This window comes from Lethenteron reissneri, chromosome 69 (genome assembly GCF_015708825.2).
Source record: "Lethenteron reissneri isolate LAM-NWPU_2019-01 chromosome 69, ASM1570882v1, whole genome shotgun sequence".
NCBI lineage: Eukaryota > Metazoa > Chordata > Hyperoartia > Petromyzontiformes > Petromyzontidae > Lethenteron > Lethenteron reissneri.
The window spans coordinates 4,418,617-4,483,842 of record NC_083847.1 but is presented as its reverse complement, the minus strand read 5'-3'; the positions used below and the strand labels follow the sequence as shown (position 1 = coordinate 4,483,842).

Below are 65,226 nucleotides of genomic sequence, written 5' to 3'. Positions count from 1 at the left end.
TGTGACTGGTTTGTGTGAGTTTGTTCCTGTTTCTTTGGTAATGACATTGATTTGGGCTATGCAATGTCTATTTGTGATGCAGCATCCTGTCATACTGCGTAATAGTGGTACATCCTTGATCGTTTCAGTCACCATGTATTCATGTCTCTGCAATTAGTGTATTGTAACTCTCATAGGTGTTGAGTCTCGTGTTAAATCTCTTTATTCCACTCGATAAAGGTTACTGTCACTGCGAATATGGGGGTGATTATGTCGAATGACAATAGCCTATAGCCCTAGTGTCAATGGTGAGGTTATTCGAAGGTGGTTTAATTGCGGGAGGATACCACCGAAGGCCTAGGTGTAAAATACACCGCCCATCACTGATAGTAGTAATATAGTAGTGTATATATAGTAGTGTGTATACAATGTATATTTACACTCGAATAGGCGAACCCCAACTTACACGAATTTGCGCCGGGGTTACACGGAACCTAACCCCCAACGCGTACTCTGAGACCTGACTGTCCATGGCATTCCTCCACCGCCATCTGCTGGTCACCACGTGCATAGCCATGACATTCGTAACGACCAGTTTCGTTGTTCGTTTAACACAGAGGTGGGGAACATTTGTTCTGCCAAGGGCCATTTGGATATTTATTATATCATTCGCGGGACATACAAAATTATATATTTGGTCAAACAATTCATTAACTCGCCCCTAATGTGATGGGCTGGAACTGCTTCTCTTTGGCGAGGCGTGTGATGTTAGCTGGTATTGATGATGTTGCTACTCGCAACTGCTTTTCCAGGTTTGCTCCTGGATTTGTTGAATTTCGAGTCCCGCCTGCGGTTGCCTTGGCAGGGCCACATCAAATGATTACGCGGGCCTCATATAAGGCCCGCGGGCCGGACGTTCCCCACCCCTGGTTTAACACGTAGTAGTAGTCGTATTAGGAGGACTTTTTACGATCAATATCATCCATAATATGTTTTTGAGTTTGATCGCGTAAACGTAAATGTGTCACTCTTTGGTTCTTTCAGTAAAGTCACGTAGAAAATAAAATCAGATAATAGAATACGACGTTTCGGTCGCAACACAAGCAACCAACATCAGGTAAGAATGAATGATAAACACAGACACGGGAACATTATAGGCAGACACACATGCATAGAGAGACACACACAAATACACACAGAGCGAGACACACACCTTAGTGTGTCTTTGTGTGTGTCTTTTTGTATGCGTGTCTGCCTATGCTGTTCCCGTGTCTGTGTTTTATCATTCATTCTTACCTAATGATGGTTGCTTGTGTTTCAAACGAAACGTCGTATTCTATTATCTGATTTTATTTTCTACGTGACTTTACCGAAAGAACCAAAGAGTGACGCATTTACAGTCACGAAAGCTTCGAATCTAGTTTGTAAATGTGTCGTGAAACTCGCCACCATCCGACATTGCAAATTCGTAAGGGTTTGTGCCCCGTAAACAAAACGTGGCCAATTCGTTACAAGTACAGCACACCGGTGTGTTGGGAGAGTAAATCCACAGCGTTGACAATTCGAGCGCGACGAACTGGTAACTTAATTGGCGACGTTTTGTTTACGCGACAAATCCCTCGCTTATTGGCCGTAACTGGGTGGTGGTTGCGGCGGCGGGTTTAACGACGCACATTTATACAGGTAGGAACAACGTTCCACACTGCTTCCCACCAGGGATTATTTGTCTGTCTGACTGTATGTCGTGCATAAACAAATATATAATATAAACAGCTCTTTGATTGGTGGAGACCTACTGCCGGGTACGGAGAGGGGAGGGGCCTAAGGAAGGGCGGAGTCAGGAGAGGGGCCTGAGGGGGAGGGAGGGGGGGTCAGGGAAGGGGCCTAAGGATATGGGGGGGGGGGGGGGTCAGGGGAGGGGCCTAAGGGGGGAGGGGCCTAAGGGAGGGGGGGTAAGGGGAGGTGCCTAAGCAAGGAGGAGGGGCCGATAGTTAAGGGGGCTGGCTACCTGGCTGGCTGCCTGGGTACCTCAAGTCACGTGATCTTGTATACAGGTAGGAACAACAGGTTCCACACTGCCCACCAGGGATTATTTGTATGTCTGTCGTGCACGAATGCGCTGTCCAACCAAGTTCCTACCTGCCCACTCCGAAGGAACGTGTTATCTACGCGATCGAACCCAAGAAAAGAACCTCTGGATAACAATGGTCGTGAAAGCCTCCTACTGCTGCTACGTGTTTAAACCGCTTTCCAAAAAAAACCCGCTTTGGTTTGTGTGAGATACGACAAGATCTGACGCATTCCCGGTGGTATTTTATTTAAAAGGCGTTTGACAACGTTAACATTTGCCGGACGAACTCAAATGTCAAAAGCGACCACGATTGTAACTCTTCGTACATAAAACGTCAGTCGCGTTATTCTCATTTGAACAGCGTAAAACGTTATTTCCGGTCACCGCACCGCACGCTTTCAGATGCGCTTCTGAGGCCATCTGGAACTCTCTTCTGATAATTAGGAAACCACTGGAAGTGTGCACTTTTATATCGTCATCTAAGTTGAAAGCGAATTTCTCCACAATTGCTTTTGTGTTTAGTTCGTTGTCCTTCCCCCGCCACCTCCGATTCGCGTGATTGACTGCGTTCGGTACGAAAGAAGCTCAACATACACACATAAACCATCACGTGAACTTTGGTCATTCTCGCAGCGGCATTTGGCTGGCCATCAAACAAAAACGGTCACCACACCGTGCGGCTCTTTCAGATGCGCTTCGGCGGCCGTCTGGAACGCTCTTCCGTCCGATAATTAGGAAGCCATTGGAGCTGTGCACTTTTAAATAATCTAGACCGAAACAGTCATTTCTTTAAAACTGTTGTCCTTCCACGCACCACCTCCAATTAGCGTGGTTTGCTACGTGCGGTGCAAAAGAAGTTCAACATACATCAGCATACAGAGACCACGGTTTAAGAGAAGCCCGTGACAGTGAAGGGATGCCGGGACGGAATTCCGCAAGACGGATAAAGAGGAGGGCCTAATAAGGTTAAAACCCTCTTATTATATGTTGGTACTGGCAAAGGAGGTCTGATGATGTAGATGCTCAACCCGAGCCCTCATTACTTTGATAGTGAAGCATCGTCTTTGAGCTGTACGCCTTTTGACGTCCTCTGGTCGAGCACCAATTGGGTCGAGGGTCAAAAGAAAGCCGTCCCTTGGTGTGGACCAATCAGTTTCAAGGACAATGCATATATTATCAGAGTGGTTTTTTTGCATTTTGACTGCAAGTATTGTGGTTAATGCAGACGTGAATCTTCGTTAAAAGGTTTCAGTTTTGTTGCCAGAAAAAAATGGTAAAAACCCTCTTATTATATTTTGGTACTGGCAAAGGAGGTCTAATGAAGGAGGGCATGGCTCAAGGTAAGAAGCCGGGAGAGAGGAGGAGTGGGAGAAGGAATGACGGGGCCAAGATGTCAGGGATGGTGATGATGATGAGAGGGTGATGATGATGATGCTGATGAGGATGAGAGGGAAGGGAGTACAGAGAAAGAAGGGGGCGAACAGAAGCGAGCTGCACAGAGGAGGAGCAAAGTCTGTTTTCAGAGTGGGCGGGGAGAGGGGAGGGACTCAGCGTGGGAGTGGCCACACAAAGGTCACGTGGCTTACTGGAGGCTTGAGCTGATTTATAGAAAGAGAGAGAGGTAGATATCTCTAGGTTTAGAGATATTTAGAGGGGTTTAGAGATATGGGCTGCTAGATATAGAGCAAACATCACCGATCGTTTTTGGTACTCAGCTGCAAATCGTGGATGGGGGTGGGGGGGGGAGGATCCCCTCTGACCAACAGGCCCCAAACACGACCACCGGCGTCGTTTCACGAGGCCCAACGTCACACATGAGGTCTCCGAAATCGATACTATACTACTGTGCGATACTACTTTTGTTTTATTTTACCAAGTGTAATAAAGCTCGTTGAGACGACTTCTGGAATCCGTCTTTTATTCGACTTATGTTGCAGTTACTTCACGCTGCTGATAGGCAGCGTGAAAGGGACAGATAGACCGAGAGAGACGCACCGCCACGTGGCAACTCGGAGCCCCGCTCCCGCGTGGCCCCCTTCTTCCGTTCGTTCCCGTTCTGACCCCGTGTCGTTCGTCTCTACCCCTATTTGAATACCCGGGTCACGTGGTACGTTTCTGCCAATCCTCGTTATCCTGCATCGAATTTTCCAGACTCCCTCGTCAGCTGCCGGGACTACGCCCCTGACTCATTTCCCCATTGGCTAAGGCCAAAGCCAGTAGAACCAATCCTTATAGCTGTCACCTTTCCATCATGTCAGGGCCATGCCCCCAGGCTTCCCCGCATTGGCTGTAAACCAGGACTGGCAGAGCCAATCACCATGACGAGTTGTGATACGTCAGTGAGCCGGATATGGCCTCATATTACACAAGTAAGGCCCCCACTGAGCTATTTAGCTTTTTTCAGAAGCGAGGTCAATGGCTGGAGAGGCACTGGCTCGTGTCAGAGCCAGATTCACACACTGAGGGGGGCGTGGCCTCACGGAGGGGGGCGTGGTCTCCCTGAAGGGGGCGTGGCCTCATTGAGGGGGGCGTGTTAGACACGTCCCCCTCAGTGAGGCAGATGTGATAGCTGCCTCCCCTGGTGCTTTTCATTGCAGTTTCATGACGAGACCAGCGAGCCTAAATCTCTTTATACACATACGTGAAATAAGTTACCTGGAGTATGGAAGGCGAGGACATGAAAGGAAGGGGTCTACAAACATTACATTGGTGATATGCTGAGATAGTAACAGGCACGCGCTTATTGCCCGCGCTCCATCCAGCTACTGAGGCGTTGCGCAATCACGGAGGAGGCTGAGCTCGTCGCTGCCTCACCTCTCGTCTCTTCCTGTATTTGCAGCAGAGCTCCGCAAATTTGGCGATTTCGACTATAAAAATTATCGGAATCGTACAGAAATGACATTTATAACACAGATCAGTAGAAAAATGTGAATATTTATGTTATTTGATTATTCTTTTTTTACTTTTCGTAACAGCTATTTTCATTGGAGTATGATAGGTGAGGATGTGCCTCCCCTGCCTCCCCTGACCACACGCCCCTGATCTATACACTACACTACTATACACTACACTGTACACTACACTATACACTGCTATACACTACACTACGTTATACACTACACTTTTGGCTGGCCATCGAACAAAGACGCACGGCGCTTTCAGATGCCGCTTATGTGGCCGTCTGGAACGCTCTTCCTTCCGATATTAGGAAGCAAGTGGGAGCTACGCCACTTTTAAATCATCATCATCATCTAGATTGACAAAGTCATCATTTAGAACTGTTTGTTGTCCTTACCACCGCACCTCCGTTAAGCACGGTTGGCTACGTACGGTGCGAAAGACGTTCAACATACGTACAAATACATACACATGGGTGCGCCACGGTGGCTAGAAGACGTTGACCACACTCACTCCTCGGTGATAACGTGGTGATTGAAGTGCGACTTTACGTGAAACGACTTGAAGCGAAACCAGGTTCCAGGGAGAGCACAGTCGGTTATTTACGGTGCGCGAAATAAGTTGTACGTACCATACCACACCATACCACAGCACATATGTACGTACGATACCAAACCACCGCACGTACGTCCCATACCATGCCACTGCACTATGTACATAGCCTACCACACCATACCACCGCACGTACATCCCATACCATACCACCGCGCGACTAAAAGTACGTCAACCGTGGACACACCTCTGCGCACACAGCAGCGACAAACGCAACGCTAAGAACAACACCGCCCCCGTTCAATTTCCCTTGCGGGAACTGCCCTCAGTTCAAAGCCACGTCCACCTTGCCGCTGGACGCGGCAAAGTAGCGGCACGCGACCCTCTTGCTGAAGTGCCGCCGCAGCTCCTTGTCCCGCAGGCCGTAGACAAGCGGCGCCACGAACCTCGAGCCGAAGAAGATGACCAGGTAGGCGCTGAGCCTGAGGACGGCGATGACGCGCACGTCGGATGTCACGAGGGTGAAGAGCATGAGCAGCAGGGTGTTGGAGAGCGCGCACAGGTAGAGGAAGAGCTGCACCGCGTGCAGCACCACCGTGTTCGTGGCGCGACGCGCGTTCGACGCGGAGGTCGGAGGCGGTCGCCGCCGCCCTCCTCGCCGCCGCCACGATCCGGACGTAGGCGAACGTCTGCGTGAGGGCGCACGCCGTGAAGAAGACGGCGTTGGGCAGCTCGCGGAGGGCGACGAGCGCGTCGGAGTTCGGCATCGCGGCGTCGATGACGTACGTCGAGCACGCCGACGTGACGTTGAGGGGCGGCTCGACTGCGCTGCCACCGGCGACGCCCGCCAGCACGACGATGCCGCGTGCCACCTGGCACACGGAGGCGAGCGCCCAGATGGCGGCGAGCGACATGGCGGGTGGCGCGGCGGTTGAACCACGTGGCGTGGTGCAGCGGGTGGCACACGGCGACGTAGCGCTCGAAGGACATGAGGGTGACGCAGAGGACGCCGCAGTGGTTGAGCGTGCCGCTCACGACGACGTAGGTGTAGCAGGCGGCGAGGCTGTACCGGTGACGCTGCCAGATGAGCGTCGTGATGATGACGGACGAGGCGAGGAAGCACGTGTCACACGTGAGCAGGTTGGAGAAGAGGACGTAGCGGGAGTTCTCGCGGAGGCTCGCCTCGCCGAAGATGATGACGTTGATGCAGACGAAAAAGGCGATCGACGGCGCCATCATGACGATGTTGATGCTTTGGATGATGGAGAAGTAGAGGATGTAGTCGATGGCCGGCAGCGGCGGCGCGGACGGATTGACGCTGAAAAGGGCCGGCTGGCTGGAGTTCGTTCCGTTGTAGGTTCGCGCCATTTTTTTTTGTGTGTTTGGGGTGGTTTTCGGATGATGGCGGTGGAGCGGTCGGGAGGGATCTGACACTTTAATGCGGACGGCTGACTGCGAGAGCGGCTGTCGGAACAGCGGTCACAGATGCTGAGTAGCTCGTGTTCGGATCTGCCGCCTCCGGGTTGAACCGCGGTTCTCAGTCGCCGATCGCTGCAACAAAAACACAAAGTTCCCTCCCCCCGTGTTAGCCTGAACAGACTTTGCAGGGCAGGTGCCTGTTAGCAAGTAGCACCACCTGTGGCACACGAGGGAGGTCGGCTGCCGGCACCAAGCAATATTTACACGCCGCACCAGGTTCGCATTCTGAGGCTGAGTTGACCTAGGGGTCGTACATGAATGACGTGACGCGATTTTGGACGATTTTTGGACCCCCCCCCCCCCCCCTTCGTCACACTGCATCACATGCGTCACAAAAAGTCAGACCCCCCCTCAAATATGACGTCACGAAGCTCAAAAAATAAAACATGCTTCAAATCGCTTTAAACTCTTGTCATTGTAGTGCGTATTTAATGTGGCGCTGCACTCTGATGTTGTAGGAAAAAACATTTATTAAAAAGTCTATTTAATTAAGTAGAACGTGTCGTCTATATTTATTTAAAGTTGCGCATTTTTACGTGACGTCACATTTCTCAACCCCCCCCCCCCCCCCATCGTCACACATTGTCACAAATGCCTGACCCCCTCCCCCCCCTAGGTGCGTGACGTCATTTATGGACGGCCCTCTAGGGGATGCCCAGCACCGGTTTCAGATAATGATCGTCACCGGTGTTGGCCATGAACGGGAATCGAACTCAGGTCACGTGGTTCGTAGCACAGCGCATTAACAGCAGGTGTCAGGGTCGGGATCGAAGCTACGACCTCCTGTATACCTGGCGACGTAGTTAACATTTCGCCACCGCGGCGCCATTTATATATTTCTGAGACCCGTTCGTAAGTAGTTTTTTTCCGTATCTCGGGACTGTGGTTTGTCAAACTCAAACGAGAAAAAGAACATGAACATTTCCATGTAATACCGTGATAAATATTGCATAGTAATTAAAACGTAAAATGAAGGAACATGAACGGAAGAAAATCCGTTTTATTTTCACTTACCTTGAGTCCTGACGTTGGCTCGCTCTTCTGGGGGGGGGGGGGTGTTGTAGCGTCACGTGGGACACTGGGACTCATTACGTACTCGCCGAGGATCGCTCTACCAAACAAAATAGTCCCCCTTGGTTCGGTTCGTAAGTTACGAGCGAACGTCCATCAGTCGGACCGTTTGAAAATAACAACGTATGCTCGTTCGTTCGTAAGTGCGGACTTTCGCAAGTTGCACGTTCGTATGTCGGAGAAGCTTGCCGAGTGGAAGTACAAAGGCCCAAAGAACATTTACAAACAACATCCGTTTCAGAAATGAAACGGATGAATAAAGATTCACAATTCGTTTTGAGTGGTGTATAAGCGTGTTTTTTTACGATAGTCCTCCACCACTCGACGCAGAAAAACTGAATCAATACGTCACGTGGGTAAATATGCCAAATTATTTGGGTTTTTCGGGTTAACCGCAAGAGGAGGATGAGGAATGTTGAAGAGGAAACAACACGTTTTTCTTTTACAATATTTTACAAACAGAATCAGAATATGTATTTATAGTGAGGCAATCCGACGCGCGATAACGCTCTTTTTCACAGATGTCCTGTGTCAACTCCTTCCGGAAGATGTTCGTAACATCGTTAGAATACGCGCAGTAAATATATTCCGCGAACGAGCGTACGTATTGATTCAATTCCGTAACAAGCATTCAGGAGTATTCCAGCCTTCTTCCTCACTTCAGATTTGCGCATCACCACAACTTTATTGCAGTGGTATTTCCCCTTTAGATTAAAGGTTACTTGGTGATGTCGTCCTAGGAAACGACGTATCGTTGGAGATTGAATCTCCACATTGAAACTCAGCTCTCGTTAACACCTGATAATGATGATGATAATGCTGGATGTAATCTCGAGCGAAACGTCGGACAAAATTGTCAAACAATTGTGCTCGCTTTTCAATATTCCCAGGTGGCTGGAAAAGGACAACAACATTCCGGTTTGCTGGGAGTGTAGTGAGATGAGAGGTAGGGGAGTGCGTGGAGGGGAGTGGAGTGAGATGAGAGGTAGAAGAGTGCGTGGAGGGGAGTGGAGTGAGATGAGAGGTAGGAGAGTGCGTGGAGGGGAGTAGAGTGAGATGAGAGGGGAGAGGTAGGGGAGTGCGTGGAGGGGAGTGGAGTGAGATGAGAGGTAGGAGAGTGCGTGGAGGGGAGTGGAGTGAGATGAGAGGCAGGAGAGTGCGTGGAGGGGAGTGGAGTGAGATGATAGGTAGGAGAGTGCGTGGAGGGGAGTGGAGTGAGATGAGAGGTAGGGGAGTACGTGGAGGGGAGTGAGATGAGAGGTAGGAGAGTGTGGGGAGGGGAGTAGAGTGAGGTGAGAGGTAGGGGAGTGCGTGGAGGGGAGTGGAGTGAGATGAGCGGTAGGAGAGTGCGTGGAGGCGAGTAGAGTGAGATGAGAGGTAGGAGAGTGCGTGGAGGGGAGTAGAGTGAGATGAGCGATAGGAGAGTGCGTGGAGGGGAGTGGAGTGAGATGAGCGGTAGGAGAGTGCGTGGAAGGGAGTGGAGTGAGATGAGAGGTAGGGGAGTGTGTGGAGGAGAGTAGAGTGAGATGGGCGGTAGGAGAGTGCATGGAGGGGGTGGAGTGAGATGAGAGGTAGGGGAGTGCGTGGAGGGGAGAAGAGTGAGATGAGAGGCAGGAAAGTGCGTGAAGGGGAGTAGAGTGAGATGAGAGGTAGGAGAGTGCGTGGAGGGAAGTAGAGTGAGATGAGAGGGGAGAGGTAGGAGAGTGCGTGGAGGGGAGTAGAGTGAGATGAGAGCGGAGAGGTAGGAGAGTGCGTGGAGGGGAGTAGAGTGAGATGAGAAAGAAGAGGCAGGAGAGTGTGTGGAGGGGAGTAGAGTGAGATGAGAGGGGAGAGGTAGGAGAGTGCGTGGAGTGGAGTAGCTTGAGATGAGATGTAGGAGAGTACGTGGAGGGGAGTAGAGTGAGATGAGAGATAGGGGAGTGCGTGGAGGGGAGTGGAGTGAAATGAGAGGCAGGAGAATGCGTGAAGGGGAGTAGAATGAGATGAGAGGGGAGAGGTAGGAGAATGCGTGGAGGCGAGTAGAGTGAGATGAGAGGGGAGAGGTAGGAAAGTGCGTGGAGGGGAGTAGAGTGAGATGAGAGGTAGGAGAGTGCATGGAAGGGAGTGGAGTGAGATGAGAGGTAGGAGAGTGTGTGGAGGTGAATAGAGTGAGATGAAAGGTAGGGGAGTGCGTGGAGGGGAGTAGAGTGAGATGAGAGGGGAGAAGCAGGAGAGTGTGTGGAGGGGAGTGGAGTGAGATGAGAGGGGAGAGGTAGGAGAGAGCGTGGAGAGGAGTGGAGTGAGATGAGAGGGAGAGGTAGGAAAGTGCGTGGAGGGGAGTAGAGTGAGATGAGAGGTAGGAAAGTGTGTGGAGGGGAGTGGAGTGAGATGAGAAGTAGGGGAGTACGTGGAGGGGAGTGGAGTGAGATGAGAAGTAGGGGAGTACGTGGAGGGGAGTGGAGTGAGATGAGAGGGGAGAGGTAGGGGAGTGCGTGGAGGGGAGTAGAGTGAGATGAGCGGTAGGAGAGTGTGTGGAGGGGAGTGGAGTGAGATGGGAGGGGGGAGGTAGGAGAGTGCGTGGAGGGGAATGGAGTGAGATGAGAGGCAGGAGAGTGCGTGGAGGTGAGTAGAGTGAGATGAGAGGCAGGAGAGTGCGTGGAGGGGAGTGGAGTGAGATGAGAGGTAGAAGAGTGCGTGGAGGGGAGTAGAGTAAGATGAGAGGCAGGATAATGTGTGGAGGGGAGTGAGATGAGAGGCAGGAGAGTGCGTGGAGGGGAGTAGAGTGAGATGAGCGGGGAGAGGCAGGAGAGTGCGTGGAGGGGAGTGGAGTGAGATGAGAGGTAGGGGAGTGCGTGGAAGGGAGTAGAGTGAGATGAGAGGGGAGAAGTAGGAGAGTGCGTGGAGGGGAGTGGAGTGAGATGAAAGGGGAGAGGCAGGATAGTGTGTGAAAGGGAGTAGAGTGAGATGAGAAGGGAGAGGCAGGAGAGTACGTGGAGGGGAGTGGAGTGAGATGAGAGGGGAGAGGCAGAATAGTGTGTGGAAGGGAGTAGAGTGAGATGAGAAGGGAGAGGCAGGAGAGTACGTGGAGGGGAGTGGAGTGAGATGAGAGGTCGGGGAGTGCGCGGAGGGGAGTAGAGTGAGATGAGAGGGGAGAAGCAGGAGAGTGCGTGGAGGGGAGTGGAGTGAGATGAGAGGTAGGAGAGTGTGTGGAGGGGAGTGGAGTAAGATGAGAGGTAGGAGAGTGCGTGGAGGGGAGTGGAGTGAGATGAGAGGTAGGAGAGTGCGCGGAGGGGAGTAGAGTGAGATGAGAGGGGAGAAGCAGGAGAGTGCGTGGAGGGGAGTGGAGTGAGATGAGAGGTAGGAGAGTGTGTGGAGGGGAGTGGAGTAAGATGAGAGGGGAGAGGTAGAAGAGTGCGTGGAGGGGAGTGGAGTGAGATGAGAGGTAGGGGAGTGCGTGGAGGGGAGTAGAGTGAGATGGGAGGTGAGAGGTAGAAGAGTGCGTGGAGGGGAGTAGAGTGAGATGAGAGGCAGGAGAGTGCGTGGAGGGGAGTAGAGTGAGATGAGAGGTAGGATAGTGCGTGGAGGGGAGTAGAGTGAGATGAGAGGTAGGGGAGTGCGTGGAGGGGAGTAGAGTGAGATGAGAGGGGAGAGGTAGGAGAGTGCGTGGAAGGGAGTAGAGTGAGATGAGAGGTAGGAGAGTGCGTGGAGGGGAGTGGAGTGAGATGAGAGGGGAGAGGTAGGAGAGTGCGTGGAGGGGAGTGGAGTGAGATGAGGGGTAGGAGAGTGCCTGGAGGGGAGTAGAGTGAGATGAGAGGTAGGAGAGTGCGTGGAGGGGAGTAGAGTGAGATGAGAGGGGAGAAGCAGGAGAGTGTGTGGAGGGGAGTGGAGTAAGATGAGAGGGGAGAGGTATGAAAGTGCGTGGAGGGGAGTGGAGTAAGATGAGAGGTAGGGGAGTGCGTGGAGGGGAGTGGAGTGAGATGAGAGGTAGGAGAGTGCGTGGAGGGGAGTGGAGTGAGATGAGAGGTAGGAGAGTGCGTGGAGGGGAGTAGAGTGAGATGAGAGGGAAGAAGCAGGAAAGTGCGTGGAGGCGAGTAAAGTGAGATGAGAGGGTAGAGGTAGAAGAGTGCGTGGAGGGGAGTGGAGTGAGATGAGAGGTAGGAGAGTGCGTGGAGGGGAGTAGAGTCAGATGAGCGGTAGGAGAGTGCGTGTGGAGGGGATTGGAGTGAGATGAGAGGGGAGAGGTAGGAGAGTGTGTGGAGAGGAATAGAGTGAGATGAGAGGGGAGAGGTAGGAGAGTGCGTAGAGGGGAGTAGAGTGAGATGAGAGGGGAGAGGTAGGAGAGTGCGTAGAGGGGAGTAGAGTGAGATGAGAGGGGAGAGGTAGGAGAGTGTGTGGAGAGGAATAGAGTGAGATGAGAGGGGAGAGGCAGGAAAGTGCGTGGAGGGGAGTAGAGTGAGATGAGAGGGGAGAGGTAGGAGAGTGCGTCGAGTGGAGTAGAGTGAGATGAGATGTAGGAGAGTGCGTGGAGGGGAGTAGAGTGAGATGAGAGGGGACAGGTAGGAGAGTGTGTGGAGGGGAGTAGAGTGAGATGAGAGGTAGGAGAGTGTGTGGAGGGGAGTAGAGTGAGATGAGAGGTAGGAGAGTGCGTGGAGGAGAGTAGAGTAAGATGAGAGGCAGGAGAATGTGTGGAGGGGAGTGAGATGAGAGGTAGGAGAGTGCGTGTAGGGGAGTAGAGTGAGATGAGCGGTAGGGGAGTGCGTGGAGGAGAGTGGAGTGAGATGAGAGGTAGGGGAGTGCGTGGAGGGGAGTAGAGTGAGATGAGAGGTAGGAGAGTGCGTGGAGGGAAGTAGAGTGAGATGAGCGGTAGGGGAGTGCGTGGAGGGGAGTGGAGTTAGATGAGAGGGGAGAGGTAGGAGAGTGTGTGGAGTAGAGTGAGGTGAGAGGTAGAGGAGTGCGTGGAGGGGAGCGGAGTGAGATGAGCGGTAGGGGAGTGCGTGGAGGGGAGTGGAGTTAGATGAGAGGTGAGAGGTAGGAGAGTGTGTGGAGTAGAGTGTGGTGAGAGGTAGGGGAGTGCGTGGAGGGGGTGGAGTGAGATGAGAGGTAGGAGAGTGCGTGGAGGGGAGTTGAGTGAGATGAGAGGTAGGAGAATGCGTGGAGAGGAGTAGAGTGAGATGAGAGGGGAGAGGTAGGAGAGTGCGTAGAGGGGAGTAGAGTGAGATGAGAGGGGAGAGGTAGGAGAGTGCGTGGAGGGGAGTAGAGTGAGATGAGAGGAGAGAGGCAGGAGAGTGTGTGGAGGGGAGTATGAGATGAGAGGGGAGAGGCAGGAGAGTGTGTGGAGAGGAGTAGAGTGAGATGAGAGGGGAGAGGCAGGAGAGTGCGTGGAGGAGAGTATGAGATGAGAGGGGAGAGGCAGGAGAGTGCGTGGAGGGGAGTAGAGTGAGATGAGAGGGGACAGGTAGGAGAGTGTGTGGAGGGGAGTAGAGTGAGATGATAGGCAGGAGAGTGCGTGGAGGGAAGTGGAGTGAGATGAGAGGTAGGAGAGTGCGTGGAGGGGAGTGGAGTGAGATGAGAGGTAGGAGAGTGCGTGGAGGGGAGTAGAGTGAGATGAGAGGCAGGAGAATGTGTGGAGGGGAGTGAGATGAGAGGTAGGAGAGTGCGTGGATGGGAGTAGAGTGAGATGAGAGGCAGGAGAATGTGTGGAGGGGAGTGAGATGAGAGGTAGGAGAGTGCGTGGAGGGGAGTAGAGTGAGATGAGAGGTAGGGGAGTGCGTGGAGGGGAGTAGAGTGAAATGAGAGGGGAGAGGTAGGAAAGCATTCGTTTCACGTCTCCCTGATTCTTTCAGCGAAGCGTTTCACCCATCACATTGCTGCGAATACAATTTGCATTACACACACACACAAATATGTATGCAGGTCTGCCCGAAAGCTAAGACACATAGGGTTCTAATTTTTATTGAAATACATTTTCAAACTGACTGATAACCATGCATGCACGATGCATGCATTCTCTTCTGTCAAACAGATTCAGGATCTTTAATAGATCTATTTTTTTTTATTGCAAGTGTAATCTTTTAACGTTGACTCATTATGTTTAATCGGCTCAATTTTCGTTACATTTTCAAATGTCATCTAAAAATGAGTGTAAGACAAACTTGAGAATTAATAACAGACACAAATACAATATTAACTCGGAGGGCAAACAAAACGGTTATGACGGCAGTGTTTACAATAATTATAATAACTCTGTGTGTATTCTTGGTTCTTTCGGTAAAGTCACGTATAAGGGAAATAATAAAATAACAAAAATATTAAACAATAAAATTCTCACGACGTTTCGACTGCAACACAAGCAACCATCATCAGGATGTGAAAACCACAGCAAGAATTTTTTTCCAAAAAAAGTGGCGTTTGCTTTCTTAACGTTAGCACCACGGACAGCGATGATGATTGCTTGTGTTGCAATCGAAACGTCGTGAGAATTGTATTGCTTTATATTTGTATTATTTTATTATTTCCCTTCTACGTGACTTTACCGAAAGAACCAAGAATATGAATCCCCGCAGTCACGAAAGCTTTAAATCAAAACTCTACGCGTGTCCTTACTTTTGAACCATCCTGTATGTATATATATATAAAACTTAAACTATAATAGTGCAAACGACGCTCCTTACTTCTTCGTATGACACAAGCCAAGGCAGCTCTCGCTGAGCGGCAGATCTCTGGAATATTTTTTTGTACCGAACTTAAAATCCCCGACGTGGCTTCTTTTTAAAGGCGAGCAGGCGTGTTGCCAAATATGGTCCCCCCCCCTGACCCCCCACCACCCCCACCCCCACCCCAACCACCCCCCTCGAAGGCGAGAAGGTGTGAACTCCAAGCCTGGTAACGCCGTGTTGCCAAATATGGTCCCCCCCCCCCGACTCTCTCCACTCGAAGCGTTCCCTATGGAGCGTGGAAGGTGTCACGATGTTTCAACCTTGTTTTTTTATTTTTTTTTATTAAATATGAATATGTATACATTTGTACTGGGTGGCCCAAAAGTGAGGACACATAGGGAAATTCCATCTATTTGTTTTAATCACGTATGGTTATTTAATACTGTATATATAAAACACAGTCACCCCGTGTGTCCTGGCTTTGGGCCACCCTGTGTATGCATGTTTAAATGAAACGGCCCCATTCAATATGTTAAAATAAATATAATAACATGTTGTGTCCGTAGTTTGGGCCACCCTGTATAACAAACACATTCCTGCAGAGGGAGCTGGTAGGAACGTTGGGTTGCTCGGTCAATGGCCTGCAGGGTCAACGGCGGCGTGGTGTATTCCGCAAATATGCCCGACTGTGAGGGCGGGCACAAGCCGGCGTGAGTAGGTGAAACGTTGAGTTTTATAAGGGCACCACGGGGTGACCAGCCCCTCCCCACCCAGCCCCACCCAGCCCCACCCCTCCCACCCAGCCCCACCCTCCCCACCCAGCCCCTCCCTGCACGACGAACGGACGGACACAATAATCCCCTGTGGGCTGGTGTAACCAGGAGGTTCCTACCAGTATAACCCTATGTGACCTGGCTTTTGGGCCACCCTGTATACGTAACTATTTATTAATTCATACCACCAACGCCAATCTTTCTCACGTAGGAAATCATCACCTCCCCGTTCTGCCCATGTCACGCCTTTTGGGGCGACCGCAACGAGTCAGTGATGTACGAAGGGACTAGAACTCTACCACTGTGTGGGAGTTCTAGGGGAAGGCCAACCAATAAAATTGTTTTTAATTGTACCAGCTAAGGCTCCATTGAGCTACTGTGTGGCTCTTTTTGCACGCGTTTATTTAACTCACTCTGTCTGTTGTTGTTGTATCCTCAAATATTCTAACTCAATTTTACCCACTTCCCAATGTGATATCGGCTGCAAACTTGGTATACTTATGTCATACTGATGACAAAAATAAAAATAAATATTTTTCAACAATCTTTTTTTACACGCTTTCTATTAACTCACTCTGTCTGTTGTTGTTGTATCCTCAAATATTCTAACTCAATTTTTACCCACTTCCCAATGTGGTATCGGCTGCAAACTTGGTATACTTATGTCATACTGATGACAATACTATATTCTATCATAAAAAATAAAAATAAATATTTTTCAACAATCTTTTTTTACACGCTTTCTATTAACTCACTCTTTCTGTTGTTGTTGTCGTATCCTCAAGTCTTGTAACTTAAATTTAACCCACTTCCCAATGTGGTATCGACTGCAAAACTTCGTATACGTATGTCTAACTGATGACAATATCATGAAAAAAAGTATAAAACATGCTTCAAATCGCTTTAAACTATTGTCATTGTAGTGCGTATTCAATGTGCCGCTGCACTCTGATGTTGTAGGAGAAAACATTTATTAAAACGTCTATTTAATTAAGTAGAACGTGTTGTCTATGTTTATTTAAAGTTGCGCATTTTGATGTGACGTCACATTTCTCACCCCCCCCCCCCTCGTCACACATCGTCACAAATGTCTGACCCCCCCCCCCCCCTAGGTGCGTGACGTCATTCATCAGGAGGAAAATTGCTGCGGCTGCTGCTCGCTTACTAACAGCCGATTGCCCCAACAATCTTTAACAGTTTCGATTTAAAGCTTTCGTGACTGCAGGGATTCATCTTCTTGGTTCTTTCGGTAAAGTCACGTAGATTGGAAGTAATAAAATAATAAAAATAAAACATAATAACATTTCGATTTAAAGCTTTCGTGACTGCAGGGATTCATCTTCTTGGTTCTTTCGGTAAAGTCACGTAGAAGGGAAATAATAAAATAATATAAAAATATATTTTTAATATTTTATATAAATATATCTTTTTGTTTAATATTTATATTATTTTATTATTTCCATTCTACGTGACTTTACTGAAAGAACCAAGAATATAAAAGTTATTTGTTTAACTTTCCTGTCATTTGCACTCCGAGCGTGCTTGTTGTCGTAGCGTTCTGACCTTGTGCCCCTAATGCACATCCGTGACAAAAAAATAATTGCTTCATAGCTGTTTGGCTACGTACGGTGCTAAATAAGTTCAAAATACTTACATCTTAAATCTTGACTTAAAGCTTTCGTGACTGCAGGAATTAATATTTTTGGGTCTTTCGGTAAAGCCACGTAGATAGGTTCAAAGAAAATAAAAAAAATAACCAAAAAAACGACGTTTCGCAACATAAGCGTTCGTCATCATCCTGAAAACGTCGTAGTTATTTTTCTTATTTCTTTTCACCTATCTACGTGACTTTACCGAAAGACCCAAATAATATCCTTACATCTTGTATAAAATACAAGATTCTGAAGTTACGCGTTACGCGAGCACTCAACAAAAACCGCCGGAATATTCATAGATATATATTTCTAAAAATTATAAAATTACAATAACATCGTAGGCACTCTGGGGAGGGTGGAGGAGGAAAGAGGGCACAAGTCGGACGAAAATAATCTCCACGAACACGAACACGCCATGGGCCCGTTCGTCTCTCCGCAACCCCGACACCAAACACGACGGATGGTATTTTAAGCCGAGCGCATTGGGCACTTGAGGAATTGCTTCGGGAATTCACGGATTCAAATCTTCATTTCCGCAGGGTTATATAAATATATGTGTGTGTATGTATATGGGGGAGTGGTGGGTGTAGCGGTTAGCACTATACGAACCCGACGACCCCGGTTCGATTCCCGCTCACGGCCACAGTGACGATTATCTGAACCGGTTATGGGCCTCCCCTAGGTCGACTCAGCCTCAGAATGAGTACACGGTGCGGTGCCTAGCAAGCATCGCCACCCGCTAGTTTGCCGTTCCGGCTTTCGTAGGTGCTGCTGCTACTAGCGAACAGCACTTGCCCCGACAGTCTGTTAAAGGCTACACGGGGGATCTTTGTCTTGTATATGACAAACATCCCTGGGGCAGGGCAAAGGCCGCTACGAACGCACTGTGATTCCTTTCCTGAATCTCCTTTCCACGGCTATTTATTTTATTAACCTATAAACTATTTCTATTTTACCAGGTAAGGCCCCACTGTGGCACTTTTTCAGAAGTGACCTCGGCTATCACAAATGACAGTAACTCAGCGAAGCGGCTTCATCATCATCATCATCACGTGGACATTTATCGCAGTCACTCTATCGCCCCATCTCCACACAATTCCGAGCTCTCACTCCTCCACCCACAGGTCTCCGAGCTCCACGTGGCCACAACGCTCACCGACGACGCGTCACAGCAACTGCGTCACAATAACTGCCGCGTCGTAATTTATGCCGCGTCATTCAGGGAGCGCTGGGCCAATGGGGGAGGAGGACCGAGGAGAGGCGCATTGCGTTGTAATCAGAGGTCGCAAACGGGTACCCGTACCCGTACCCGGCCGGGTACGGGTACGGGTACCCGTTTGCGACCCTGGTACGACCGGGTACGGGTACGGATAGGCCGTGAGTCACTGGTGAGTAACCGTTTGTCACTCATTTCGGGTAGGGTACGGGTACGGGTAGGGAATGGGTACCCGTACCCGGCCGGGTATGGGTACGGGTACCCATTTGCGACCCTGGTGCGGCCGGGTACGGGTATGGGTAAGGAAACAAAACCCGTTTGCGACCTCTGGTTGTAATGTGAGAATCTTGAAGGCAGTGAATGCTATCTACATCGAAAACTAATTTCTTATAAAATTAAACATTTACTTTACGGAGCATGAACCATCATTGCGCGAACTCCAGCCATCATGCTCGCAGCAGCAGCGGTTTTTGGTTAGCCGTCGAACAAAAGACAACTCCGAAGGGTTTTGCACACACTCTGCCGAGCGTGATCTCAGGAGTTTAGAGGGCGCATCTTGAAACTGAAGACTTTCCTCTGTGTGTGGCAGTCCACGACTGGTGGACACAATTAGTTCCTGAGACCCGTTCGCAAGTTGACCTGTTCATAAATTGCAAAACAGCAATCTACTGAATATTTAAATTCACACACACACGAACACTCACTCCGGGTGTTTGTAAGTGCGGGTGTTCGTAATCCGGCTGTTCGTAAGTTGGATATTCATAAGTGAGTGTGTTCGTAAGTATGGGTGTTCGTAAGTTGGGTGTTTGTAAGTGCGGGTGTTCATAAGTCGGGCGTTCCTAAGTCAAGGATTTCCTGTAGATGTTTTGCCAATATGGACTTGTGGCAACATTTTTGTTTCGCTTGATGCATATAAACCAGAGAAATAAGATAAAACGTCACGGTTATTACAAATAACCAAAAAAAACGTACGGATGTTTTTGTTTTTGCGTGAACGCCATTAAAAAAAAAAACACATAACGTAACATAAATTACGTTCGTAAGCACAGCATCAGTAGTTTTACTTATAGCCCTGCTTACGGGAGAGAGATCTGCCGACTGCCAACTCGATTGCCACTTGCGGCTGTCTCCCTGCGCAAACGTCAACGGCAGCAACGGTTTGGGCACTTCGTGTGGAAACGTCAGGCTTGCAAAGTTGAGGCCTGTTCGAGAGGCTTTGCCGAAGGAAGAAAAAAAATACGACACTTCCCTATGCAGCGTGCACATCTTGCGGTCGAGGGTCACGAAGCCGCTTCACGACTCGGATTAGCCAACGTGCCGATGACGACAGGGCAGGAGAGACCTTCATCCCATCAGTTGCGTTGACAAACAAACAATATTGCCTGTTATCCACCTTAACGCTGCGTGTTTGGGTTTTTTTAACAACGCGAATTGGATACAACGCTGAGAACGCATTTAGGGAACACATCTGCTTTTTAGAACGTGGACACGAATTGGATATAACGCGATCGAACGAACGGAGCTACGTCGCGGCGGTTGTGATACGGCCGCCTCGGTGTAGCAGCGTCGTCGTCTTTCAAGGCATTGGGATACTGCTGGATGCTTCCAGATGCTACGCACGCGCATCGGTCTTTGTTCAGGCCGCGTAAGCATCTCACGCGTTATCGCGGACTGCACTATATTATATATTATTCTATAACGTGCTGTTGTTCAGGAACACAACTACTACTACCGCTTTAAAGGAGAACGGACTGTATGGGTTATGCATTCATATGTGGGATCCATGTTTGCCGGTATCAAGGTGAATAGGCGTTCTCTGATCTAACACTCGCAGTGAGACAAGGCGATTAAAGGAGGATGTATCTCTGGTGTAGACCGATCATGTTCGAGGACAATGCATACATTGATATCAGAGCGTGTTTGCTCGTATGTTTTGCCACAAGCAAGTGTGGGTGAATTCGGACATGGTGACACCTCGCAATAGGTGTGGTGTGGTGTGTTGTCTATTTGGTGTTTTGAATATTTTAACACAACTCCTGTATTTATTGCCAGAAAGGGGTAAAAGCCTATGACTAACATTGCCCATAGACTAACATTGCCCATAGACTAACATTGCCCATAGACTCAACACTACCCATAGACTAACATTGTCCATAGACTAACACTGCCCATAGACTAACACTGCCCATAGACTAACACTGTCCATAGACTAACACTGCCGATAGACTAACACTGTCCATAGACTAACATTACCCATAGACTAACATTGTCCATAGACAAACACTGCCCATAGACTAACACTGCCCATAGACTAACACTGCCCGTAGACTAACACTGCCCGTAGACTAACACTGCCCGTAGACTAACACTGCCCATAGACTAACACTGCCCATAGACTAACAATGCCCATCGACTCAACACTGCCCATCGACTCAACACTGCCCATAGACTAACACTGCCAATAGATTATCATTGCCCATAGACTAACATTGTCCATAGACTCAACACTGCCCATCGACTCAACACTGCCCATAGACTAACATTGCCCATAAACTAACACTGCCCATAGACTAACACTGCCCATAGACTAACATTGCCCATAGAATAACATTGCCCATAGACTAACACTGCCCATAGACTAACACTGCCCATAGACTATCATTGCCCATAGACTAACATTGCCTATAAACAAGCACTGCCCATAGATTAACATTGCCCATAGACTAATATTGCCCATAGACTAACATTGTCCATAGACTAACATTGCCCATAGACTAACATTGCCCATAGACTAACATTGCCCATAGACTAGCATTGCCCATAGACTAACATTGCCGATATCTCTCCCCACGAGACGAAGGGAATGATGGAGATGGAGGCGAATGGGAGCGACAAGATGGCCGGTGAGGTCGATAACAGCCCAGCAAACTGCAAGAAACGGAGCTAGCGGATATCCAGCAACACTGTAGCACACTACCACACTACCTACACCACTACACTACCTACTACACTACACTGCCTACACCACTACACTACACTACCTACTACACTACACTACCTACACCACTACACTACCTACTACACTACACACACCATTACACCACCTACTACACTACACTACCTACACCACTACACTACCCACTACACTACACTATCTACTACACTACACTGCCTACACCACTACACTACACACACCACTACCTACTACACTACACTACCTACACCACTACACTACCTACTACACTACACACACCATTACACCACCTACTACACTACACTACCTACACCACTATACTACCTACTACATATACACTGCCTACACCACTACACTACCTACACCACTACACTACACTGCCTACACCACTACACTACACTACCTACTACACTACACTGCCTACACCACCTACTACACTACACACACCACCACACTACCTACACCACTACACTACACTACCTACTACATTACTCTACCTACTATACTACACTACCTACACCACTACACTACCTACTATACCACACTGCCTAAACCACTACACTACCAACTACACTACACTACCTACACCACTACACTACCTACACCACTACACACACCACCACATTACCTACACCACTACACTGCCTACACCACACTGCCTCCACCACTACACTACCTACACCACTACACTGCCTACACCACTACACTACCTACTACACTACACTGCCTACACCACACTGCCTCCACCACTACACTACCTACTACACTACACTGCCTCCACCGCTACACTACCTACTACACCACTACACTACCTACTACACTACACTGCCTACACCACTACACTACCTATCGTCTTCCGTCTGCGCTTGCATCTCGTCGCTCTCTCATCGATGCTGCATCTTGTCGCTTGCTGGCACGATACGCCGTGAGACAGACACAGAGAGACGTGGGGAGAGACAGAGAGAGGCACAGAGACAGAGAGACATTGGTACAAACACAGACAGAGAGAGACAGACACAGGCAGGAAGATAGACAGAGAGACGTGGGGACAAGACAAACACAGACAGACGAAGACACAGAGACAGATAGAGAGACATTGAGAGACACAGAGACAGAGACACAAACACAGAGACAGAGAGATACATTGAAAGAGACAGAGAGAGACACAGAGACAGAGGAAGACACAAACACAGAGACAGACGGATAGGCAGACAGACAGACAGACAATGAGGGACGCAGATACGAACACAGAGACGTTCATCAGACAGGAGAAAGAAGACGCTCCTCCAAACCCGGGGATGGGTGATGACTGGACGAAGATAAAGCGTGACAGTGCTGATGCTGCTGGTGATGATGGTGGTGGTGATGATGATGATGGTGAGATCACACAAACACACACACCAGGCAGCGACCCAGTTCGTCTATCGACTGTGGCGTCGCTATCATTGGCGAGCATCGAATCGCTTGCCAAAGCGCCAACGCACCCTCTACGCCTGTGTGTGCTGTACGTTTCACAAATATGTATCGCGGATAATCGGTTATCCGGCAACGCGCGGTTATCCGTGGTTATCCGGCAACGCGTGGTTATCGGGCTGATAGTGATAGGCTCTGCCGGCCTCGGCCCGCAGCCAATGGGGAGTCGAGCCAGGGCCGTAGCCCTGGAGCTGGACAGTATCTTCGAGAAAGTTCCAGGGGTGTGGCTGAGGATTGGCTGCGTGGTATCACGTGGGCCAGGGATTATAAGGGGTGGAGTAAGACAGCACGTGGTCAGTGTGCGAAGGAACGAAGGGGGAAGCCACGTGGCTGGTGCCGTGGTCCCGCTCCAGCCACGTGGCGGGCCGCGGCAGTCTCTCTCACGCTGTCAGCCAGCAGCGTGAGGGAGCGGAGAGGGAGGCGAGAGAACCGTGTGTGTGAAAGGGGTGGAAGGCTGTGAACGGGAAAAACGAATAAACAACTCTGAAGTCAAGACGTCGTCTGAACGGCGGCCGATCCGGCAAAAAAACGCTCCAAAAGGCCGTAACCCAGTCCGGCGATCGGCACCGCGTGTAGCGTGACAACTACAACAACGAGAAAGTATCCACGCTTGATTCCAATGTCAAATATATACGCGTCCCTGTCAACCCCTTATCAGTGCCCTGCCTTATTACAGACCAGTTCAGACCTTTTTGGTCACCCCGTGCCCCTTATGAATCTCAACGTTTATCCTACAAAGTCCCATCACAAGGGAGAAAAAATAGACAAAAAAAATTGCCTGTATCGAAACGGCCGTACGGACCTGATAATATCCCTGCACAAGGATACGGGTGGATCGTATGGGTTGACAGGTATACGGTACATTATACACTACATACAACTGCTGCTGCGAGGATGACCAGAGTTCCCGTGATGATAATGGCTTGTGCTCCCTTGAGATCAGCGAGGTCATCGCGGTTCATTTGTGACGAGCCCTTTGCGTGTGTAATGAGCGCGGCCGGATAATGACGCTGCATTTGTTCGGCAACCGGTAGCGCACGCAGCTCTGCGAGCACCGGATGGACACGGTCAGGATCTTGCGGTACCCATGATCAACCTGTTACGTGCACACCTTATTCTCCTGTGCAGCGTCGAGTGGCAATTGCATCCAAAATCGCGTTGTTGTTGTCTTTGACGGTCGGGTCTGTACAGGAGCTGTTGTCAAGCAAGAAGAAGATGGAGGGAGTCTGGACGTCGACGTGGTGAGGATTGTGATTAAAACCGAAGTGGAGGAGGATGGTAAATTCCCCATTAGGCACCACGTCTATGCAGACCTGCCCATAGACTCAACACTGCACCATTGACTCAACACTGCACCATAGACTGGACACTGCACCATAGACTCAACACTGCACCATAGACTGGACACTGCACCATAGACTCAACATTGCACCATAGACTGGACACTGCACCATAGACTCAACATTGCACCATAGACTCAACACTGCACCATAGAATCAACACTGCCCATAGACTCAGCACTGCCCATAGACTCAACACTACCCATAGACTCAACACTGCACCATAGACTGGACACTGCACCATAGACTCAACACTGCACCATAGACTGGACACTGCACCATAGACTCAAAACTGCACCATAGACTGGACACTGCACCATAGACTCAACACTACACCATAGACTGGACACTGCACCATAGACTCAACATTGCACCATAGACTCAACACTGCACCATAGACTCAACACTGCCCATAGACTAACACTGCGCCATAGACTCAACACTGCACCATAGACTCAACACTGCCCATAGACTCAAAACTGCCCATAGACTAGCACTGCGCCATAGACTCAACACTGCACCATAGACTAACACTGCACCATAGACTCAATACTGCACCATAGACTCAACACTGCACCATAGACTCAACACTGCACCATAAACTCAACACTGCACCATAGACTCAGCACTGCACCATAGACTCAACACTGCACCATAAACTCAACACTGCCCATAGACTCAAAACTGCCCATAGACTAGCACTGCGCCATAGACTCAACACTGCACCATAGACTAACACTGCACCATAGACTCAATACTGCACCATAGACTCAACACTGCACCATAGACTCAACACTGCACCATAAACTCAACACTGCACCATAGACTCAACACTGCACCATAAACTCAACACTGCCCATAGACTCAAAACTGCCCATAGACTAGCACTGCGCCATAGACTCAACACTGCACCATAGACTAACACTGCACCATAGACTCAATACTGCACCATAGACTCAACACTGCACCATAGACTCAACACTGCACCATAAACTCAACACTGCACCATAGACTCAGCACTGCACCATAGACTCAACACTACACCATAGACTCAACATTGCACCATAGACTCAATACTGCACCATAGACTCAACACTGCACCATAGACTCAACACTGCACCATAAACTCAACACTGCACCATAGACTAACACTGCCCATAGACTGAACAATAAGGCACGTCCTACTTGATCGTTAAACCTTGTGGCTTGCTCTTTAGCATACCAGTGTGCAGTGCGTTTGTTCTCTTGACAGCTTTAGTCATCCAGCTGTGTCGGGTGGAGGAGGGCATACGACACACACTGGCATTGTAAATCGTAACATTGCTGGCGAGTGTCTACTCGTTAATTTCACCGTGTCTGTATTTTGTTACATTTTCAGCTCCGGATTTAAAGATCGTTAAGGTTGAAGGAGCCAGCGAGAGGCAGCCGGAGGAGACGGTCGATTCCCGTGGGCGTGCGGACGCTCCAGACCAGAACTTCATCGAGGTGGAGTTATCAGAGGGGGACACGGATGAAGGTGAGTCCTCCTTTCTTCAATCCTTTTCCCCATTCCGATGACGTCCGACAAGTTGCAGGATGGTGGGTGGGTGGTGTCTTGTTCGTCACCGAAAGCGCCTCGGCGTTAATTTTATTTAGAGACGTGTCGTAGTCGCGCCGTTGTTTTTATAAAGACGGAGGAATAAGACAATCGCGGTAATTACAAATATAGTCGTAGGCTATACTTCAATCTGTCTTGAAAACTCACCTCTTTAAAATAGCCTTTACCAGTCACCTAGTTCTGGCCGTTTACCCAGCTGGTTCTGAGTGGGTGGGTGAGTGAGTGAGTGGATGGATGAATGAGTGGATGAGTGAGCAGGTGAGCGAACGAATGGGTGGGTGAGTGAATGAAGAGGTGAGTGTGTGAAATGGACATCGCATTAGTTTTACAGTCCAATAGTTTAACTAATCATCCATCGGTTAACTGTACTGACGCCTTTTTCCATCCTTTACAAACGCACTCGCGTACGCAGCGGACGAAGCAAAAGCAGCGGGACTCCCGTGCGAGGAGTGCGGGAAGGGCAGGCGCTACGAAACTAGGACGGACAGAGCCAAACACAGCACGAGCAGCACCAACAACAACAACAACAGCAACGACAACAACAGCAGCAACAGTGAGACCCCATTAGCTTGCGCTCGGTGCGCGAAGGCGCAGCCAGCACGCCGGAAGACCGCGACCGCCGGCAGGAGGCACAGGTGCAAGCGGTGTGGCAGCCGGTTCCCGACGCGCTACGCCCTCAGCAAGCACTCGGTGACGCACACGGGCGAGTGGCCGCACGCCTGCTCTGAGTGCGGCAAGGGCTTCGCGCAGCGCTTGGACCTGGCCAAGCACTCGCTCAAGCACACGGGCGAGAGACCGCACGCCTGCTCCGAGTGCGGCAAGCGCTTCACCCGGCGCGAGTACCTGAGGGACCACCTCGCCTGGCACGCTGGCGACCTGCCGCACGCGTGCGACGGGTGCGGCCGGCGGTTCGCGCGCGCCTCACAGCTGAGCGCCCACGCCGCCTCGGCGGCGCACGCGGGAGAGAAGCCGCACGCCTGTGGCGAGTGCGGCGGGCGGTTCACGCGGCGGGCGCAGCTGAAGCTGCACACGGCCTCGGCGCACGCGGGCGAGAGGCCGCACGCTTGCGACGAGTGCGGGAGGCGGTTCGCGCGTCGCGAGCGCCTTAGGATGCACCGCGCGGCGCACGCGGGAAAGTGGGCGCACGCGTGCGCCGAGTGCGGGAAGGGCTTCGCGCAGCGGTGCCAGCTGAACGCGCACGCCGTGTTGCACACGGGCCGGAAGCCGCACGTGTGCGGGGAGTGTGGAAAGGGGTTCTCGCTGCCCTCGTACCTTAAGAGGCACTCCGTGACGCACTCGGCGGCAAGAGCCTCCAATCGCAGCTTCGTCGCTGTTGCCGCGAGCATCAGTGAATGCGTTCTCTATGTAGTTCCAAACTAAGGGGGGGGGGGGGATGGCGTTTGCATGTACATGTGTGTCTTTGTGTGGAGTGGCACTTTTGAACGAATGAAGAGGGTGTGGGAGCATGGCGGTGAGGTGTGGGAAGCTGTAAGTCCCAGGCTACTTGTGGGCTCGCCTCCCCATCAACAAGAGGCGAGAAATGGTGGTGGTTGCTTATGCCCCAACCGAAGATGAATACCAGTGGAGGGATGCAGACAAGGCCGATGTGTCGGACACATTCTACAACCTCCTGTTCCAGGTGCTAGCTAAAGTGGCCCCTCGGGTTAGAGTGATCAGAAGGCATGGGAAAGATCAACTCAAGAATAATTGTAGGAGGTTGTTAGACTTCTGTGCAATCCATGGGCTTGTAATTACCAACACCCTGTTCCGCCATTAGCACATCCACATAACATCAAGGATTCATGCTGGGTCCAAGCAAGAACATCTCCTGGACTATATAATTATGGACCAGCAGATGCGAGCCCATGTCCTTGACACCAGGACGTACCGTGGAGTTGATCTGCCCACCAACTATCGGCTTTTCATCTGCAAGATGTGCCTGCCATTCCTCCACTCTGGGAGTGGGTGTCCATCTAGGACCCCATTCAAACCCACAGCGGCCTGGTTTCAACCGAGGATAGTTGCTAGCAGAAATTCAAACATCGCTTGCAACTGGGGCTGGCATTGCCCCCCCCCCCATCTCCTTCTGATGCTGAGAGGAAATGGGTGAGGTTCAGGACTGTGGCTCATGTAGCTGCAATAGCTGCATTGGGTATGCAGTCCAGACCTTTTCAGAGACCTTGGCTGAAGGAGGTTTTCCGGCTGGTTGAGAGAAAATGAGAAGCCCACTAAACTAAACACAAAAAGTGGTGCTAAAAAAATGAGATTTCAATTTAATATTGTGTTTTGGTGTATGGTAGTGTATCGTAGTGCAGTGTATAGTATATTTTATATTGTGTATAGTGTAGTGTGTATTGTAGTGCATAGTCTGTATGTTGAACTTGTTTTGCATCATACGTGATAATCAGAGGTGGCGAGAGAACAACAACCCGAAGACAAAAAGCAGCTCTAAAGAAATTAGTTTGAAATCTCGTTCATTTTAAAGTGAATATGTAGCCGGTCCGCTCTGTCTCCTCTCCTCCCGTGGATCGTTACGAACCCCCTCGTTACGATCCACGAGGGGGACAGGTCAACTAAATTGACAACAACAAGAATAAAGTTCTGAGACGATGACGACACTCTCTGCGTTGTTTGTCTGTCCTCCTGGGGAAGTCGAGTGACTCCACAACGGATTGGGCACCGGAAGTTCGTGAAACAAACGGCAACGGCGCTTCGGAAACACGTTCTCTCGTGCGAGGAGCGTCCACGTGACCGCAACGTCACCAGACACAGCCCCTCCCACATCAGCCAGGACGTCACATTTGAATTGTGGGGGGGGGAGGTGCCCTGTACTCTGAATAGTCTACGCACTGATGTGTGTGCCCCATACTCTGAATAGTCTACGCACTGATTGGTATGCCCTATACTCTGAATAGTCTACGCACTGATTGGTATGCCCCGTACTCTGAATAGTCTACGCACTGATTGGTATGCCCCGTACTCTGAATAGTCTACGCACTGATGGGTGTGCCCCGTACTCTGAATAGTCTACGCACTGATGTGTGTGTCCCATAGTCTGAATAGTCTACGCACTGATGGGTGCGTGCCCCGTACTCTGAATAGTCTACGCACTGATTGGTGTGCCCCGTACTCTGAATAGTCTACGCACTGATGTGTGTGTGCCCCGTACTCTGAATAGTCTACGCACTGATGTGTGTGTGCCCTGTACTCTGAATAGTCTACGCACTGATGTGTGTGCCCCGTACTCTGAATAGTCTACGCACTGATGGGTGTGCCCCGTACTCTGAATAGTCTACGCACTGATGGGTGTGTGCCCCGTACTCTGAATAGTCTACGTACTGATGTGTGTGCCCCGTACTCTGAATAGTCTACGCACTGATGGGTGTGCCCCGTACTCTGAATAGTCTACGCACTGATGGATGTGCCCCGTACTCTGAATAGTCTACGCACTGATGGGTGTGCCCCGTACTCTGAATAGTCTACGCACTGATGGGTGTGCCCTGTACTCTGAATAGTCTACGCACTGATGGATGTGTGCCCCGTACTCTGAATAGTCTACGCACTGATGTGTGTGCCCCGTACTCTGAATAGTCTACGCACTAATGGGTGTGCCCCGTACTCTGAATAGTCTACGCACTGATGGCTGTGCCCCGTACTCTGAATAGGCTACGCACTGATGGATGTGTGCCCCGTACTCTGAATAGTCTACGCACTAATCTTGATTTGAAGCTTTCGTGACTGCAGCAATCCATACTTTGGTTCTTTCGGTAAAGTCACGTAGGTAGAAGAAAAAGTTATAAAAGAAAACACGACGTTTCGGTCGCAACACAAGTGTCCAGATGAGGATGCCATCCTGTTGGGCTGCATCTTGTCGCTTGCTGGGAGTTTAATGGGGCGGAGGTCGCCAGAGACTTGAAGAGACAAGAGGGACAGAGACACAGACACGGAGACACACAGAGACAGAGAGACACACACAGAGACACACACAGAGAGACGCAGAGAGAGACACACACAGACACACATACACAGACACAGATACAGAGAGACACACACAGAGATACACACACAGAGACAGAGAGACGCGGTGAGACACACAGAGAGAGACACACAGAGAGACACACAGACACAGAGATACACAGACACACAGAGAGACACAGACACACGGAGACAGAGAGACACACACAGAGACACACACAGAGACAGAGAGACGCGGTGAGACACACAGAGACAGAGAGACACACAGAGAGACACACAGACACAGAGATACACAGACACACAGAGAGAGACACACACACAGAGACACAGAGAGACACACACAGAGAGACGCGGTGAGTGTCCAACTCGCAGAGTCAACTCGAGGTGAGTTTTTCGAACCCGCACTAAGACCAGCGTGGTGAAGTATGGTCAAATACCCCCCCCCCCACTCCCCCAGTGCCTTGCACAGCGTGGTGAAGTATGGTCAAATACCCCCCCCCACTCCCCCAGTGCCTTGCACAGCGTGGTGAAGTATGGTCAAATACCCCCCCCCACTCCCCCAGTGCCTTGCACAGCGTGGTGAAGTATGGTCAAATACCCCCCCCCCATCCCCCAGTGCCTTGCACAGCGTGGTGAAGTATGGTCAAATACCCCCCCACTCCATCCCCCAGTGCCTTGCACAGCGTGGTGAAGTATGGTCAAATACCCCCCCCCCCATCCCCCAGTGCCTTGCACAGCGTGGTGAAGTATGGTCAAATACCCCCCCACTCCATCCCCCAGTGCCTTGCACAGCGTGGAGTTGGAGGCATTCATCCAGCAGTGGATTTGCAAACGGCACCGCTCTGTGTACACGGTCCAGATGTCTCGTGGCCACCAACAACTTAATTCTAGATTTGAAGCTTTCGTGACTGCAAGGATTCATATTCTTAGGTTTTTTCGGTAAAGTCACCATGTAGGTAAAACATCAAAATTAATAAAAACATCAAAATTAATTTTGATGTTTTACCTACGTGACTTTACCGATAAAACCTAAGAATATCAACAAATTAATAAAAACATCAAAATTAATTTTGATGTTTTACCTACGTGACTTTACCGAAAAAACCTAAGAATATCAACAAATTAAATAAAACCCACGACCATTGGTTTACCTCCCACCCCATTTGCGTGTTCATTTCCGTTTTAAATATAAACCTTTGATTTTAAAAACATTACTTTGGGTGGGGTGTTACAAGACATCGGGACCACTTCTGGAGATGTTAACTACCTCGCCTGGTACGCAGGAGGTCGTGGGTTCAGTGGCTAGGAGATGTTAACTACCTCGCCCGGTACGCAGGAGGTCGTGGGTTCAGTGGCTAGGAGATGTTAACTACCTCGCCCGGTACGCAGGAGGTCGTGGGTTCAGTGGCTAGGAGATGTTAACTACCTCGCCTGGTACACAGGAGGTCGTGGGTTCAGTGGCTAGGAGATGTGAACTATAGCAGAGAGTGTGGACTAATCTCCATCTGTTCCATCTCGCTCCCTCCTATAGCAGAGAGTGTGGACTAATCTCTATCTGTTCCATCTCACTCGGTAAAGTCACGTAGGTAAAAAATTAAATTAAAATTAATAAAATAAATAAAAAATAAAATAATAAAGATCACGACGTTTCGGAGGCAACACAAGTCTCCGTCATCAGGTGGGACCGTTACAGCCAGATTTGCTGCATCACTTGATTCACTTGATACAGCAAATCTGGCTGTGACGGTCCCACCTGATGACGGAGACTTGTGTTGCCTCCGAAATGTCTTGATTTATTATTATTTTAATTAATTTTAATTTCATTTTTTACCTACGTCGTGACTTTACCGAATAAACTAAGAGTATGAATCCTTGCAGTCACGAAAGCTTCAAATCTAGAAACTCTGTTAGTGGTGTGGCAGAGACGTGCAAGACTGCCCTGCATGACATCTTCACCGCTAGCTGTGGTGCTTTAGTTTCGTCTCTTTGGCCCCCCCTGCCCCCATCTCTTCCCAGATGGATTCACACGGCCACCCGCCCTTCGTCAAACAAGAAGAAAATCAAAACCCGGGGATGGGTCCAGACATCCCGGCCACACGTGCCCAGGATGTGCACAGTGGTGAGTGAGTGTGGCAACTCCCTCTCCTCCGGTGTTTTTTCAACGTTTTCACTTAATCTTCTTGGTTCTTTCGGTAAAGTGACGTAGAAGGGAAATAATAAAATTATAAAAATAAAACAAAATAAAATAATTCTCACGACGTTTCGGCCACAACGCAAGCAGCCGTCCTCAGGTGGAGAACAGGTCTGTCGAGAAGACAGAGTCTGAATGAATTATTTATTATTTTATTATTATTATTATTTTCCTTCTACGTGACTTTACCGAAAGAACCAAGAAGATGAATCCCTGCAGTCACGAAAGCTTTAAATCGAAGTTTTCACTTAACTTGACTCCTATACTCTTTGGTTCTTTCGGTAAAGTGACGTAGAAGGGAAATAATAAAATAATAAAAATATCAAACAAGCCAAATTAGGTCGTAAAAAAAAATGCAGTGCAATTAATTGTTCGGCAATTGGTAACTGGGCTGAAACAATCGGCTCATTGCATTTGAGGATCCTGGTTTATCTCTGGAGACCGAATCTGACATTGAAAATCCAGGACCTCAGTGGAGTTGGCTCTGTGTGCAGGAGCACACACACACACGGCAGTGCAGCGGTCAGCGCTACGCTGCGCTACGAACCCGGCGACCCGAGTTCGATTCCCGCTCACGGCCACCAACACCACCAGTGACGATTATCTGAACCGGTGCCTGGGCCTCCCCTAGGTCGATTCAGCCTCAAAAATAGTACTTGGTGCGGTGCATAGTAGTGTAGTAAACATCGCCACTGGGGAGACAAAGGCGGCCGGGCGTGGTGCTGGCCACCCACCCCCCTCGTGTGCCGTGCCGGCCTTCATAGCTGCTGCCAACAGCAGCACTTGCCCCTACAGTCTGTTACAGGCTACACGGGGGATCTTTGTCTTTGTGTGTTCATAGGCGCTGCTGTTGCTACTCGCTCACAGCACTTGCCCCTACAGTCTGTTACAGGCTACACGGGGGATCTTTGTCTTTGTGTGCAGACGCAGTCGTGAAGCAAGAAAATGATGACGGGAGTCTGGGCACCGAGACGCTGAGAATTGTGGTGAAAACTGAAATCGAGGATAATGGTAAACCCCTTCACATGGCCAGGTAGTGCCGTAACAAGAATCGAAGAGTCACGTAGAATGGAAATAATAAAATAATAAAAATAAAACATAATAAAATAATTCTCACGACGTTTCGGCCACAACGCAAGCAGCCGTCCTCAGGTGAAGAACAGGTCTGTCGAGAAGACAGAGTCTGAAATGTATTATGTTTTATTTGTATTATTTTATTATTTCCATTCTACGTGACTTTACCGAAAGAACCAAGAAGATGAATCCCTGCTGCAGTCACGAAAGCTTTAAATCGAAAAGAATCGAAGAGCAAGACTTCGAATAATATCAGGAGATGTCTCTATATTATTGGATTCCTCCAGTTCAAACAAATATTATCTGATAATATTGAATGTTTATTAAACGTCTCATCCGTCATGATGATGAGCCCATTTCGGTTGAGCTGCTGTCGTTTGTGATGGCGAGGTGGCCTCTGGAAGAAAGTTACCACATCCTAGATTTGAAGTTTCCGTGACTGCAAGGATACATACCCTTTGGTTCTTTCGGTAAAGTCACGTAGGTGAAAAATAAAAAATAAAAGTAAATTAAATCACGACGTTTCGATTGCAACACAAGCAATCATCATCCGGTGTGACAACCACAGCAATAATTTTTTGTTTGTTACTGAAGTGGGAATTATGCCGGAGTTAGGAAGGCTGTATAAGGCAGAGGGGGGGGGTAGAGGGGGTGGGCAAGTAGGCGGGGCTAGAAGTGAAAGGCTGCGATTCCTAGTGGTGTGGGTGGGGGGAGAGTGGGGGGAGAGTGGGGAGGGAGAGGGGGGGGAGAGTTGGGAGGAAGAGGGGGGGGAGAGTGGGGGGGGAGAGTGGGGGGGGGGGAGAGTGGGGGGGGAGAGTGGGAGGGGGGAGTGGGGGGAGAGTGGGGGGGGGAGAGTGGGAGGAATGGGGAGGGAGAGGGGGGGGAGAGTGGGGGGGGAGAGGTTGGGGGAGAGTGGGGGGGGAGAGGGGGGGGAGAGTGGGGGGGGAGTGGGGGGGGAGAGTGGGGGGGGGGGAGAGTGGGGGGGGAGAGGGTGGGGAGAGTGGGGGGGAGAGGGGGGGAGAGAGGGGGGGGAGAGTGGGGGGGGGAGAGTGGGGGGGGAGAGGGGGGGGGGAGAGGGGGGGGGAGAGGGGGGGGGAGAGTGGGTGGGGGGAGTGGGTGGGGGGAGTGGGTGGGGGAGAGTGGGGGGGGAGAGGGGGGGGGAGAGTGGGGGGGGAGAGTGGGGGGGGAGAGTGGGGGGGGAGAGGGGGGGAGAGTGGGGGGGGGAGAGTGGGGGGGGGGAGAGTGGGGGGGGGGAGAGTGGGGGGGGAGAGGGGGGGAGAGTGGGGGGGGGAGAGTGGGGGGGAGAGTGGGGGGGGGAGAGTTGGGGGGAGAGTGGGGGGGGGAGAGTGGGGGGGGAAAGTGGGGGGGGGAAAGTGGGGGGGGAGAGGGGTGGGGGAGAGTGGGGGGGGAGAGTGGGGGGGGGAGAGTGGGGTGGGGGAGAGTGGGGGGGGAGAGTGGGGGGGGAGAGTGGGAGGGGAGAGTGGGAGGGGAGAGTGGGGGGGGGGAGAGTGGGGGGGGAGTGGGGGGGGAGAGTGGGGGGGGGAGAGTGAGGGGGAGAGTGGGGGGGGAGAGTGGGGGGGGGGGGAGAGTGAGGGGGAGAGTGGGGGGGGGAGAGTGGGGGGGGAGAGTGGGGGGGGAGAGTGGGGGGGGGAGAGTGAGGGGGAGAGTGGGGGGGGGAGAGTGGGGGGGGGAGAGTGGGGGGGGAGAGTGGGGGGGGGGAGAGTGAGGGGGAGAGTGGGGGGGGGAGAGTGGGGGGGGAGAGTGGGGGGGGAGAGTGGGGGGGGGAGAGTGGGGGGGGGAGAGTGGGGGGAGAGTGGGGGGGGAGAGTGGGGGGGGGGGGAGAACAGGGAGTTAGTGAGTGTTGCGTGTACGCTAGGGAATGGGACGAGTGATACTGGTAGGAACCTCCTGGTTACACCAGCCCACAGGGGATTATTGTGTCCGTCCGTCCGTCGTACAGGGAGGGGCTGGGTGGGGAGGGAGGGGCTGGGTGGGGAGGGGAGGGTGGGGAGGGGCTGGGTGGAGAGGGTGGGGAGGGTTTGGGTGAGGAGGGTGGGGAGGGGCTGGATGAGAAGAGTGGGGAGGGTCTGGGTGGGGAGGGTGGGCAGGGTGGGGCTGGGTGGGGAGGGTGGGGAGGGGCTGGGTGGGGGGTGGGGCTGGGTGGGGAGGGGCTGGTCACCCCGTGGTGCCCTTATAAAACTCAACGTTTCACCTACTCACGCCGGCTTGTGCCCGCCCTCACAGTCGGGCATATTTGCGGAATACACCACGCCGCCGTTGACCCTGCAGGCCATTGACTGAGCAACCCAACGTTTCTACCAGCTCCCTCCGCAGGAATGTGTTTTACTTATATTTATTTAAAATTTTTATTAATTTTTCATCTACGTGACTTTACCGAAAGAACCAAATAGTAGAGAGCTACTACGTAGCAGCTCGGTAAAGTCACGTGGTTAGAAATAAAATAAACATTTGTTTTATTTTATTATAAAATAAAAATAAATAAACATTTATTTTATTTTATTTCTAACTACGAAATTCACGTGGTTAGAAATAAAATGAGAGTAAAATAAACATTTGTTTAATTTTATTGTAAAATAAAAATAAACATTTGTTTTATTTTATTTCCAGCTACGAAAGTCACGTGGTTAGAAATAAAATAAAATGAAAGTAAAATAAACATTTGTTTTATTTTATTATAAAATAAAAATAAACATGTATTTTATTTATAAACATTTATTTTATTTCTAACTACGAAAGTCACGTGGTTAGACATAAAATGAAAGTAAAATAAACATTTATTTTATTTTATTATAAAATTAAAATAAACATTTCTTAAATTTTTTCTACCTACGTGACTTTACCGAAAGAACCAAAGAGTATGGATTCCTGCAGTCACGATAGCTTCAAATCAAGATGAAAATAGTTTCGTTTTATTTGTAGATTTTTTTTTAAAGTGATTTTTTACCTTTTCCTATACTTTGCACTCCTATCGTGTGTGTGTCTGGTGTTGTTGTTGTTGTAACATCCTGACTCCATGCCCCTACCGGACATCTGTAAAAAATATAGCTTAATAGCTCATCGGATTCCTCCTCCAGCAGTCCACGTAGAGACTCCTGATTCCGATTCGACGTTCAATATTCAAACCCCCCCGACCGTCTTCGGACCGCTGGCGAATTTCTTCAATTGCAGTCTCGCGGCGCCTGAAGATTGTTAAAGTTGAAGGGACCGCCGGCGAGAGACGGGAGGAGACGGAGGAGGATGATTCCGACGGGCGCCGACCCTCCGTGGATGAGGCGCTCCTCAAGGTGGAGTTGCCAGAGGCGGACGCTTTCGCGCCTCCAGTAAGCGCGTTCGGTGGCGTGCGGCGGCGAAGGAGTTCAGCGCGCAGTGGGGATGGTGAGTTCTCTGTCGAAGGCGTGGGGGGGGAGGGCGGCGGGACTTCCAACGCACGCAGCGGTTCGGCTTTCGCGGCCGACGTTATCCGTAAACAAGTTCACTTATTTTTTTACACGCTTTTTATTTAACTCACTCTGTCTGTTGTCGTTGTCGTCGTTGTTGTATCCTCAAATCTTGTGAATCAAGTTTAACCCACTTCCCAATGTGCTATCGACTGCAAACTTGGTATACTTATACCACCATTGGAACCTCATTTGCCAGTAAAATATATGATAATTGTTTTTTTTTACCCTTCTATCTGGCAACAAAACTGACAACTTTTTTTACAATGAGTCATGTTTGCATAGACCACAATACCTGCAGTCATAATGCAAACAAAAATCATAACTCTGATAATGTATGCACTGTCCTTGAAGTTGATTGGTCCACACCCGAGACAGCTTTCCTTAGAGCCTAGTCTCACATGGTGTTAGACCAGATGACGCCAAAAGGCGCACAACTCAAAGACAATGCACCATCAAAGTATGAGAGCTCGGGTTAAGCATTTACACCATTGGAACCTCATTTGCCAGTAAAATATATGATAATAGTTGTTTTGTTTGCATTATGACTGCAGGTATTGTGGTCTATGCAAACATGACTCCTTGTAAAAAAATGTGTCAGTTTTGTTGCCTACTGCTGGATGAAGGCCTCTCCGAGCCTTCTATTACACTGGTCAACAAAAAAAAAAACATTTTTTTCTGGCCTGGACTTTTGCAGCCAAATCTGATCTCAGATTTGATCTATCACATCTCATTTTTATGCTATCGGCATACCCCATTTTCATTGATTTTACCCGAAATTAACTCTGTCACTTATGATTGCAAGTTGTTGCGAGTCAGTGACTGCTTTAGTGTTAAAATACGGTGCTGTATTTTTAGGATAGTGTGTTTATAATATCGTTTTATGTAGATATCCACATTTATTTAATATTTTTCTTCTGCAGTTTTTATTGAAAATGCAATATTTGATATCTAAAAAACCTGATGTGATAGACAAAAACTGCCAGATTTGGAATCAGCTCCCCAAAATTACCTTAAAACCGTTGGAATACCTTATGCCAGAAAAAGTGTGTTGACCAGTGTTATAATTCATCATCATCAGCAGCATCATCATCAGCCAGTGTGCGACTGCGGCCATCCAGAACAGGGACCGTACACAACGCGTAGCGACGCAATGCCCCCGATACACGAATACTAAGGAGAAGACATCGTCACAGCGATGACGACGATGACGACAATTCACTACTCAGCCACTGCTCCTGCTGATGCGATTGTCTGTAGCTTGACCACCTGAATGTGACAGTGTGGTCGTTGTTGCTCTGCATCTACATCAGCCGCACTTGAAGAAGAAGATTGAAACGTTTAATGTTAACGTTGTCTTTCATGCCAAATATTATTTACAAAAAATGCTGTCATTCATTTTATTTGTGTTTGAAATCGGCAATCGTTATTCACGAACTTGGCGAAACCGGGATTTTTTTCTATCCGCATATTGCAACTGGAACTCTACACGACAACTTGATTTGGCGCTTTCGTGACAGCAGGAATTACTCTTTGGTTCTTTCGGTAAAGTCAAGTAGAAAGAGAAAATAATAAATTAAATAATAGCATACGACGTTTCGTTTTCTCTTTCTCTCTGTGTGTCTCTGTGTTGTGTCTCTCTGCCCGGTTGTCTGTCTTTGTGTCTCCGTGTCTATGTTTTGTCTCTCTCTCAAATTTCACACTTAACTTCTAATTTATCAAATCCTTGATAAGAGCGTAATCTGCCAGGCCTTGCTTCAATTGTGTGTTGACCGACTCTCTGTGTTGCATTGCCTTACATTTCCAAATTTTACTAAATTGGTTTGATTTAGTGTAGTTTCTCTCTCTCTCTCTCTGGTGCCGTGGAGGGCAGTCGCACCTAGCGGCCGCTCCTGCCTTCCCAGGTGTGCGGACGGAGGCCCGGGCTCAGGTGAATCCTGAGCCTGGCCTAGGGAGAGGTAAACGGGGGGGAGAAATGCGGCGTCATTGTCGCGTTTCTCTCTGTACCTAGTCTTTATTATTATTTTTAACTATTACTGTTGTTGGCTTTATTTTTTGTTATTATTTTTCTACTTGTGTGCTGTTTGCCATGCGAGCGTCATGGCGCAGCACGACAGCACCGAGGCCCTCACGGACGAGCATGGCTTTCGGTGCTTCCCTCCGCCGGGGACGTCGCCCGATGACGTCGCTGGTGCGGTGGCGGCGCACGTCGGGCTGGCGGCCATCCGCGTGGTGCAGAGGGAAAACCGCGGCTACGTGATTTACGTGGCCAAAGTGGACGCGGCGGCGCGTGTCGTGGAGAGGGGGCTCAGCGTCGGGGGGGAGGGGGGGCTGCTCGTCCAGTGCACCCCTCTCTCCACGCCGGCTGTGAGAGTCACCATCTCCGGCGCGCCGCCGTACCTGACGAACGCGGAGCTGAGGGCGGACCTGCAGCGCTACGGTGTGGTGGTTTCGCCCATCGTGATGCTGGCTATAAGGACGAAGAACAAGGAAATGAAGCACGTCATGTCGGGCCAACGGCAGGTTTTCCTCGTGTTAAAGGGTGGGCGCACCGAGCTGGACGTGGCCATCAAGCGTACCGCTGGTGGCCGCGTCCATACGATATACCTGGCCACAGCTGTGCCGCGGTGCTACGGGTGTGGCAACGTCGGACACATAAGGAAAAACTGCTCCGCCAAGACCAAGGAGGGAGTGGTGAGGTCTGGCGGAGCAGCTACGGAGAGGGAAACGCTGGTGCCGCAACTGCAGCAGCCACGGCAGCCGCAGCAGCAGCAGCAGCGGGAGCATCCGCCGCCGCCGCCGCAGCAGGAGCAGCGGCAACAGCAGCAGCAGCAGCAGCAAGGTGGTGCCGACTCTGTGCCAGAGTGTGGAGAGTCGGCACCTGAGAAGAAAACCGACGACGACGACGTTGGAGGGTTCACCGTCGTTAGAGGTGCGCCGAAAAAGAGGAAGACGAGCAGGCGCGAGAACGCCCAGCTCAAGAGGGCGGCCACAGCTGGGGACACCGTCGAGCCAGCCAGCCGCCCTGTGGAGACTGGGGGGGAGGCCATGGATGTCACCGGTGACGCGCGCCCGGCGGGGGCGATTGAGCCGGGAGCGCTACTGCCGGACCCGGCCTCACCCACCCCGACCGCCACCGGCGCGATTGGTGTGCCGGGCGGTGCTGCGGCTCCGGGGAGCACCTCTTCGCCCATGCGGACGGGTGATAAGGAGGAGGTGACCACGGAACCAGAGGGGAGTGGGCTGCTCGGGTATGGGATCGAGCCCAGTGAGACCCTGGCTCCAGATGGGGCGGCGGAGGTGGAAGAGGAGACCTGCGCCGACGTGGAAATTAACGCTGACGCTGAGGCACCAGAGATGGGCACGGCGAGCAGCGCCGGCGACGTTGACCCCGAGCGGTGGCTGCAGGAGGCGCCGATGGGATGGGAACCGTCGAGTAAAGGGGCGTGCGAGCCCGAAAGACTCCATGAATACCTGAAATAGTCGTTTGGAAGGCGCAAGGTCCGGGTGCAGGACACGTTCCCCAACAGGGAGCGTTTCATGAAGACGGCCCGGCCGGTGGTCCAGGACCCCGCACAAATATAAGTTCAACCGCCAGGAGGTTTACCGGCTGAAAGCGATGATGGTAAAGGCGAAGAAACAACCGACCCCCCCCCCCCAAGGCGCTAACGGCGGCACCGTCATCACTACCACCGCCGTCGCCCGCCGGGGAGGAGGGCGTGGGGGGGGGAGGGGGTGACCTGTCAGGCAAAGGGGCGTCATGGCCCGGATTGACGAGGGCATCAGACGCTGGCGGTGTGGCGGTGGCGATGTTGTGCGGATTATGTGAGGCGGTGCTCCGAAGAGAGCACGCTTGGAGAAATGACCGTGGAGGGCGGTGCATGTAGTGAATGTGGTGCCGACGCTGCGAGTCGCGGAGCGGCGCGTGGGCCGGTGTTTGTTTATTGTTTGCCATGAAGGCTCATATATTGGAAAGACTCCGGCGCAATTGCCGCTGGAGGAATAAAATGATAAAAGTCAAAGTCAAGTCTCTCTCCCCTCGTTTTGTTGCTCTTGGTTTACTGCTGTTGCGCCAGGTCTCTCATTGACATGCTACTTTCTCAACCCCCTCATCCCTCTCTGCCTCCCTCTCTGTTTCAGACCTCGACACAGAGGCGTTGTTTCTCTGTGTGTGTCTCTCTCTGTGTGTCTCTGTGTTATCTCTCTCTGCTTACATGTCTGTCTGTGTGTCTCTGTTGTGTGTCTCTCTCTCTGTGTCTGTGTGTGTCTCTGTGTTGTGTCTAAGTTGTGTGTCTCTCTCTGTGTGTCTCTGTGTTATCTCTCTCTGCTTACATGTCTGTTTGTGTGTCTCTGTTGTGCGTCTCTCTCTGTGTGTCTGTGTGTGTCTCTCTCTGTGGGTCTCTGTGTTATCTCTCTCTGCTTACATGTCTGTCTGTGTGTCTCTGTTGTGTGTCTCTCTCTCTGTGTCTGTGTGTGTCTCTGTGTTGTGTTTATGTTGTGTCTCTCTCTGTGTGTCTCTGTGTTATCTCTCTCTGCTTGTGTCTCTGTCTGTGTGTCTCCTGTTCTGTGTTTCATCTCTCTCTTAAATTTAGCAATCTTTGAAGAACGTAATCAACAAGGTAGGGTGCTGACTGTTATGTTAGCCGACTATCTGTGTTGTATTGCATTATATTTCTAGGTTTACTAGGTTTTGTGTTTTCTTTCATTTGTACCTGATGATGATTGCTTGTGTTGCAATCGAAACGTCGTATGCAGTTATTTCATTTATTATTTTCTCTTTCTACGTGACTTTACCGAAAGAACCAAAGAGAAACTGCATCGAGATAAAGTGATGAGAGATAAAGTGATGAGAGAGAAAGTGATGAGAGATAAAGTGATGAGAAAATGATGAGAGATAAAGTGATAAGAGATCAAGTGACGAGAGATAAAGTTACGAGAGATAAAGTGATGAGAGAGAAAGTGATGAGAGATAAAGTGATGAGAGATAAAGTGATGAGAGATAAAGTGATGAAAGATAAAGTGATGAGAGATAAAGTGATGAGAGATAAAGTGACGAGAGATAAAGTGATGAGAGATAAAGTGATGAGAGATAAAGTGATGAAAGATAAAGTGATGAGAGATAAAGTGATGAGAGATAAAGTGGTGAGAGATAAAGTGAAGAGAGATAAAGTGGTGAGAGATAAAGTGACGAGAGATAAAGTGACGAGAGATAAAGTGATGAGAGATAAAGTGATGAGAGATAAAGTGATGAGAGATAAAAGTGATGAAAGATAAAGTGATGAGAGATAACGTGATGAGAGATAAAGCGATGAGAGATAAAGTGATGAGAGATAAAACTGATAATAGATAAAGTGATGAGAGATAAAGTGATGAGAGAGAAAGTGATGAGAGAGAAAATGATGAGAGATAAAGTGATGAGAGATAAAGTGGTGAGAGAGAAAATGATGAGAGATAAAGTGATGAGAGATAAGGTGATGAGAGATAAAGTGACGAGAGATAAAGCGACGAGAGATAAAGTGATGAGAGATAAAGTGACGTGAGATAAAGTGATGAGAGATAAAGTGATAAGAGATAAAGTGATGAGAGATAAAGTGATGAGAGATAAAGTGACGAGAGATAAAGTGATCAGAGAGAAAGTGATGAGAGATAAAGTGATGAGAGATGAAATGATGAGAGATAAAGTGATGAGAGATAAAGTGATAAGAGATAAAGTGACGAGAGATAAACTGATAAGAGATAACGTGATGAGAGATAAAGCGATGAGAGATAAAGTGATGAGAGATAAAGTGATGAGAGAGAAACTGATAATAGATAAAGTGATGAGAGATAAAGTGATGAGAGATAAAGTGATGACTCATTATCCGCGAAATTTGCTATTCACGGGCATCTCAGGAGCGTACCCATCGTGAATAAAACGATGGGCCACCGTCATCTGTTTCCCAAATCGCAGCCACAGATTTGAGGATTGTGGAAGGTGGAGGAGGTTCCGACAGGTCGGAGGAGACGGTCGATTCCCGCGGGCGTGCGGACGCTCCGGATCAGAACTTCATCGAGGTGGAGTTATCAGAGTGGGACACGGATGAAGGTGAGAGATGCCTTCTCGACCACGCGTCACGGAGAAATTGAAAAAAAGTTTCATTCTTCTTCTTGGTTCTTTCGGTAAAGTCACGTAGAAGGGAAGTAATGAAATAATAAAAATAAAACATAATAAAATAATTCTCACGACGTTGTCTCCCCGACAGACCTGGTTTTCACCTGAGGACGGCTGCTTGCGTTGTGGCCGAAACGTCGTGAGAATTATTTTATTATGTTTAATTTTTATTATTTCATTACTTCCCTTCTACGTGATGACTTTACCGAAAGAACCAAGAAGATGAATCCCTGCAGTCACGAAAGCTTTAAATCTAAATTTAAGTTTCATTCTGTTTTATGATCGCCAACCATATTCCAGTTGCCTTTTTTTGACCCACAAAAGGTACAAAGTATGATTTTTTTTACGGAGCAATTCTTTTCGCGCCGTACGTAGCCAACCGTACTAATCGGAGGTTCAGGTGAAGGACAACAAACTAAACAACGACAAGAAGCAGCAGTTCTAAAGAATGTTGGGAAGTATGCTAAACATTTCGAACAGACACACGTATTCAAAAATTTCCCTTTTATATATTGATAGATTAAAAGTAATTATAACTATGAAAAAATATACTCTTCGGTTCTTTCGGTAAAGTCACGTAGGTAAAAATAAAATAAAATAAATCACGACGTTTCGATTGCAACACAAGCAATCGTCATCAGGTGGGAAAACCACAGCAAAAAAAAAATATTTCCATTTTCCTTCGTTCTACTACAAAGTTTCAAGTATTCTTTTATAATCTTGATTTGAAGCTTTCGTCACTGCAGGAATCCATACTCTTTGGTTCTTTCGGTAAAGTCACGTCGAAAAATAATAATGGATCACAACGTTTCGATCGCCACACAAGCGATTGAAACGTCGTGACGAAAGCTTCAAATCAAAATTAGTTTTCAATTGAGTATAATGGTGTTCAGTAAAGTCGGATTTCCGTAAGCTGGGTCTTCCGCAACCCGGGGGCTTACTGTATATTCCTAGCCATTCATCTATTTGGAATGAAGCAAAATCGTAAGTTAAAAGAAATAGCAAAACATCAATACTCTTAGGTTTTTGTCGGTAAAGTCACGTAGGTAAAAATGAATAATTAAAATAATAGAAATAATCGTAGAAATAAAATAATAAATCACGACGTTTCAGGGGGCAACACAAGCTTCCTCCATCAGGTGTAAAAAAGGCAGAGCAAAATAACTGTAGTGGCAGTTATTTGTGATGGGGCATTATTATATAGGGTAAGAGGAGGGAGGAGGAGCCAAGGGGAATGGGTGCAGGATGGGGGGGGGGGGTGTGGATGGAGCCAGGAAGATGAAGGTGAAGCAGAGGTCGCAAACGGGTTTTGATTCTGTACCCGTACCCGGCCGCACCAGGGTCGCAAATGGGTGCGACCTCTGGGATGACCTCTGGGATGAAGCCATGTTGCAGGCGCGGGTGGGTTGATTCTAGGAACTTGAATTGTGAGAAGAGACAAGACGTTGGGAAATGAGTGACAAACGGTGACTCACCAGTGACTCACGGCCTACCCGTACCCGTACCCGGCCGCACCAGGGTCGCAAACGGGTAGCCGTACCCGTACCCGGCCGTACCCGTACCCTACCCGTACCCAGCCGGGTACGAGTAGGGTACGGGTATCGGGTACCTGATTGCGACCTCTGGGATGAAGCCACGTTGCAGGCGCGGGTGGGTTGATTCTAGGAACTTGAATTGTGAGAAGAAACAAGACGTTGGGAAATGAGTGACAAACGGTGACTCACCCAGTGACTCACGGCCTACCCGGCTACCTGTTCCCGGCCGCACCAGAGTCGCAAACGGGTAGCCGGGTATCGGGTAGGGTACGGGTATCGGGTACCCGGTTGCGACCTCTGAGGTGAAGGAACTAAAAGACGGCGTCACGGATGGTGGAGGGGGGACGCAGAGCGGGGGAGAGTGGCGGTTGAGGTGTAACATGTCATTAACATGTCATTAACATGTCATTAACATGGTTAATCACATCTTTCCAATGATTGCTCAAATTGAATCCATCTTCTCGGTTGAAGTTATGTCTGTGTTTGTATATCTGTGTATGGCTTCAATGTTGAACGGTGTCTGTTTCTTGGCCTACACATTGTTAATTTTTCTTGTATCAGTTTACCAAACTATGCATTCCCTTTTGTTTTTTTGGGGGGGGGGGCGGTGGTGGGGGACCACCTTGTAAACAGATGAAGCAAGTGAAACGGAACTCCTGTTGTGCGAGGAGTGCGGGAAGGTCAGAGGCTACGCAACGAAGGCGGAAAAAGCGCAACGCAGCAGCGACGACACCCCGCGAGTCTGCGTTCGGTGCGGGATCTCGCTCAAGGGCACCGCGCCGCGCGCGACAATTGCCACCGACGGGAGGAAGCCGCACGTATGCCGGGAGTGCGGGAAGGGGTTTGCAACGCTCCCAAACTTAAACAGACATTCTCGGAGGCACGCCGGTGAATGGCCGCCGGCGAACGCTTGCGACGAGTGCGGAAAGCGCTTCATGCGACCCTCCAACCTGGAGATACACGCGAGGACGCACACGGGCGAGAAGCCGTACGCGTGCGCCGAGTGCGGCAAGGCGTTCGCGCGCCGCGAGCACCTCAAGGGGCACTCGGCGACGCACACGGGCGACAGGCCGCACGCGTGCGACCAGTGCGGGAAGGGGTTCGCGCGTCGCGAGCACCTGAAGATGCACCGCATGACCCACACGGCCGAGAGGCCGCACGGGTGCGCCGAGTGCGGCAAGCGCTTCGCTCAGCGCTCCCAGCTGAAAGTGCACTCCGCCACGCACACGGGCGACAAGCCGCACGCGTGCCGGGAGTGCGGCAAGCGCTTCGTGCGGCCCTCCGGTTTGGAGGCGCACGCGAGGACGCACACGGGCGAGAAACCACACGCGTGCGGGGAATGCGGCAAGCGCTTCACGCAGCGCTCCCAGCTGAACGTGCACTCCGCGATACACACGGGCGACAAGCCGCACGCGTGCGAGGTGTGCGGCAAGTGCTTCATACGACCTTCCGACCTGGAGGTGCACACGAGGACGCACACGGGGGAGAAGCCGCACGCGTGCGCCGATTGCGGGAAGGCGTTCGCGCAGCGTTCGCAGCTCAACTTGCACTCTGCGACGCACACCGGCGACAAACCGCACGCGTGCGAGGAGTGCGGGAAGGGCTTCGTGCGGCGTTCCCATTTGGTTGCGCACACGAGGTCGCACACGGGCGAGAAGCCGCACGCGTGCGCGGAGTGCGGGAAGGGTTTTGCACATCGCTCTAATTTGGAGAAGCACACGAAAACGCACACCCGCAGGAAGTCGCACGCGTGCAGCGTGTGAGGGAAGGGCTTTGCACAGCGCTGTCGACTGACCTTGCGCTCCGAAAGGCACATCGGTCAGATGCCCTAAACGTTCGAGGAGCCCTAGAAGGCATTTTCACCGATGTGCGCTGTGAAGGTAATTTAGTCGAATGTGTACTTTGCATTACAAACCTTGGATCAGAGTTGCGTTTCTTTTGTGTCTCGAGCTCGACCGAGGGGCAGCGTGCAACCTCAAGACCAGAGGTCGCAAACGGGTTTTGATTCCTTACCCGTTTCCCATACCCGGCCGCACCAGGGTCGCAAACGGGTACCCGTACCCTACCCGATACCAGGCTACCCGTTCCCGGCCAGGTTTCGGGTAGGGTACGGGTATCGGGTACCCGATTGCGACCTCTGGGATGAAGCCATGTTGCAGGTGCGGGTGGGTTGATTCTAGGAACTTGAATTGTGAGAAAATGAGTGACAAACGATGACTCACCAGTGACTCACGGCCTACCCGTACCCGGCCGCACCAGGGTCGCTAACGGGTACCCGTACCTGGCCGGGTACGGGTAGCCGGGTATCGGGTAGGGTACGGGTATCGGGTACCCGGTTGCGACCTCTGCTTAAGACTCCTGGGCTCTGATGCAGTGAGAAACCTGCAGCCTCAGTAAGGGGGCCGTCCATAAATGACGTCACGCGATTTTGGCCGATTTTTGACCCCCCCCCCCTCTTCCCCCCTCGTCACACGGCGTCACAAAAAGTCAGACCTCCCTCATATATGACGGCACAAAGCTCTGCCCCCCCCCCCCCAAACCATATTTCCATTTTGAAAATAAAACATGCTTCAAATCGCTTTAAACTATTGTCGTTGTAGTGCGAATTTAATGTGGCGCTGCACTTTGATGTTGTGGGAGAAAACATTTATTAAAAATGAGGCGTTGGAAAGCTGAAATTTAGCATGAAATTCACTTGAAAATATTCAACGTCTAACTAAAACTACAGATGTTCAGAATATTATATTGAGATTCGGTTATAATTATAAAACACTAGCTTCACTACCCGGCTTCGCCCGAGACTTGGATTCTTGTTTTGGATGAATAGACGGCCTACGCGGAGGGTGGGGGGGGGGGTGCGTGACGTCAGCAGGCACACTGCGTGACGTCAGCAGGCACACTGCGTGACGTCATCAGGCACACTGCGTGACGTCAGCAGGCACACTGCGTGACGTCAGCAGGCACACCGCGTGACGCTGCCGCGTGCGTGTGACATCACAGATGTGACGTCACCGCTCACTTGCCGTGCAATATATTATATCCATTATTGCGCCCCCCCCCCTCCCCCCCCAAAATACAAAAGTCTATTTTTATACTTTTTGCATTCTGTACAGTCGGAAAGCTACCCACATCCCAAATTTCAAGTTTGTTGCATGTTGGGAAGTATGGTTAAACATTTCTAACACATTCACAAATTTCCCTTTTATATATATAGACTAGCTTTCCTACCCGGCTTCGCCCGGGACTTGGATTCACCACGCCCGGCCGCCTTTGTCACCCCAGTGGCGATGTTCAAATACCACACCAGTTACTCGTTTGAGGCTGAGTCGACCTAGGGGAGGCCCAGGACCGGTTCAAATAATTGTCAACCGGTGGTGGCCGTGAGCGGGAATCGAACTCAGATCGCCGGGTTCGTAGCGGACAGCAGCAGGCATCGTCAGGGTTGTGATCAAACCCACGACCTCCTGTAGACCAGGCGAGGTAGTTAACATCTCCTAGCCACCGTGATGATGAGAGAGAGACACGCAAACTCCAAATATACAGCAGCAGGCATCGTCAGCGTCGGGATCGAACCCACGACCTCCTGCGTACCAGGCGAGGTAGTCAACATCTCCTAGCCACCATGATGATGATGAGAGAGAGAGACACAAACTCCAAATCTACAGCAGCAGGCATCATCAGGGTCAGGATCTAACCCACGACCTCCTGTACACCAGGCGAGGTAGTCAACATCTCCTAGCCACCGTGATGATGATGATGAGAGAGAGAGACGCAAGCTCCAAATATACAGCAGCAGGCATCGTCAGGGTCAGGATCTAACCCACGACCTCCTGCACACCAGGCGAGGTAGTTAACATCTCCTAGCCACCGTGATGATGATGAGAGAGAGAGACGCAAACTCCAAATATACAGCAGCAGGCATCGTCAGGGTCAGGATCTAACCCACGACCTCCTGCACACCAGGCGAGGTAGTCAACATCTCCTAGCCACCGTGATGATGATGATGAGAGAGAGAGACGCAAACTCAAAATCTACAGCAGCAGGCATAGTCAGGGTCAGGATCGAACCCACGACCTCCTGCACACCAGGCGAGGTAGTTAACATCACGTTTTCGCCAACCCACATCTCTTCGATTCACCGCTCAAGCCACTGCACACACACTCCACGCGCCCGATGATGGTTGGGCTGTCTTCGTTTGGAAGGAGGGTTCGTCTTGTACGCAATCTAGCCGTAGAATGTATTTTGTCTTGTCGTTGCATATTGTCGCCTGCTGTGATGCGAATGGGGCGGATGAGGTCCCTGCAGAGACACAGATTTAGACAGATGCACAGACACAGAGACGTGGAGAAAGACAAACAGAGAGACGAGGAGAGAGACAAACGCGGAGTGAGTGCTTCACTTCAACCCACATTGACCAGCGTAGTGAAGTATGGTCAAACGACCCCCTCCACTAGGGCTGAACGATTTGGGGGAAATGTCTAATTGTGATTTTATTGACAGATAATTGCGATTTGATTTGCGATTACAATTTTTAAAAGTCAAACTTCAGTTCAATATTCACTGTGTAATAGATTGAATACATGTGATGGAGCATTACCACATGATACCATCAAAATATGAACTGCTCTATATATTCTAATGCAAGGATAAGAACTTAAAATATATGAATTGCCTCCAACATGTATTTATTAAAATGTTTTAATTGAAATAGAACAATCAAACATAGAACAATTGTTAAGTTAAATAAAGAAAGTTATAATATTTTAAAAATTAAACACTTCCAATAGTAAAGTAACAGGACTTTTTGAATCGCAAAAAATTGCAGCCTTTGCGATTGGCTAATCGCATTGTTTCAAATTGCGATTTGAAATCGATTAATCGTTCAGCCCTACCCTCCACCCCCACGGTGGCTAGGAGATGTTAACTACCTCGCCTGGTATGCAGGAAGTCGTGGGTTCGATCCCGACCCCAACGCCTGCCGCTGTAGATTTGGAGTTTGCGTCTCTCTCTCTCCCTGTGGAGATGTTAACTACCTCGCCTGGTATGCAGGAAGTCGTGGGTTCGATCCCGACCCCAACGCCTGCCGCTATAGATTTGGAGTTTGCGTCTCTCTCTTCCTATGGAGATGTTAACTACCTTGCCTGGTCTGCAGGAGGTCGTGGGTTCGATCCCGACCCCAACGCCTGCCGCTGTAGATTTGGAGTTTGCGGTGTCTCTCCCTGTGGAGATGTTAACTACCTCACCTGGTCTGCAGGAGGTCGTGGGTTCGATCCCGACCCCAACGCCTGCCGCTGTAGATTTGGAGTTTGCGGTGTCTCTCTGCAGCTGTAAGGATGACCCATCGGAGTTCTCGTGACGGGTTTATAGCTCCTTGACGAGATCGGCGAGGTTTTGCCGTTCGCTAATGGAATGAGAGGATTACAATTTTTCGTTTGTTTCCCCTTCAGATGGATCCACACTTCGAATTGCCCTTCATCAAACAAGAATACGAAGAACATCCAAATCCAGTAACAGGCTCTGACTTGACTGTGAAACGTGAATATGCAGATGATGGTGAGTGAGCATAGATATCAAATACTATTGTAATGCTATTTGATACTGGTAGGAACCACCTGGTTCCACCAGCCCACAGGGGATTATTGTGTCCGTCCGTCCGTCGTGCATCCAAAAATGGGTGGGGTGGGGCTGGGTGGAGAGGGGAGGGTGGGGAGGGGCTGGGTGGGGAGGGTGGGGCTGGGTGGGGCTGGGTGGGGCTGGGTGGGGAGGGAGGGGCTGGTCACCCCGTGGTGCCCTTATAAAACTCAACGTTTCACCTACTCACGCCGGCTTGTGCCCGCCCTCACAGTCGGGCATATTTACATGAATACACCACGCTGCCGTTGACCCTGCAGGCCATTGACCGAGCAACCCAACGTTCCTACCAGCTCCCTCCGCAGGACAATGTGTTGCATAGCAAACCACTACACTGCTATACACTACACTATACACTACACTTCTGGTTAACCATCGGAACAAAGACGGTCGCCGCATCACATGCTTTTAGATGCGCTTCTGCAGCCTGATCTGGTATGCTTTTCCGACATTTGGAAGCCGCTGGAAGCTATACCACTCTTAAATGATCTAGATTGAAAACTAATTTCTTGAGAACTGCTTGTTGTGTTATATTTGTTGTCCTTCCCGCCTCATTTGGCTACGTACGGTGGTGCAAACGAAGTTCAACACACGTGCATACGGGTGGGTAGGGACGCACATGCAATCAAAAATGTAAATTTGCTCGTAAACGATAACGGTACCTTTGTTACCAGTAGTGATCAGCTGGCGGCGGTTGTTCATCACGCGACAAATTTATGAATTGGCCGTGTTGGGTGGAGGGAGGCTTTTACGACACACATTTTACTCACGCGGCGATCTGACTAAAAAAGAAACGAATTCATGAATCAACGCAGTATTTGGCGCGACTGTCCACTGTGTGTTAGGAATCCAAACTGTTTGAATATTATTCTGTTGTGGTTTTAACAGTTGAGTGTGAATGCGCGTATGTTTAGTAGTGGCGGTGTAGCGATTAGCGCACTGCCCTACGAACCCGGCGACCCGAGTTCGATTCCCGCTCACGGCCAACACCAGTGGCGATTACCTGAGCCAGTTTTGTGCTTCCCCCTAAGTCGACTAGGCCTCAAATCAGTATCTTGTGCATTGTGTCAACATTGCCTATCAGGCGACAAAGGCGGCAGGGTGTGGTGCTGGCCACCCACCGCACCTCGTGTGCCGTGCCGGCCTTCATAGGTGCTCGCTAACAGCACTTGCCCCAACAGTCTCTTGAGGTTACACGGGGGATCTTTATCTCTTGTGTAGGAGCAGTTGAGGTGCAAGGAGATGAAGCGGGTCCGGATGATGAGAGGTTGAGGAAAGCGGTGAAAACTGAATTTGAGAAACAAGGTAAGGGCTCATTCCTACACGAAGGTTTAGCGGATCGATGAGAAAAAGATTGTGCCAGAGATGCCTAAGAAACGTCGTGATTTATTTTATTTTATACCGACATGGCTCGAATATTGCAACTTGCTACTCTACGGGATGTCTGGCAAAAACATTACCAAGCTTGCAGCGTGTACAATCTTCTCTGGCACGTGCCGTGATGTGCACTGCAATGTCTGTCCCAGTGCTCACCAAGCTGCATTGCACTCATTGCAAACAAATATTGTCACCGCATCAACACGCCATCAGATGCGCTCCTGTGGCCGTCTAGAATGCTCTTCCGGTATTAGGCAACGAGATGAGTTCAACATGCATACAAATAGGTGAGATCACAATAGTTTGATGTTTACAACCAAAGAGGCAAACCAAGGCAATAAGCAAGGATTTTAAGCATTATGAGAAGAACTCTTGACCGCCCTCGTATTTTGACGCGTCGAACTGCCCATTCTCACCATCGCGCGTTTTCCAAATTACAGCCACAGATGTGTGGATTGTCAAATGTGAAGGAGGTAGCAAGAGGCCAGTGGAGATGGGCGATTCCCGCGGATGCGTGGATGCTCCAGACCAGAACTTCATCGAGGTGGAGTTGTCAGAGGAAGACACGGATGAAGGTGAGTCCTCCTTTCTTCAACCCTTTTCTCCATTCCGATGGCATCCGACAAGTTGCAGGATGGTGGGTGGGTGGTGTCTTGTTCGTCACCGAAAGCGCCTCGACGTTAATTTAATTTGGAGACGTGTCGTAGTCGCGCCGTTGTTTTTACAAAGACGGAGGAATAAGACAGAGGTCGCAACCGGGTACCCGATACCCGTACCCTACCCGATACCCGGCTACCCGTACCCGGCCGGGTACGGGTACCCGTTTGCGACCCTGGTGCGGCCGGCTACGGGTACGGGTAGGCCGTGAGTCACTGGTGAGTAACCGTTTGTCACTCATTTCGGGTAGGGTACGGGTAAGGAATCAAAACCCGTTTGCGACCTCTGGAATAAGACAATCGCAGTAATAACAAATATAGTCGTAGGCTATATGTCAGTCTGTCTTGAAAACTCACCTCTTTAGAATGGCCTTTACCAGTCACCTAGTTCTGGCCGTTTACCCAGCTGGTTCTGAGTGGGCGAGTGAGTGAGTGAGTGAGTGGATGGGTGAATGAGTGGATGAGTGAGCAGGTTAGCGAACACGTGTGAAGGTGAGTCCTCCTCAACCACTCCACTGCCTTCGATAAATCGCCTCTTCTCCGCTTCATGGAAAAATCGCGTTATGAAAAATAATTTTTGGTATAGGGGGTAAAACACAGTCTGCGATAACAGATGTGTAACGCAGGCCTGAACAAAGACGGAGGCGCGTGGGTAGCATCTAGAAGCATCCAGCAGCATCCCAACGCCTTGTGCGATGATGATGATGATGATGATGCTACGCCGAGGCAGCTGTATTATAACCACTTATTCCTACTCGTGCGACGTAGTTTTGTTCGCACGATCGCGTGAATATATCCAATTCGTTTTCGCGTTGTAAAAAATGAGTTCCCTATAATACATTCATCATCGCGTTATACCCAAGTCGCGTTATGAAAACAACACGCGGCATTATAGGAGCACAGATTTTGGCCGATGATTTTGGAACGGAGCAGAATCATTATTTAAGTAGCCCTTGACCATAAAAAATGCAAACGTGAAATGTTAACGGTGCTGTTTTCCGGGACCGATAGTTTTGCTTCTTCGCTCGCATCGGCTGATCCAACGCTTCGCTCCCCTCCTTCCTTTTTGTTCAAAACAGACGAAGCAAAAGACGCGGAACTCGCGTGCGAGGGGTGCGCCGGTGGCGGAGGCTTCCCGGACCTCCCCGGCGAGACGCAACGCGCCTGCGAGCGATGCGGGAAGACGCGTGGCGGCGCCGGCCGTCGCACGACGGTCGCCGCCGACGGCACGGAACGAGGGCGCCGCAATTCAAACGCGCGTTCCGGACCGTGCGCCGGCGCGCGGCCACACGTCTGCAGGCGTCGCGGGAAGGGCTTCGAGCAGAGTTCCCAGCCGAACGTGGGTGAGAGGCGGCACGCGTGCGGCGATTGCGGGAAGGCGTTCGTGCGTCGCGAGCACCTGCAGTTGCACCGCATGACGCACACGGGCGAGCGGCCTCACGCGTGCGCCGATTGCGGGAAGGGGTTCGCCCGGCCCTCCGACTTGGAGGCGCACGCGAGGACGCACACGGGGGAGAAGCCGCACGCGTGCGCGGAGTGCGGGAAGGGCTTCGCTCAGCGCTCCAACCTGGAGACGCACTCGCGCACGCACGCGGCCGAGAAGCCGCACGTTTGCGGCGAGTGCGGCCGGGGGTTCGCGCAGCGCTCCAACCTGGAGGCGCATTTGGCCTCGCACACGGGCGCCTGGCCCCTGACGTGCGCCAAGTGCGGCAAGGGCTTCGCCCGCCGCTCCGACCTGGAGAAGCACACGCGCAGGCACACTGGCGAGAAGCCGCACGTGTGCGAGTACTGCGGCAAGAGGTTCGCCCAGCACTCGAACCTACACACGCACCTGCGCACGCACACGGGCGAGCGGCCTCACGCGTGCGACGAGTGCGGGAAGGGCTTCGTGCGGCGTTCCCATTTGGTTGCCCACGCGAGGACGCACACGGGCGAGAAGCCGCACGCGTGCGCGGAGTGCGGCAAGACGTTCGCGACCCCCTACACGTTAAAGAAGCATTCCGCGGTACACGCGGGAGAATGGTCGCACGTGTGCGCGGAGTGCGGGAAGGGGTTCGCGCAACGTTCGGAGTTCACAAAGCACGCGAGGACGCACGCCGGCGAGAAGCCGTACGCGTGCGCCGAGTGCGGCAAGGCGTTCGCCCGGCGCGAGCACCTGAAGGGGCACTCGGCGACGCACACGGGCGACAGGCCGCACGCGTGCGACGAGTGCGGGAAGGGGTTCGCGCGTCGCGAGCACCTGAAGATGCACCGCATGACCCACACGGCCGAGAGGCCGCACGGGTGCGCCGAGTGCGGCAAGCGCTTCGCTCAGCGCTCCCAGCTGAAAGTGCACTCCGCCACGCACACGGGCGACAAGCCGCACGCGTGCCGGGAGTGCGGCAAGCGCTTCGTGCGGCCCTCCGACCTGGAGGCGCACGGCAGGACGCACACGGGCGAGAAACCGCACGCGTGTGCCGAGTGCGGCAGGGGCTTTGCGCAGCGCTCCCAGCTGAACGTGCACTCCGCGGTACACACCGGGGAGAAGCCGCACGTCTGCGGCGAGTGCGGGAAGCGCTTCGCCCACCGCAACAATTTGGCGAAGCACGCGCGGACGCACACGGGCGAGAGGCCGTACACGTCCGCAGAGTGCGGCAAGGGCTTTTTGCAACGCTCCCAATTGACCCTGCACTCCGAGTCGCACGTCGGGCAGATGACCTGAATGTTCGAGGAGTTCGAGGAGTTTGTGTACTTTTCGATGTAAAGCTTTCGTGACTGCAGGGATTCATCTTCTTGGTTCTTTCGGTAACGTCACGTAGAAGGAAAATAATAAAATAATAAAAACATAATAAAATAATTCTCACGACGTTTCGGCCACAACGCAAGCAGCCGTCTTCAAGTGGAGAACAGGTCTGTCGAGAAGGCAGAGAAAGAACCAAGAAGATGCGTTTGTGTATGCTGCAAAGATTTTTTTAATATATATGTACTAAAAGGACTCTTTCACTGTGTCTGTCTCCGTTGTCCTTTATTTGGGTTCTTACAACTTGTCCCACACGGCCCTCGCTCAGAGCCTCCCCGCTTGGCAGCTCGACAGCTGCCGTCGCTCCCGTAGCCTTTCCCCACTCCGATGCAGCTCTGCTGCAGGCTTCCTTGTGCAGTCTTTCAGCTGCTCTCGCTGCAGCTCCACCGTAAAAACTAAGTTTTTCACTATAAATCCTTTATATGCGTGGCGGCTAGAGTCCTCTCGTCCTCTGGCTTGAGATGGCTGCCACCTATGGGTCAGATGATTGTCTGCCAGTATTAAACAATTGGTAATTAAATATTTAATTTGTTTTCCCTAAACAGTGTAAAATTTTGGGAAAAAAATGTCACGAAAATTAATTGTCTCGCACAACGAGTCTGTGTGGAAAATGTCAGCTCGATTGGATCACGGGAAGTGGATTAAAAAACGAGCGAAAGATTTGCACGGTCCTAAGCAAGCAAGCGAACTTAATATAAAGGATTTAAAAATATATTCGCCTGTGGAGGACGCGGGGATCGATCCCGCGACCTTTGGCATGGGAAGCGAGGGCGCTACCAACTGCGCTACTCCACCACGGCCTGTGGAGGGGTTACGCTCTGGGCTCTTACACTCTGACGTTCAGCCAAAGCCATGAATGAGTTCTATTTGAATAAATGTAAAATACATTTTTTTTGCCTAAAAAGTGTAAAATTTTGGGAATTTTTTTTCACGAACATTAATTGTCTCGCACAACGAGTCTGTGTGGAAAATGTCAGCTCGATTGGATCACGGGAAGTGGGTTAAAAAACGACCGAAAGATTTGCACGGTCGTAAGCAAGCAAGCAAGCGAACTTAATATAAAGGATTTAAAAAACCCAACCTCATGAAATAAAAAAAACCTTGTGGATGAATGATATTGGTCGAGAATGCCCTACTTACAGTGTTAAACTGATAGGGGGGGTTGGCAGGTGTGGGAGGTGGATGTGGACGGACAAGTGACTTTGTGGTAACCTAAACAAGCAAAGGGGCCGTCCATAAATGACGTCACACGATTTTGGGCGATTTTTAAATCCTTTATATTAAGTTCACTTGCTTGCTTGCTTGCGCGCTTACGACCGTGCAAATCTTTCGGTCGTTTTTAACCCACTTCCCGTGATCCAATCGAGCTGACATTTTGCACACAGACTCGTTGTGCGTGACAATTTATATTCGTGAAAAAAAATTCCAAAATTTTCCACTTTTTAGGGAAAAAAAATTCATATTTTATTTAAAATACCAATGTGATAAAAATGAAACTCTTACTCAAGAAAAACAGAAATGAATAATCAAATAAAACCGATGCCACGCATATAAAGGATTTATAGTGAAAAACTTTGTTTTTACGGGTACATTTTTTGACCCCCCCCCCCTCGTCACACGGCGTCACAAAATGTCAGACCCCTCCCCTCAAATATGACGTCATAAAGCTTTGCCCCCACCCCAAAAAAAATTTTGCTTCAAAGCGCTTTAAACTATTGTCATTGTAGTGCGAATTTAATGGGGCGCTGTTGTAGGAGAAAACATTTATTAAAATTTATTAAAAAGTATTTAATTAAGTAGAACGTGTTGTCTATTTGGATCTTTCGGTAAAGTCACGTATAAAGATAAAATAATACATTTAATAATCGCATACGACGTTTCGATTGCAACACAAGCAATTATCATCAGGTATAAATGAAATAGCGACAAAAAATCTAACCATAAAAATATAGACAGACATATAAGCAGACAGATATCACCAAGATGCTGTCTGCTTATATGTCTATAGTTTTCTGGATAGATTTTTTTGTCGCTATTTCATTTATACCTGATGATGATTGCTTGTGTTGCAATCGAAACGTCGTATGCCAATATTGAATTCATTATTTTATTTTTCGATTTAAAGCTTCTTTCGTGACTGCAGGGATTCATCTTCTTGGTTCTTTCGGTAAAGTCACGTAGAAGGGAAATAAATATCGATTTAAAGCTTTCGTGACTGCAGGGATTCATCTTCTTGGTTCTTTCGGTAAAGTCACGTAGAAGGGAAGTAATAAAATAATAAAAATAATTTATTATATTATTTTATTGTGTTTTATTTTTATTATTTTATTACTTCCCTTCTACGTGACTTTATTATTTTATCTTTATACGTGAGTAATTCCTGCAGTCACGAAAGCTCCAAAATTAAGATCGTGTTGTCTATATTTATTTAAAGTTTCGCATTTTAATGTGACGTCACATTTCTCACCCCCCCCCCCCCCCCATTGTCACAAATGTCTGACCCCCCTCCCAGGTGCGTGACGTCATTTATGGGCGGCCCCAAAGCAGCTGACGGTGTCTGCTTCGGTGTCTTGTGCTGCATCTTGTCGCTTCGATGCGCCGTGCAGAAGGGGGGTGGGGGCTTACAGAGACACGAGGAGCAGAGACAAAGGGAGAGAGACACAGGGAGACATTGAGACAGAGAGAGACATCGAGAGAGAGACAGGGAGAGAGAGACAGGGGGAGAGAGACACAGGGAGACATTGAGACAGAGAGACATCGAGAGAGACAGGGGGAGAGAGACAGGGAGACGGAGAGAGGGACAGGTGGAGAGACATCGAGAGAGAGACCGGGAGACAGAGACAGGGAGAGAGAGACGTCGAGACATCGAGAGAGAGACATTGAGACAGGGGGAGACGTGGACAGAGAGAGAGACAAAGGGAGAGAGACATCGAGAGAGAGACAGGGAGAGAGACAGGGAGGGGGGTGACTAGATGAAGACACGGGGCTAGAGGGACAAACACAGACGTGGAAAGAGACACGGGGATAGAGAGACACAGACAGACAGACGTGGCTTAGACAGACACACAGAGACACACAACAAACGTGGCTTAGAGACAGAGACAGACACAGACAGACGGGTATAGAGAGACACGTGGTTTAGAGAGACACACACAGAGACACAGACAGACGTGGCTTAGACAGACAGAGACAGACACAGAGAGACAGACAAACGTGGCTTAGAGACAGAGACAGACAGACACAGACGTGGCTTAGAGAGACACACAGAGACACAACAGACGTGGCTTAGACAGACAGAGACAGACAGACAGACACAGACGTGGCTTAGACAGACAGACACAGACGTGACTTAGAGACAGACACAGACAGACGTGGATAGAGAGACACGTGGTTTAGAGAGACACAGACAGAGACACACACAGACAGACGTCGCTTAGAGAGACAGAGACACAGAGACACGTGGCTTAGAGAGACAGACAGACAGACGTGGCTAGAGACAGACAGACGGGGATAGAGAGACACACACAGAGACACATACAGACGTCGCATAGAGAGACACAGACAGACGTCGCATAGAGAGACACAGACACAGACAGAGACACGCACAGACAGACGTCGCTTAGAGAGACACAGACACAGACAGACGTCGCTTAGAGAGACAGACAGACGGGGATAGAGAGACACAGAGTCACACACAGAGACGCACACAGACGTGGCTTAGAGAGACACACACAGAGGCACAGACGTGGCTTAGAGAGACACACACAGAGACACACACAGACGTGGCTTAGAGAGACACACACAGAGACACAGACACACGTGGCTTAGAGAGACACAGACACGTGGCTTAGAGAGACACACACAGAGACACACACAGACGTGGCTTAGAGAGACACACACAGAGACACACACAGACGTGGCTTAGAGAGACACACACAGAGACACAGACACACGTGGCTTAGAGAGACACAGACACACGTGGCTTAGAGAGACACACACAGAGACACACACATACGTGGCTTAGAGAGACACACACAGAGACACACACAGACGTGGCTTAGAGAGACACACACAGAGACACAGACACACGTGGCTTAGAGAGACACACACAGAGACACAGACACACGTGGCTTAGAGAGACACACACAGAGACACACACAGACGTGGCTTAGAGAGACACACACAGAGACACACACAGACGTGGCTTAGAGAGACACACACAGAGACACACACAGACGTGGTTTAGAGAGACACACACAGAGACACACACAGACGTGGTTTAGAGAGACAGACACAGACACGTGGCTTAGAGAGACAGACAAACAGACGTGGCTAGAGACAGACAGACGGGAATAGAGAGACACACACAGACGTGGTTTAGAGAGACACACACAGAGACACACACAGACGTGGCTTAGAGAGACACACATAGAGACACGTGGCTTAGAGAGACAGACACAGAGACACAGACGTGGCTTAGAGAGACACACACAGACGTGGCTTAGAGAGACAGAGACACACGTGGTTTAGAGAGACACACAGAGAGACACACACAGACGTGGCTTAGAGACAGACACAGAGACACGTGGCTTAGAGAGACAGAGACAGACGTGGATTAGAGAGACAGACACAGAGAGACACGTGGCTTAGACAGACACAGAGAGACACACACAGAGACACAGACGTGGCTTAGAGAGACACACACAGAGACACGTGGCTTAGAGAGACACAGAGAGACAGACACAGAGAGACACGTGGCTTAGAGAGACAGAGACAGACGTGGATTAGAGAGACACAGAGACACAGACGTTGATTAGAGAGACACAGAGACACAGACGTTGATTAGAGAGACACACAGAGAGACACGTGGCTTAGAGAGACAGACACACAGAGACACACACAGAGACACAGACGTGGCTTAGAGAGACACACACAGAGAGACACGTGGCTTAGAGAGACACACACAGAGACACAGACGTGGATTAGAGACAGACACGTGGCTTAGAGAGACAGAGACAGACGTGTCTTAGAGAGACAGACACACAGAGAGACACGTGGCTTAGAGAGACAGACACAGAGACACGTGGCTTAGACAGACACAGAGAGACAGACAGAGAGACACGTGGCTTAGAGAGACAGATACACACAGAGACACGTGGCTTAGAGAGACACAGAGAGACAGACACAGAGAGACACGTGGCTTAGAGAGACAGACACAGAGAGACACGTGGCTTAGAGAGACAGACAGACGTGAAGAGTCAACACGTGGTGAGTCCTTAAAGTCCCACACGTGACGACCGGCGTGGTGAAGTATGGTCAGATTTCGATTTAAAGCTTCTTTCGTGACTGCAGGGATTCATCTTCTTGGTTCTTTCGGTAAAGTCACGTAGAAGGGAAATAATAAAAATATAAAAATAAAACATAATAATTATATTTTATTGTAAAATAAAAATAAAACAATCATATTTTATTATGTTTATTTTTTTTTATTTTATTATTTCCCTTCTACGTGACTTTACCGAAAGAACCAATAAGTATGGTCAATTTACCCCCCCCCCCCCCGTGCCTTGCACAGCGTGGAGTTGGAGGCATTCATCCAGCAGTGGACAGCCAACTTTGTTGACGGGCACTCGTGGGTCTTTGGGTGAAGTAACGAGCCGAATGGCACACAGGGTTATACCTAAATAAATAAAATGTAGATATAGATTCAAAGAAAATATCAAAAAAGGAATGGCTCACAGGGTTATACATAATCAATAAAATGTAGATATAGATTCAAAGAAAATAACAAAAAACGAATGGCTCACTGGGTTATACCTAAATAAATAAAATGTAGATATAGATTCAAAGAAAAAAAAAAACAAAAAACGAATGGCTCGCTGGGTTATACCTCATCAATAAAATGTAGATATAGATTCAAAGAAAATAAAAAAAATAAACAAAAAACGAATGGCTCACAGGGTTATACCTCATCAATAAAATGTAGATATAGATTCAAAGAAAATAAAAAATAAACAAAAAACGAATGGCTCGCTGGGTTATACCTCATCAATAAAATGTAGATATAGATTCAAAGAAAATAACAAAAATAAACAAAAAACGAATGGCTCACAGGGTTATACTTAATCAATAAAATGTAGATATTTTTTCTTCTGGCAAATGAGGTTCCAATGGTATAAACTATGGATTGTTTTGACCAGATAAGGCCCCACTGAGCTATGTGACTTCTTGTTTCAGAAGCGACCCTGGCCATCACAAATGATAGGAGCTCAACTAAAGGTTATCATCATCCTAAGATGTAAAGCTTTCGTGACTGCAGGGATTCATCTTCTTGGTTCTTTCGGTAAAGTCACGTAGAAGGGAAGTAATAAAATAATAATAAGTATAACCCGTAAAAACAAAGTGTTTCACTCTAAATCCTTTATATGCGTGGCGGCTAGAGTCCTCTCGTCCTCTGGCTTGAGATGGCTGCCACCTATGGGTCAGATGATTGTCTGTAGTATTAAACAATTGGTAATTAAATATTTAATTTGTTTTCCCTAAACAGTGTAAAATTTTGGAAAAAAATTTTCACGAACATTAATTGTCTCGCACAACGAGTCTGTGTGCAAAATGTCAGCTCGATTGGATCACGGGAAGTGGGTTAAAAAACGACCGAAAGGTTTGCACGGTCCTAAGCAAGCAAGCGAACTTAATATAAAGGATTTAAAAATAAAACACAATAAAATAATTCTCACGACGTTTCGGCCACAGACTCTGTCGCCTCGACGGACCTGGTTTTCACCTGAGGACGGCTGCTTGCGTTGTGGCCGAAACGTCGTGAGAATTATTGTGTTTTATTTTTATTATTTTATTACTTCCCTTCTACGTGACTTTACCGAAAGAACCAAGAAGAGGAGTTATTATCATCATCATCATAACGTGGACATTTATAGCAGCATCCAAAATAGCTCATAATAACAACAGCAACTTTCTGATATGCCAGTGTGTGTGTGTGTATATACAGGCAGTCCTCTATTTACGACGGAGATGCGTAACGACGACCCCATCGTAAGTCAAAAATATCGTAAGTCGAAGATGGCCTATAGCCTACCCAGGAGTCTTAAAGAATGGTGATAATTTAGCAAAACAGAGCAATTTACTGTATAAACTATATACTGTATGTATTTATTAATTACAATACTGTATTGCACAGTAAAATGTAAAGTAAAAAAAACAAGGTAACTTCTTAGCCTACCTATATGAACTGCAATTTAATAGAAAGTTTTTTTAGGAAACAATCCTATCTGCTATAAAAACGTTTTACGTGCATTGAACGTACATATCGTATCGTGGTAACCCTAAAATGGAATCGCTGAAGCTACGTATCATACCATGCATTGAACGTATCGTAACGTATCATATTGTATTGTGGTCACCAAGATTCTGTCCGTCGTCTGCATACTTGAACGATGTTAGGTTGTTGATGGCAATTTTGTCGTATCGCTATCACCATCGTAAGATCGAAATATCGTAAGTCGGACCCCATCGTAACTCGGGGACTATCTGTATAATCTGTAAGGCTCATGGTTCTGGCCAGAATCACACAACCGCTTTACTGGACATCTGTGCGGAAAAAGAGCTTTAAGGATCATCGGATTCCTCCCACTATAAATACATTCTCTGATACTGTTGGCTTAACGGACTGTAATCCACATGAGCCCTGCAGTTGGCCCTACAGTTAAACATGTGACCCACAGCTTCTTTATAAATATCGGTGACGTTCCTTCCTGGCATCACGAATATCATCGTCGATGGCTTTCTCGTCTTTGCAAGCAGCGCGCCGTGGTGGCTATGAGATTGAACTACCTCGCCAGGTACGCAGGAGGTCGTGGGTTCCATCCCAACCCTGACGATGCCTGCTGCTGTATATTTGGAGTTTGTCTCTCTCTCATCATCATCACGGTGGCTATGAGATGTGAACTACCTTCGCCTGGTACGCAGGAGGTCGTGGGTTCCATCCCAACCCTGACGATGCCTGCTGCTGTATATTTGGAGTTGTCTCTCTCTCATCATCATCACGGTGGCTAGGAGATGTTAACTACCTCGCCTGGTACGCAGGAGGTCGTGGGTTCTATCCCAACCCTGACGATGCTTGCTGCTGTATATTTGGAGTCTGTGTCTTTCTCTCATCATCATCACGGTGGCTAGGAGATGTGAACTACCTCGCCTGGTACGCAGGAGGTTGTGGGTTCCATCCCAACCCTGACGATGCCTGCTGCTGTATATTTGGAGTCTGTGTCTCTCTATCATCATCATCACGGTGGCTAGGAGATGTGAACTACCTCGCCTGGTACGCAGGAGGTCGTGGGTTCCATCCCAACCCTGACGATGCTTGCTGCTGTATATTTGGAGTCTGTGTCTCTCTCTCTCATCATCATCACGGTGGCTATGAGATGTGAACTACCTCGCCTGGTACGCAGGAGGTCGTGGGTTCTAATCCCCGACCCTGACGATGCCTGCTGCTGTATATTTAGAGTCTGTGTCTCTCTCTTGTCATCATCACGGTGGCTAGGAGATGTTAACTACCTCGCCTGGTACGCCGGAGGTCGTGGGTTCCATCCCAACCCTGACGATGCCTGCCTGCTGTATATTTGTAGTCTGTGTCTCTGTCTCTCATCATCATCACGGTGGCTATGAGATGTTAACTACCTCGTCTGGTACGCAGGAGGTCGTGGGTTCTAATCCCCGACCCTGACGATGCCTGCCTGCTGTATATTTGGAGTCTGTGTCTCTCATCATCACGGTGGCTATGAGATGTGAACTACCTCGCCAGGTACGCAGGAGGTCGTGGGTTCCATCCCAACCCTGACGATGCTTGCTGCTGTATATTTGGAGTCTGTGTCTCTCTCTCATCATCATCACGGTGGCTATGAGATGTTAACTACCTCGTCTGGTACGCAGGAGGTCGTGGGTTCTAATCCCGACCCTGACGATGCCTGCTGTATATTTAGAGTCTGTGTCTCTCTCTATCATCACGGTGGCTAGGAGATGTGAACTACCTCGCCTGGTACGCAGGAGGTCGTGGGTTCCATCAGAACCCTGACAATGCTTGCTGCTGTAAATTTGGAGTCTGTGTCTCTCATCATCATCACGGTGGCTATGAGATGTTAACTACCTCGCCTGGTACGCAGGAGGTCGTGGGTTCCATCCCAACCCTGACGATGCCTGCTGCTGTATATTTGGAGTCTGTGTTCTCTCTCAGCGTCATCACGTTGGCTAGGAGATGTTAACTACCTCGCCTGGTACGCAGGAGGTCGTGGGTTCTATCCCAACCCTGACGATGCCTGCTGCTGTATATTTGGAGTCTGTGTCTCTCATCATCATCACGGTGGCTAGGAGTGTGAACTACCTCGCCTGGTACGCGGAGGTTGTGGGTTCCATCCCAACCCTGACGATGCCTGCTGCTGTATATTTGGAGTCTGTGTCTCTCTCATCATCATCACGGTGGCTTTGAGATGTGAACTACCTCGCCTGGTACGCATGAGGTCGTGGGTTCCATCCCAACCCTGACGATGCCTGCTGCTGTATATTTGAGTCTGTGTCTCTCTCTCATCATCATCACGGTGGCTAGGAGATGTTAACTACCTCGCCTGGTATGCAGGAGGTCGTGGGTTCTAATCCCCGACCCTGACGACTGCCCAGTGTATATTTGGAGTTTGCGTCTCTCTCCATGGTGGATTTTTCTCCGGGTCCTCCGGTTTTTCCCCACCACGTTAAGAATCAAGCATCACGTGTTTCGAGTGTTTGGCTGCTGCTATGAATTTCCCACGCGGTGATGTTGATAATGATGAGAAGCCGCCACTTGGATTGAGCTGCTATCATTTGTGATGGCCAGGGTCTCATCTTGTAAAAATTAACCCGTAAAAACAAAGTTTTTCACTATAAATCCTTTATATGCGTGGCGGCTAGAGTCCTCTCGTCCTCTTGCTTGAGATGGCTGCCACCTATGGGTCAGATGATTGCCTGCCACCATTAAGCAATTGGTAATTAAATATAAAAAAAAATTCCTAAAAAAAAAAATTTTCACGAAAATAAATTGTCACGCACAACGAGTCTGTGTGCTAAATGTCAGCTCGATTGGATCACGGGAAGTGGGTTAAAAAACGACCGAAAGATTTGCACGGTCGTAAGCAAGCAAGCAAGTGAACTTAATATAAAGGATTTTAAAAATAAAAAGTAGTTTACATCTCAGTTTAGCAGCGAATAGCTTTAATTCGAGTGGTCTTCCAATTCGTCGATGTTTGTTGTATGTACGTTGAACTTCTTTCGCACCGTACGACTTTTTGCTAACCGTTTATGGGCAATGGACTAAAGACATTAATTTTCAATTAGTGTAGTGTGTTTTTGGCATGGTGTGTGTCGTAGCGTAGTGTATAGTGTCGTGTGAATTCTCGTATATAGTGTAGTGTGTAGCGTTGTGGTGTAGTATGTAGTATATAGTGTAGTTTGTATTGTGTATAGTGTAGTGTATAGTGTAGTGTGTAGCGTTGTGGTGTAGTATGTAATGTATAGTGTAGTGTATAGTGTAGGGTGTATCTTATTGTAATGTATAGTGTGTAATGTTGTGCGTTGTAGTGTATAGTGTATGTATGTGTGTGAATGTCTTTAGCACCGTACGGAGCCATCCGGCTAATTGGAGGTGCG

The 65,226-nt window shown here is 49.7% G+C and overlaps 1 protein-coding gene and 1 pseudogene across 1 annotated transcript; one reads left to right on the top strand and one right to left on the bottom strand.

Annotated features, from left to right (window-relative positions):
* Positions 1-5,825: 5,825 nt before the first annotated feature.
* On the bottom strand, positions 5,826-6,868 carry LOC133360644 (odorant receptor 131-2-like; annotated as a pseudogene).
* An 18,649-nt stretch (positions 6,869-25,517) lies between these two features.
* LOC133360643 (zinc finger protein 616-like) lies at positions 25,518-54,708 on the top strand. Its single transcript, XM_061579439.1, has 11 exons — positions 25,518-25,632; positions 31,705-31,807; positions 32,804-32,890; positions 36,143-36,349; positions 42,362-42,496; positions 44,731-45,856; positions 48,300-48,483; positions 49,545-49,650; positions 50,950-51,033; positions 51,546-51,680; positions 52,841-54,708. Exons 1-11 carry the CDS (start codon positions 25,627-25,629, stop codon positions 54,460-54,462), a joined length of 3,795 nt encoding a protein of 1,264 aa, XP_061435423.1. The 5' UTR covers positions 25,518-25,626; the 3' UTR covers positions 54,463-54,708.
* Positions 54,709-65,226: the final 10,518 nt, after the last annotated feature.

Excerpts from the sequence above, each read along its gene's own strand:
- LOC133360643 (XM_061579439.1), top strand. Across the intron at positions 31,808-32,803 it reads TGCCCAGGATGTGCACAGTG|ACGCAGTCGTGAAGCAAGAA; the intron begins GTGAGTGAGTGT and ends CTTTGTGTGCAG. Across the intron at positions 42,497-44,730 it reads AGAGTGGGACACGGATGAAG|ATGAAGCAAGTGAAACGGAA; the intron begins GTGAGAGATGCC and ends CCTTGTAAACAG.